This window comes from Rhinoderma darwinii, chromosome 12 (genome assembly GCF_050947455.1).
Source record: "Rhinoderma darwinii isolate aRhiDar2 chromosome 12, aRhiDar2.hap1, whole genome shotgun sequence".
NCBI lineage: Eukaryota > Metazoa > Chordata > Amphibia > Anura > Rhinodermatidae > Rhinoderma > Rhinoderma darwinii.
Genome location: NC_134698.1, coordinates 51,743,946 through 51,816,034, shown reverse-complemented (window position 1 = coordinate 51,816,034; position 72,089 = coordinate 51,743,946). Strand labels below are relative to the sequence as shown.

Here is a 72,089-nt window from a genome sequence, read left to right as displayed (position 1 = left end):
ATCCATTGAATTTGTGAGTATTTGGACAGTTTCTGCTTGAATATCTTTGCAGGATGTCAGAATAGCCTCCTAGAGCTTCTGTTTTGATGTGAGCTGCCTCCCACCCTCATAGATATTTTGCTTGAGGATGCTCCAAAGGTTCTCAATAGGGTTGAGGTCAGGGGAACATGGGGGCCACACCATGAGTTTCTCTCCTTTTATGCCCATAGAAGCCAATGACACAGAGGTATACTTTGCAGCATGAGATGGTGCATTGTCATGCATGAAGATAATTTTGCTACGGAAGGCACGGTTCTTCTTTTTGTACCACGGAAGAAAGTGGTCAGTCATAAACTCTACGTACTTTGCAGAGGTCATTTTCACACCGTCAGGGACCCTAAAGGGGCCTACCAGCTCTCTCCCCATGATTCCAGCCCAAAACATGACTCCGCCACCTCCTTGCTGACATCGTAGCCTTGTTGGGACATGGTGGCCATTCACCAACCATCCACTACTCCATCCATCTGGACCATCCAGGGTTGCACGGCACTCATCAGTAAACAACACGGTTTGGAAATTAGTCTTCATGTATTTCTGAGCCCACTGCAACCATTTCTGCTTGTGAGCATTGTTTAGGGGTGGCCGAATAATAGCTTTATGCACACTTGCAAACCTCTGGAGGATCCTACACCTTGAGGTTTGTGGGACTCCAGAGGCACCAGCGGCTTCAAATACCTGTTTGCTGCTTTGCAATGGCATTTTAGCAGCTGCTCTCCTAATCCTATTAATTTGTCTGGCAGAAACCTTCCTCATTATGCCTTTATCTGAACGAACTTGTCTATGCTCTGAATCAGCCACAAATCTTTTCACAGTACGATGATCACGCTTAAGTTTTCTTGAAATATCCAATGTTTTCATACCTTGTCCAAGGTATTGCACTATTTCACGCTTTTCGGCAGCAGAGAGATCCTATTTCTTTCCCATATTGCTTGAAACCTGTGGACTGCTTAATAATGTGGAACGTCCTTCTTAAGTATTTTTCCTTTGATTGGGCACACCTGGCAAACTAATTATCACAGGTGTCTGAGATTGATTACAATGATCCAAAGAGCCCTAAGACACAATACCATCCATGAGTTTAATTGAAAAACTAATAATTAAATGTTTATGACACTTAAATCCAATGTGCATAATAATTTGGAACACGGTGTAATACTTGAAGCCAGATTTATAGATTCTTCAGTGATGATCTTATCTAAGCAATTCTGGCAAAATCTTTTATTATAGGAGGCTGCTGGTTTTTTATTACAAACCTCACATTCCTTGTTATGGGTTTTATCCAGTTTCTTTCTAGGACCTTCCCTTGCCTAAACATATGTACAAGAGAAGAGGACAGTATTAGCAAAGAGGTTTTTTTTCTTACTATAATGTCAGGATAGGGAGACAGACAGGTGAGCCCTAATCTACCTGCCACTAAGTTCCTGCCTACTTGCACAGCCCGTACTAGGCGATGGCGTACAACTGGGCGACTGTCCCTACGCTCAATATGTACACGACAGACAAACAAGACAAGGGAACACAAAAGCAAAGGAATGTGGGGCAGTTGCCCACGGCAACACCGTGAGCAACAGAGTAGTGGACGAGCCGAGTCAAACCAGGAGTGTACGTGGTAACAAATGCAGAGCAGGAGAATAGTCAGTCAAGCCAGGGTCAATATGAAGCAGAGGTCAATAGTAACAGCAGGAACAGCAGAGCCAGGAAACAGGAGAATCACAGGCAAAGGACAAGCAGCAAATGAAGGTATAAGTGGAGCAAGGGCGGGAGCTAGAAACGCCTGGCCAGGCTGCGATAGGCTCTCCCACTCCTCAGCCTACCAGCCTGAGTGGTAGCAGATCAAGTCACTCTCTCAGACCTAGGAACAGATGCAGGCTGATTAACCACGGGCGTCGACAGAGAAGCTGTGTCAGGCAAATCCTTCACACTTACCCTATAGAAGTCCTGCCTACTCCTCAAGTACCGGACTGGAGGATCTTGTGGGATCCGAGCAGTCATCACGTCCTGCTGCTTCTCCTGGCATTTCCATAATGGGTGGAGATGCTGGAGACTGAGGTTCCATGTTGTTCAGGCTTAAATAGGCCTTGGATTGGCTGGGGAGATCCTCTGCTCCGGACGCCTGGAGCCCCTTCTCCCCGTCAGGGTCGCCAGAACCAATGCTTCCTGGAGCATAGGACGCGTCACCCTGCTGGAAGTGACGCGTTCCCGCGACCAGAAGTTTTGCACAGAGTGTGCCGGAAGCCACAAACCGCGCCGGATCTGTTGCATGACTAAAATCAACAGCGTCCAATGGTACCCAGTGACTTTAATGGGCGCCATCGGGTAACTTTTCTTGACAAAATAGTGCAGCATGGTCCGACACTGCTGTTAATAGAGCTTGATTTCTGGGACCCCACAAATCACTAGAACAGTGGTTCTGAACCAACGTTCCGCCTCACTGGTTGAATGGAGCGGAGGACGAGCATGCGCCTTGCCGCTTCATTCAATGTCTATGGGGCTGATGTCTGTTCCATAGACTTTGAATGGAGCAGCAGGGTGCATGCTGGTACTCCATCCAAGCTCCCCCCAATGCGATCGTGCAGTGAGGAGACATGGGGGATTTAGGACCCCCGTTCATGTGATCAGTAGGGGATCCATCAAGAAGACATTTATCTCCTATTCTGTGGATAGGTGATAAATATTAATCTTGGGACAATCCCTTTACCTGCAATTACGTCAACTGGGGTTTCGTTTTTACGGTGTTCACTGTGAGGTAAAATTTACATGTTAACTTTAGTCCGTGGATCAGTATGAATACAGAGATGTCAAAAGTTATAGATTTTTTTTTGTTTTACTACTTTTACAAATAAAAAACAATTTCTTTAAAAAAAAATAGTTTTATGTCGACAAATTCTAAAACCCATAACTTTTTTTGTTTTTCCATAGATAGTGCTGTGTTAAGGTTTGTTTATTGGTACCATTTCGGGGGACAAATGACTTTTTGATCACTTTTTATTCAAATTTTTGGGGAAGCAAAGTAACCAAAAAACAGCAATTCTAGCACTGATTTTTTTTTTCCCCTACGGTGTTTACAGTTAAATTCCGTGATATTTTGATAGTTTGTATTTTTACGGATGCGGCGAGACCAGTTATATTTACTTTTTTTGTTGTTTGCATAATTTGGTAAAAGGTCTTTTATGTAAACCTATACTTAAATTTACGTTTAGTCCCCCTAGGTGTCTTTACCATGCAATCTGGCAAGATTTATAGTAGCACACAAATGACAGACCTGTTGGCCTTTTGCACCAGAAATGGTGCTAGATGTTAATAAATTTGGCCCCTTTTACAACTCCTCTTAGCCACACCCCTGTTTCTAGACACTTTAAATTCCCAAAGAAGGTGCAAAAAGTGCAAAAACACATAATAAATTTGGTGTACGGCATTTACTCCACTTTTTGCTTAACAATTCCGCCTTCATATTTCCCAATGGAAGAAAAAGTCGCAAGCGACCTTGCAACCGTAAAAAATGTAACCATGGCGGACTTTTTGCCATAGTTGCAAGGAACCTCATGACTTTGTTTTTATAGCGAAGCACTGAGGTCGGTTTGTGGGTGATTGGATTTTGCCATGTAGCCCTAGCCAAAGAGGGAACTGTTCTATAGGTGTTATGGCTTACATAAGTCATGCTACAAATAACCTGTCCTGATAGTAAAGAGATGTCCACCAGAAGACAAAATACCCTTAATGTACACTGAAAATGTGAAAAAGATCATTTAATAACTTACTTCTGTGCTGAGATGTGATCGCTTCAAGACACAGGCTCAAAGCCCATGTAGTAAAACTTCCTGCTGTGATTTCTGTCAGGTACAGGGTTGTCATGGAGACCATGTGTGGATCCAAATCACCAAATACAGGATGGCTCCATTCAAACCAATATTCAAGCCTGGACTTTAGTATTGAATTTGCTGAGCTGTTTCTTGAATTTGGGGTTCACAATGCCTTCAATGACTCTTATGCCAATAACAATACCCCCATGACAACCACGATGACCCCAATAATAGCAACAATGCCCCCAATGGCTTATATACAAACCAATCACAATTCCCCATGACACTTACAATGCAGTCAATGCCCATATGGCAGCCACAGTGCCCTATGCCAGGTACTTTGTCCTCATGGCAGCCACTATTCCTCTACAACAGCCACAATGCGACCATGACAACTACAATGACCTTACTGTTCATTTTACCAGCCACAATGAAAAAGCTGATAAAAAAAGGTCATACACGGAGAAGATATCAGTTAGGTAAGGTGTTGAAATACCTATGGGTTAACAGAACAAACCATCTCAAAATGGCGTAACCATCCCATACAAAAAATTTATTGTATGGACAGGGACATCAGGGCTTCCCTCTAGGAGTGGAATATCTGGCCTCTGCTCTGGCTGGGGATTCCGCTCCTAGAGGGAGTCCGAATGGCGCAATCTACAGAGGAGTGTGCGGGGGTGCTATCTGCATGAACACTCTGGGACTATAAAGGGGTACTATCTATAGGGCATAATGTGGTGCTAGTAAGGGCAGCTAGGGGGTATTATACTGTATGGGGCAGCTATGGGGCCATTATGCTGTATGGGTGCAGCTATGGGGCCATTATGCTGCATGGGGGCAGCTATGGGGGCATTAAGCTGTATGGGGGACAGCTATCGAGGCATTATACTGTATGGGTGCATTATACTGTATGTGGTAGCTATGGGGGCATTATGCTGCATGGGTGCAGCTATGGGGTATTATGCTGTATGAGGGAATTTGTTTGGACATTATGCTGCATGGGGGCATCTGTATGGGCATTATACTGCATGGGAGAATCTGTGTGGGCATTATACTGTATGGGGGCATCTGTGTTGGCTTTATACTGTATGGGGGCATCTGTGTTGGCTTTATACTGTATGGGGGCATCTGTGGGGCAGTATACGTATGGTGGCAGCTATGGGGATATTATACTGTATGGTGTCAGTTATGGGCGCATTATATTGTATGGTCGCAGCTATGGGGCATTATACTGTGTGGGTGCAACTATTTGGTATTATGCAGTGTGGGAGGCACTATGGAAGCATGATACTGTGGTTGTCGCTTTCTGAGATACTTAAAACTTGGGAGGAATGCACTATGGCAGAGAATGGAGATATCGCCCAGCTCTGCCATTTACTAGGCTACGACCAACAGGCCACATTCGGCCTGCAACCTATCAGGCGCAGGGACTGGATCCCTGCGCAGGCCGGCGTGACGACGTCACTGGATCACGCCAGTCTACTCATGGATCCCTTCGGGATTGAGGATTCTTTGGAGAAGCTCCATTCATCACGGGAACAGGGCCTAGGTAAATCTAATTTTTTTTTGTTTTATTTGTTTAAGTGGCGCTATCTTCAAGGGGGAGGTAGGTGCTATCTACAGGGGGGCTGTATGGCACTATCTACAGGGGGCTGTATGGCATAAAATACAGGGAGGGCTGTATGGCACAATCTACAGGAGGGCGGTATGGCACAATCTACAGGGGGCGGTATGGCACAATCTACAGGGGGGCTGTATGGCACAATCTACAGGGGGGGGCTGTATGGCACAATCTACAGGGGGGCTGTATGGCACAATCTACAGGGGGGCTGTATGGCACAATCTACAGGGTGCCTTATGGCACAATCTACAGGGGGGCTGTATGGCAAAATCTACAGGGGGCTGTATGGCGCAATCTGCAAGGGGGCTGTATGGCAAAATCTACAGGGGGCTGTATGGCACAATCTGCAGGGGGGCTGTATGGCAAAATCTACAGGGGGCTGTATGGCACAATCTGCAGGGGCTGTATGGCACAATCTTCAGGGGCTGTATGGCACAATCTACAGGGGGGCTGTTTGGCACAATCTGTAGGGGTGGCTGTATGGCACAATCTACAGGGAGGCACTATCTACAAGGGGGGCTGTGTGTGGCACCCAGGGGAGGGGTACCCAGTCAAAGGTTTGCTATGGGGCCCAGTCTTTCCTAGTTATGCCCCTAAGTGCAGGACTCATCTCGCCTCATTGATGCTGCGGCCCTGCTGTGAAGTAACAATCATTAACCAGCTATAATGTCAGGTCTGTTCATTTTAGGAGTATGGTATAATATTAGAACAGAGGATGAGGAAAGTTTCTTGGGAATGTCCTTGTGTAAACGACAAATTGTAGAGTCATTTACTGCTTCCACATAAGCTGAGAGACTTTCCTCCAGTTCTATCCAGCTTTGACGGATTTCATCACTAGATCTCTCTTTATAAAAGCTCTTATCTGCCATATTTGCGGTCAGTTACATATAAACGTTGTCTCTTACACAGACCTCGTGTCTCTCGCCGTCTATTATCCGCCCAACCGACACCAACTGACATCTGCAGTTCTATGGAGATGACTGGTGCAGTGTAACTCTGAGGAAGGGATCATTCAAACCGTCCAATCAGATGCTGCCAACTGGTTTGTACCACTCGGTAAACTATGAGGGTAGGCTCGGATCAAACCAATGACAGTTTTTGTGTTTGTTTTAATAAAGCAACAAGCTTTTATGTGTGTGGGGAAAGTGAATGATTTATTCTATGTCAAACAGAAAAATAGTGATATTATAGATTTGTGGCCTGATTTGGTTTCCTGGAAACTGCCGCACTTTTTAAGTCTTCATTTCTGTGGTATTTTTCCCTATTGACTTTATAAGGAAACGTTAATACTGAAGTAAAACAAGCATTTAATACCACACGTGTTCCTGCTATATGTAATATTACGCCTGCAGTATCCTGTCTCTGCACAAACAGTGTCTCTTATGTTTCTCCATGATCTTATGTGTGAAATCCCAGGATACAATTATTTGCTCAGTAGCATTTTTCTATGCAGTTTATAAGGTAAGAAAGTTAATTGTGAAAATAAAGATTTGCCCAATATCCCCATTTTAACCCCTTCCCGACATCCGCCGTATATATACGGCGCTGTCGGGAGGTGCTTCCCGCAAAGCACGGTATATGTATGGCGCAGTGATGGTGCGGGCTCAGAAGCAGAGCCGGCACCATCACCGCGGGGTGACAGCTGTATTATACAGCTGGCACCCTCCTGTAACTGCCAGGACCGGAGCTATTCTCCGATCCGGCAGATTAACCCCTCAGATGCTGCGCTCAATAGAGGTTTTCACCCGACCGGCAACCCAGTGATGCAATCGCTAGGTTGCTGTGGCAATCGGACGCCAGAAAATGGCGTCCAAGTCTGCCTTGTACGGGAGCCGATGAGGACCCGCCTGCGGCGTGTCCTCATAGGCTTGCTGTCAGTGAATAACGGACAGCGCTAATACACTGCACTACGTATGTAGTGCAGTGTATTAGAGTAGCGATCGGGGCATCAGGCCCTCATGTCCCCTAGTGGGACAAGTAAAAAAAGTTAATAAAAATGTGGTAAAACAATAAAAACACACACATTTCAAATAAAAATAAAGCTAAACTGACTTTTTTCCCATAGTAAGTCTTTTATTATGGGAAAAAACGTAAAAATAAAAAAAACTATACATAATTGGTATCGCCGCGTCCGTAACGACCCAAACTACAAAACTATTATGTAATTTATCCCGCACGGTGAACGCGGTAAAAAAAACCATGAAAAACAGCGCCAGAATCGTTGTTTTTAGGTCACATCTCCTTCCAAAAAATGCTATAAAAAGTGATCAAAAAGTCACATTTACTCCAAAATAGTACTAATAAAAACGGCAATCCGTCCCGCAAAAAATAATCCCTGACACAGTTTCGTGCACGCAAAAATAAAAAAGTTATGGGTTTTAGAATATGGCGACACAGAAAACAAATGATTTTATAAAAAAAGTGATTTTATTGTGCAAAAGCTGCAATACATAAAAAAAACTATATAAATTTGGTATCGCCGTAATCGTATCGACCCGCAGAATAAAGCTAACATGTAATTTAGGGCGCACTGTGGATGCCGATAAAAAACCCAATAAAAAACTATTCCAGAATTGCTTGTTTTTGGTAATTTCCTTTACCAAAAAATGAAATAAAAAGTGATCAAAAAGTCGTATGTGTTCTAAAATGGTACCAATAAAATCTACAGCCCGTCTCGCAAAAAACAAGCCCACACACCGCTCAATCAACTGAAAAACAAAAAAGTTACGGCCCTAGTAATGCGGTGATGAAAAAACATCTCAATGCGCAGGCCGGAGGGGAACATTCCTGCAGTTTCAGGGCCCTAGTATTTAGGAACTAGGAAAGGGAATGGACATAGCACATCCGCTGGAAGCGAGGGCGCCCGTATTATACCAGCGCAAAACTTTCCCAGTAATATTTCCCAAACTACGAAGGAGAAAAAGTCCCCAAAAGGTGCAGAGTGTTACAAAAGGGGGATAAGAAAGAAACCGTTTATCAGTGTGACACCGGCCTGTGCATAACGGATTGCTTCACAGCGTAACACACATCTATGGATAATTGTATTATTTACCCCATTATTATACCCTCTTATTATGCCCTGATGTTCTCCGCACAGATTACATATACCCTGATGTACTCCGCACAGATTACATATAGCCTGATGTACTCCTCACAGATTACATATGCCACCACATTATAAACGGAAATACCAGCAAAACCCCAAACAGAACTATTACCAAGCAAAATCCATGCTGAAAATGGCGGTCTTTCCCTTCTTAGCCCTACAGTGTGCCCAAACAGCAATTTATGTCCACAATTAAGGTATTACCATACCCGGGAGAACCCGCTTAACAATTTATGGGGTAAGATTCTCTAGGGGCACAACATCTTGTGCGGTGAATGGGCAGATCAGTGGAGAAATTGCAATTTTCACTTTGCACAATCCACTGCGTATTCATTTCTGAAAAACACCTGTGGAGTCTAAATTCTCACTACACCCCTTGATAAATGCCTTTAGGGGTTTAGTTTCTAAAACGGGGTCACTTTTGTTTGGTACATCAGGGGTTTTGCAAATGCAACATGGCGTCCGCAAACCATTCCAGCAAAATCTACGCTCCAAAATATAAATACCGCTCCTTTTCTTCTGAATGCTCCCATATACGTAAACAGCTGATTATAACCACATATGGGGTGTTACCGTACTCGGGAGAAATTACTTTACAAATGTTGGGGTGCTTTTTCTTTTCTATTCCTTGTAAAAATGAAAAATGTGTATCTAAAACTACATCTTGCTGGAAAAAAAAAGTTTTTTTCATTTTCATGGCTTAATTCTAATTAATTCAGCAAAAAACCTTTGGGATCAAAATTTTCACTATACCCCTAGATGATTCCTTAGGGGGTGTAGTTTCCCAAATGGAGTCACTTTTGGGGTGTTTCCACTGTACTAGTACTACAGGGGCTCAGCAAATGTGACATGGCACCCAGAAACCATTCCAAAATCCAAATGGTGCTAGTTCCATTCTGAGCCCTACCGTGTGTCCAAACAGATGTTTGTGACCACATGTGGGGTATTGTTTTACTCGGGAGAAGATGCCTTACAAATGTTACGGTGCTTTTTCTCCTTCAGTCCTTGTGGAAATTAAAAGAAAATACCTAAACCTACATTTTCTTTGAAAAAATGTAGATTTTCATTTTTACGGCCTACTTACAATAAGTTCTGTAAAACACCTGTGGGGTCAAACTGCTCACTGTACCCCTAGATAATTTCCTCATGGGGTGTAGTTTCCAAAATGGGGTCACTTGTTGGGGGTTTCCACTGTTTTGTCCCCTCAGGAGCTTTGCAAATGTAACATGGCCTCCGCAAACCATTCCTGCTAAATTTGAGTTCCAAAAGCCAAATAGCGCTCTTTCCCTTCTCAGCCCTGCCGTGTGTCCAAACAGCCGTTTATTACCACATGTGGGGTATTGTTTTACTCGGGAGAAGATGCTTTACAAATGTTACAGTGCTTTTTCTCCTTTAGTCCTTGTGGAAATGAAAAAAAATTAGCTAAACCTACATTTTATTTGAAAAAATGTAGATTTTCATTTTCACAGCCTACTTGCAAAAATTTCTGCAAAAAAACCTGTGGGGTCAAAATGCTCACTATACCGCTAGATAATTTCCTCAAGGGGTAGTTTCCAAAATGGGGTCACTTGTTGGGGGTTTTCACTGTTTTGTCCCCTCAGGAGCTTTGCAAATGTGACATGGCCTCCGCAAACCATTCCTGCTAAATTTGAGCTCCAAGAGCCAAATGGCGCTCTTTCCATTCTAAGCCCTGCCGTGTGTCCAAACAACCGTTTATTACCACATGTGGGGTATTGTTTTACTCAGGAGAAATTGCTCTACAAATGTTGTGGTGCTTTTTCTACTTTAGTTCTTTTGGAAATGAAAAAAAAATTAGCTAAACCTACATTTTATTTGAAAAAAATGTAGATTTTCATTTTCATGGCCTAGTTCCAAAAATGTTTGCAAAAAAACTGGCCAGTCAAAATGCATGCTACACCCCTAGATAAATTCCTCGAGGGGTATAGTTTCCAAAATGGGGTCACTTGTTGGGGGTTTCCACTGTTTTGTCACCTCAGGGGCTTTGCAAATGTGACATGGCCTCCGCAAACCATTCCTGCTAAATTTGAGCTCCAAGAGCCAAATGGCGCTCTTTCCCTTCTAAGCCCTGCCATGTGTCCAAACAACCGTTTATTACCACATGTGGGGTATTGTTTTACTCGGGAGAAATTGCTCTACAAATGTTGTGGTGCCTTTTCTACTTTAGTTCTTTTGAAAATGAAAAAAAATTAGCTAAACCTACATTTTATTTGAAAAAATGTTGATTTTAATTTTCATGGCCTAGTTCCAAAAATTTTTGCAAAAAAACTGGCCGGTCAAAATGCTTGCTACACCCCTAGATAAATTCCTCGAGGGGTGTAGTTTCCCAAATGGGGTCACTTTTGGGGTGTTTCCACTGTTTTAGTTCCACTAGACCTGTTCAAAGCTGACATGGTGCCTAAAATATATTCTAATAAAAAGGAGGCCCAAAATCCACCAGGTGCTCCTTTGCTTCTGAGGCCGGTGCTTCAGTCCAGTAGCACACTAAAGCCACATGTGGGATATTTCCTAAAACTGCAGAACCTGGGCAATAAATATTGAGTTGCATTTCTTGGGTAAAACATTCTGTGGTACAAAAAAAATGGATTCAAAATGAATTTCTGGAAAAAAATAATTAACTTTGTAAATTTCACCTCTACTTTGCCTTAATTCCTGCGCAATGTCTAAAGGGTTAAGAAACATTCTAAATGCTGTCTTGAATACTTTGAGGGGTGCAGTTTTTAAAATGGGGTGACTTATTGGGGGTTTCTAATATCTAAGGACCTCAAAGCCACTTCACAACTGAACTGGCCCCTGTAAAAATAGCATTTTGAAATTTTCTTGAAAATGTGAGAAATTGCTGCTAAAGTTCTAAGCCTTGTAACGCCCTAGAAAAATAAAATGATGTTCAAAAAACGATGCCAATCTAAAGTAGACATATGGGGGATGTTAGTTAGCAACATTTTTGTGTGGTATAACTGCCTGTCTTACAAGCAGATACATTTAAATTGAGAAAAATGCTAATTTTTGCAATTTTTCGCTAAATTTTGGTATTTTTCACAATTAAATACTGAATGTATCGGGCAAATTTTGGCAGTAACATAAAGTCCAATGTGTCACGAGAAAACAATCTCAGAATCACTTGGATAGGTAAAAGCATTCCGGAGTTATTACCACATAAAGTGAAACATGTCAGATTTGAAAAATGAGGCTCTGTCAGGAAGGTCAAAAGTGGCCAATAGTGACCTATAGTGTGTCCTACAATAGACATGTATCCCCTATCCACAGGATAGGGGATGCATGTGGGATCGCTGGCAGCGATAAGGAGAACGGGGGACCGAAAGTCCCCCGAAGTTCTCCATGACTAACCTCAGACTTCCGGTGTCTGCGCAGCTCAATAAAAATGAAAACAGCGCTGGTCACGCATGCGCACAAGCGCTCCATTCATTTCTACGGAGCTGCCGACACAGATCCCGGAAGTCCGAGGTTTGTGATGGAGAACTTCAGGGGACTTTCGGTCCCCCGTTCTCCCTATCGCTGCCAGCGATCACACATGTATCCCCTATCCTGTGGATAGGGGATACATGTCTTGTTTAATGGCAGAGCGGGGAGATACCTCCCTGCTCTGCCATTGTGTTCAGTGGCGTCGCGCTGTAGCAGCCATAGCGGCTGCTAGCGGAGCCTCCGGCCATGCCCCCTCATGCTGCAGGCCCCGTAGCAGCCGCTACGGCTGCTACAGCGGTAGTTACGCCACTGAACAAAGGTACAATTCCCTGGATGTTAGACAGCACGTACTCCGTTACCTGGAGGTAACATCCCCCTGGAGACAACATAAAAATGTATTTGTCCTATAAATTAAAGCTTCAAAAAGCTCTCTAGCAAGATGTGTAAAGATTACGATTTAAGAAGTCTACAGTTCTCAAGGACTCAAGCTCCTCTAGGCATAAAAGCTCATTCAACAAGAGCAGTCTCATCCTCTTGGGCAGAAAGAACAGAAGCCTCTATGGACCAGTTCTGCAGAGCTGCCTCCTGGTCGAACTATCATACCTTTTGAAGACACAATAGATTGGACATTCTGTCAAATACGGATCTTAGTTTTGGACGGAAAGTCCTCCAATCTGTAGTCCCGCCCTGAGCATTATAATTTGGTATTGCTCCTGTGGTGCTGTCATGAGGGACGTACTGGATAGTAGGATTAGACCTACCGGTAATTGTATTTCCAGGAATCCATCATGACATCACCCTTACATTCCTTTCCTTTATTTAAATATCTGATTTGTGAAATTAACATGTCAGTTATTATCCCTAAAAATAAAATAGGGTTGCATCCATCCTGGCATAGTAATTGGAAAAAAACACTGACAAGTGGGTGGAGCGGCCTTTTAACCTCTCTGTCTTCCTGTCCATATAGAGGTCAATAGGGCAACCTCCTGTGATGCTGTTATGATGGAAATACAATTACCGGCAGGTCTAATTCCTACTTTTTTTTTACATTGTGCTTGAGGGAAATTTTTTTCTTTTTTTTTACTTTTAATTTATTTTTTATTGTTGGATTTATTAAAAAAAATACTTTATTTTACTGTTCTTTACTTGTCTCCCTAGGGGGATTTGAACGATCCATCGTATGAAGCCCGGAGGCAGGGCTTCATACGAGTACAAAGATGGCAGACCTGGGGGCCTTCATCAGGCCCCAAAGCTGCCATGCCAACCAACAGCACCCCAGGATCGCGTCACGGAGGGAGTTGCAACGTTACAGGAGACCACCTCCATGTTTCTAGGCATTTAACGTGTTAAACGAGCGGGATCCTGCCCGTTACCCTTGAAGCGTCGGCTGTAACACACAGCTGATACGCTCGGTCTATAGGGCGGGCTCAGCCTGTGAGCCCACTCCATACTTCCCCACCCGCCGTGCACCGTATATATACACAGCAGATGTCGGGAAGGGGTTAAATTATATTTTACATTTATAATCACCTGAAAAATACCATTGAGTTTTTTAAGAGAAATTCAGGGAAATAAAATCCCCTACATTGCTCTTCCAAAGGGACAGGAAACAGAACCTTTTCTTTAAGAGAAATAAACTCTGATTCTATAATCTGTCACGTTGGGTATGTGAACCCACTGGGCCGCACCGCCTTGACGGTATGGCAGCTGGCCAACAGGACACAGTGTATAGTTCGTATAGGTGTACCTGTGGTAGCTCAGACAGTAGCAGACAGGCTCGGCTGAATTTAGGCAGCCGGCGGACAACATGCGTGGTGAAGCAGGACAGGCGTGGTACTCAGCGCAGCACGACTCCAACTCAATATGGCACTTGACCAGGATAGCACGGGATACAGGTTACAGGTAGCAGGAGCGGGAAACACTTGGAACTGGAAAACACTTAGGAGACCATTTGCATAGACAGACTAGGGTAACGACAACAAAGCTCAGGCAAGGCAGGAAGGTGCTGGACCCCTCTTATAGTCCAGGGGCTCATGGGCTAATTTTGTACTTTAATTCAGGTGCGCGCGCTGGCCCTTTAAGAGCGGGCACAAGCGTAAGTGAGAAGCGTAAGTAAACGCTGGCATCTCCTGAGGAGATGGGGACCAGCGTTCACAGATTCATGTCTGGGGCCGTCAGGAGGTGAGTGAGCCTGACGGCCCGCGACCATGGACATGATATAATCTCCTGCTTTAGAGGGTCTCCCTGAACTTTTGTGGTAACCAAGCTGCTTAGTTCAATTTCTATAGCCTGAAGCTATTATGTTTAGGACCTAGCCGTTTGTGGAGATTTGCTGCCATTGTTAAAGAAAAAGAGCTAATCTATCTCCTACTGTTCCTCTGGGCCGTTATCATTCTTTGTTTCTGGAATAATTTTGGGGTGTAAACAGAAAACTCTTTCCTTTTTTCAGGAAATCTAGATTTTAATTTTTATTATAATCCTGATTCTGGTTTCTTTGATTTTGCTTCCTTGTATGGACAAAAGAAATTTAATTTCTTTATCGGATTTTTCAATGATATCATCCAGGGGAGGACCAAAAAGAGTCTCCTGAGCATGAATGTGAGCAGAGCCTGCCCTCAGATCCAGTGTCCCTTTTCCACAACTTCAGCCATGTAGCCCTTCTGGCACAATTAGACAGGGCAGAACTTTAGCAGATAACCTGACAATCTACTGAAGAGTCTGCCAGTAAATCCACCTCCCTGGGTAAAACCGGTTTAGAGGATAGAATTTGTACCCTTGAAGTCTTATCTCTGATATGTAGTTCCAATTGTGAAACCCATATTCTGAGGGAACTGGCAACACAGATGGCAGCTATGCCGGGGTTAAAGGCTGCAGCGTAGGCCTCCCAGATTTTTTTTAAGGTAATAGTCAGCTTTTCTGTCCATGTCAGGTAACGAGCCAAGTTCCTCAAAAGAAAGGGAACTTTTTCTAGATAGCTTTGTCACTAAAGCATCTATTCTGGGGGCTTTATCCCAGTCTTTGAAAACTACCTATTCAAACGGATATTTAAGTTTAAAGATTTTTGGTAACAAATCTTCTGCCAGGGTTTTTCTATTCTCTCTTAACTAAACTAGCTAGATTTTTATGTATAGAGAAAAATCTTTGCTTCCTAAAGGCCAAGGACCTCAAACAGGACTTCCTAAATGGACCAGAATGCTTTAGGGTCTTTGATATTCATGATTTAGTTTTTTCCCCCATATCATCAGAAGATGAATGAGCGATTGAGTCTAACTCGCCATCTTCCGTTAAAACGATTTTATCTGAAGAGGAGTCTGACCTGCCTGTGCATCCAGAGGAAGTACTTAGAAAATCCCTCTTTTTTAAGGCGTTTTAGAGAACTCTTAACTTCAGCCCGTACAATATTTTTAATGCTAGAGGCTAGGCTAGAGGATTCTTCTGCCATGACAATATTTAAACAGGGCTGGCATAAGGACTAAGATATAGGCAACTTCTTTTTACACTTTGCTCATTCTCTATTATGAGTTTTAGGCACCGCTTTCCTAGGCCCTTCTCTCACGCCTTAACAAACACAAAAAATAGTTAATAAAGAATTTTGTCCTACCATATTGGAGAGGAGACATTCCTCCTGAAAAAACGTACTGCACTGGAGGATCTGGTGGCCTCTAAACAGTCAATGCAACCTGCGGCATCCGCTACTGGATCCAACATCTTGGCTTTGAAGTACCAGGACCCATGTTTAATTCCAGCCTAAATAGGCTGTGGACTGGTGGGGGTAGTTCTCAGGCGTTTCGGCGCTCCTAAGTCCCTCCTCCCGCTAGAGTCACCGGGCTGGGCACTTCCTGGACATATCGCGTCACCAGAAGTGATGAAAAACTCAGAACGAACGTGACCTGTAATTTCCTCCTCCATAACAGTACACCTTGCCAAGTGTTCTGCCAGAGCAACCTGCCTGCAGGTGCAACGGCCATGGCATTAGGGGAAGCATACCCCCACCAGAGTTGGCCAGAAGACGCACCAACCAGTCATCTCACAGAAGTGACACCCGGGAAAGAATGGAGGCTAGCCCCAGACTATCTGCTGCTCTCTTATACAGCAAGAGAAGCCCCAATAGGTAAAGTGTGTCATTGGTAATTTCTTAAGCGATTCCCAGGCTATCCCATCCAGAGGACAGGAGACCTAAACTGGGTGTGTGGAGAGGTGTGTGCACTTTTATCTTCTCAGGTTTCTGGTCCATTGAATGGGAAGTACTCACCAGGGGTACTATCATAGGCTAGAGGCAAAATGTAATAAAAAGTGATTAAAAAGTCACATGTACCCCAAAATGGTACCAAAAAAAACTACAGCTCGTGCCACAAAAAAATAAGCCCTCAATTGCTGAAAATATATTTAAAAATAGTTATGGTCTTCAGAATATGGCGACACAAAAATAGTTTTTTCTTTGAAAAAGTTATAAAAAAACAAAAATAAAAAAAAAGTTATGGCTTTTGGAAGGCGGTGAGGAAAAACCGAAAATGAAACAAATTGGCTGTGGAGGGAAGGGGTTAAAGTTCCTGCGGTCGCAGGGAATATAGGGCCCCCATCTAGGTTGTGTCTAGAGTCCCTGGCCAGGGACTCCAGCTTTGTAATGCTCCGGACATCACTGTCCATATATGGATAGCGTCGTCAGAGACTTCTCGACGGCTGAAGTACCTGGCTAAAGTGCTTTCGACACTCTGGCCGGGGACACAGACATCGCAAAGTTCCTGATGTCACTGTCCATGTGAGGTATACCTCCAACAGAAGGAAAAAATATGATGTGAACTAGGCCCAAGGCCTACAAGTATTTTCAAGTATTTTTCCGTTTTGGTTTCGCCACATTCTGAATGCCATAATTGTTTTATTTTTCTGTCGACAAAGCCATGAGGGCTTTTTTTGCTGGATGACTTGTATTTTTCAATGGCACCATTTGGGGGTACATAACTTATTAATTAACTTTTATTAACTTTCTAGGGGGAATAGAAAAAAAAATATAGAATTAGACTTACCGGTAATTCAGTTTCTAAGAAACCCTCTGACAGCACCACAGGAGGTAAGGGCTCCGCCTCTAATTGGGACAGGAAACAACTAAAGAGGTTAAATAGCCCCTTCCCGCCTCCCCCTCAGTGTATTTCAAATTACCATGTGGCATAGAGATTCAACATACTTATTATTTCATAATCACATTGATCACTTATAAATAATAATACGGGGGAGGGGAAACTCAGGGTGCTGTCATGGAGGGTTTCTTAGAACCCAAATTACAGGTAAGTCTATTTTTTTTTTCTCACTTACCCTCCATGACAGAACCACAGGAGAGTTAACAAATGAAAATGTATTAGGGTGGGGGACTATAGCGTGAAGAACTCTCCTCCCAAAGGAAAGATCTTCAACAGAAGCCAAATTAAGTCTGTAGTGGTTAGTGAATGTATAGACAGAAGACCAAGTAGCTGCCGATCTGGTCCAATGCAGCATCACCTCTTTCCGCCCAAGTTACAAACATTGCTCTGGTGGAGTGAGCGCTGAGATTTTCTGGGGGATTAAGATCTTGGATCTGATACGTTTCTAGGATTGCTTTCTTAATCCAGTTTGCAATGGAAGTTCTGGAAGCTTTTTTGCCTTTATTTGACCCCCAGAACTGGATAAAGAGATTTTGATCTGTCCGCCAAGAATTTGTCAATTCTAAATATTTTAGTATGGCTTTGCCTACATCGGAGTTGAACTTCGCTTCCTTTTTATTCTTAGGATTTTGACAGAAAGATGGAAGTACAATGTCCTGGGACATGTGGAATTCTGATACCACGTTTGGTAAAAAGTTGGGGTCAGGACGGAAAAGGATTCTGTCTTCCATAATTTTTTAGATATAGTTGTCTTATGGAGAGGGCTTGAATTTCTCCCACTCTGCGTGCCGTAGTGACTGCCACTAGAAGAGATGCTTTCCACGATAGCTACCTAATTTCAGTAGAAGGTTCAAACGGAGGTAAAGTTAGTCCATTTAACACAATATTTAGGTCCCAGGTGAGGACTAGAATCTTCTTCTTTAACCCCTTAATGACCGCCGATACGTCTTTTTACGGCGGTCATTAGTGGGCTTTATTCTAGAGCGCCGCCAAACTACGTCGCTGCTGTAGAATAAAGTAAACAGAGCAGGGAGCCGTGAAATCTCCCTGCTCTCAGCTGCCAGAAGCAGCTGAGGGCTGGGGGCGTCCCTGCTCTGCCGGGTGAGATCGATATTAGTATCGATCTCACCTGTTTAACCCTTCAGATGCGGTGCACAATAGCGAGCACCGCATCTGAATGGTTTTGGAGAGAGGGAGGGAGCTCCCTCTCATCTCACTGACACCCGGCGATAAAATCGCCGAGTGTCTGTGTCTTCTATGGCAGCCGGGGGTCTAATAAAGACCCCCAGGTCTGCCTGCAGCGAATGCCTGCTAGATCATGCCGCAGGCATGACCTAGCAGATGCCTGTCCGTTTTAAACGGACAGGCAGTAATACACTGCAATACAAAAGTATTGCAGTGTATTATAATAGCGATCGGAGGATAGTGAAGTCCCCTAGTGGGACTAGTAAAAAAAGTTTAATAAAGTTAATTAAAAAAAAAAGTGAAAAAAAAAAAATGAAAAACCCAGCTTTTCCCCTTACAAAATGTTTTACTATTAAAAAAAACTACAATAAAGCAAAAAAAGTTACACATATTTGGTATCGCCGCGTCCGTAACGACCCCGACTATAAAGCTGTTACATTATTTAACCCGCACTGTGAACGCCGTAAAAAATAAAATAAAAAACAATGGAAAAATTGCTGTTTTCTGTTAATCCTGACTTAAAAAAAATGTGATAGAAAGTGATCAAAAAGTCGCATCTACTCTCAAATGGTACCAATAAAAACTGCAAGTCGTCCCGCAAAAAACAAGACCTTATACAGCTATGCCGACGCAAAAATAAAAAAGTTACAGCTCTTCGAATGTGACAATGGAAAAATCTAAAAAATGGCTTGGACATTAGGGCCCAGAATGCCAGCAGGGGGAAGGGGTTAATGATAGCCGGTAGGCTCCTACAAATAAATATTTTGATCCTGATCGAAATATAACCCTTCTCAAGACCTGCTTGAAGGAAGTCCAGAACTTTTGCTATGTTGGGATGAAGAATATGTGGTTTCTCATCCCCACACCAGGAAAGAAATTTCTTCCAAACTTTATAATAAATCTGCCTGGATGTTTGAGGAACCTTTGAGGTGGAGATCTGAGAGGGATGAAAGCTGAGGCTCTGCCCAAGAAATCATTTGACCCGCTAGGATCTGCAGGTTTTTCTGTCTGGTGCCTCATTGATGTCTCAGGTATGCAATTGTCGTCACTACGTCCAAATAAACCCTCACGTGAGAATTTTGGATAAGATGTTCCTTTACCTTCAGGGATTACAGGACTGCCCCTAATTCTCTGAAGTTTGACGAGTGAGGACTTGAAAAGAACCTCTCCCTAGTGTTGCTCCCATCCCCTTTTGCTTGCATCCGTAGTTATAGTTTTCACAGGATACTGGTGGCAATAGATTGCCAACCCCCCCCCCCCCCCGATTGTTACCTACCTTGTCAGCAAGTTCTTTCTGTCTAGGAAAAGATATCTGTTCCACTTTAATAATATTAAGTCTTGCAATACTCTGGAGTGAGCTTGACACCATGCTACAGCTTGGATACAGGATGTCATGAACCCGAAGACTGACATTGCCATCCTTATGGATATCTGTGTCTGTTGTAGTATGTAACTTATTTTTTGTGTCAACAAAATTATCTTCTCCTGTGGGAGATAAGGCATTTGTCTGTGGGAATCCAGGAAAATACCTAGAAAAAAAATATTTTTGAAGGGAATAGGTCTGATTTTTTTATATTTATAATCCAACCCAGACTCTGAAGGATCTGATGTGTCTGGATGATGTGCTTTTTTTAGGCAAGTAGCATTAGGTGCGACAAAGAGAAGGTAGTCTAAATAAGGAATGATCTGAATACCTTGAAGCCTCAGGAAGGCCACTATCTCCACCATCACTTTTGAGAATATTCTGGTAGCGAATATTCCAAATGGGAGGGCCCTGAACTGGTATTGCACTACTTTTTGATTTTCCAGTATGGCAAACCTTAGGAATTTTTGATATTTCCGATGAATAGGGATGCGATAGTATGCATCCTGTAGGTCTATTGTAGCAATCATAAAATCTTGACCTATCAGGGGTATTGCAGATTTTATAGATTCCATCTTGAGCTTGTGGTAAGCTATAAATCTGTTTAAGGGCTTGAGATTTAGGATTTTCCTGTAGGAGTTGGGTTTCTTAACTAGAAAGGGACGTGATACCCACATGGGGGGATAGGCGATAAATTCTATTTTGAACCCTTCCTCTATAGAAGAATCCAGTTTTTTTGTTATCTTCCACTGTATTAGGTGTTTGAAACTTTTTCTTTGAAACTTCAGGTTCCGGAAGGGTCTTCCTTTCATCAGAAGCCTTTTCCAAGATGTCATCTAAGTCCGGCCCAAACACATTCCTCTTGGAAGGGGATAGTACATGGTTTTGTTTTTGACAAGGGTCACATTTTTCACCAGATGGCTGTTCTAACTGTATTAGAAAGCACTCCTGCTCTAAAAGCGATCCTGATGGATAAAGCCGAAGCGTCAGCTAGGAACCCTGTTGCCTTAGCTAGTAACAGAATGGAAGCAACATCTTTAAGGGTTCATTCCCTCAGGTGACCATCTAACTGATGTAATAATCTATAGATGGATCTTGCGACATAGGTCGCCCTTATATTTACTCGTAGTAAGGCAGAAGCTTCCCATTACTTCAATAGGCCGTCATTGTTTCTATCTAGTGGGTTCTTTAATTGCAAAGAATCTTCAAAGGGTAGGATAGTCCTCTTTCCCACTTTAGCAACCAGGATGTCAATTTTAGGCACTTCCATCCATTTTAATGTCTCTGTCTTCATCAAGTGGAAATCTATTTTTTAATTCCGCTTGCCAAGAAACTTGTTTTTCAGGAAATTTCCATTCATCTTTATTGAGTCCTTGAAAATCTTCATGGATGGGAAAGCAGTTTCTTCTTTGCCCGTAGTCCAGCAAGCATTTCGTCCTGGATAGTACAAGTCTATTCTCTCTTCTACCCCCATAGTGCTTCTTACTGCATTAAGAAGTTATTGCATATTTTCACTTGAAAAACACTTCTCTTTTTAGGGAGCAGAAGGTCCTGGCAATTCTCCTTCCTCTCCGATATTACCCGACAATTACAATTTTCCTTTTCTTAGGAGTGGGAGGGGGTTGAGAGGGAAAATACACCTGAGAGAAAGCAGCCAAAGAGGATTGGATCTCCTGCTTGACCATTCCCTTATCTCTTCCATAAATGATGGTTGATCCTCCCGGATGATATTCTCTGTGCAGGAACGGCATAGGGGTTTTTGTTATTAGATTAGGGTTTTTTTTGTGACATATGGCACATTTATTAGATAGGGGTTCTCTCTTAGGCTTCCTAGTTATCTCACACTGAAACAATAAAGGAGGGAAATAGTTAAACTACCAGAATACTTACTGGTTTGGGACACACACTAGGCTCTACGACACAGGATTTGGATGCAGGTGTCTCAAGATAGGAGTGATATGAGGCCTCATGTTCGGATGCCCTTCAACCTGGATCACTGGGACTAGCGTGATTACTACCAATCGGTGGCAAGCTCCTCTTCTGAATTTGTTGGAAGCTTTGCAACTGCAGCCTATTACATGCAGATGCCGGTAACAGGGTGCTCCCGGCATCCGCAAGCGGACGTACGTCATTCCGGATGTGATGTACGCGTGCATTCAACCATGGAACGCACGCTATCAGTAGCAAAGGGATCAGTTTCACAGGTGGAGCGGCCGGCTGGGGAGCTCCGGGAGGACCGAAGCCGGCACATAGTTTTCATCTGTTTTACCAAATCATGTAGGATGCTAACTGGGTCCCAAGTTTAAGGAAGATGGAAGCAGCGTTTTAAAGTGGAGATGAGACCACTCACTGCCTGGCGATTTCTTTTTAAAGTAGGCTAACCAACTGACACCAGCCCAGCCAGCTGCAACCTTTTGATGCCCTATTGGGACATGAAAAAACACTGGAGGAGGGAGGCGGGAAGGGGCTATTTAACCTCGTGTTGTTTCCTGCCCCAATTAGAGGCGGAGCCCTTACCTCCTCTGGTGCTGGCATGGAGGGCAAGTGAGAAAACAGCAATTCTGCTATTGGTTTTTTGAATGGTCGCCATCAGCATCTATGATCATCAGTATACTTTTCGTTCATTTTTCTGGACCCAAGCTTCTAGGAACGGAGTCATTCATTACCTATAAGGGGTTGTGTGTATTTTCTACAGGGGTGACAGGTTTTCCCCATGTACGGAGTTATTTTTTCGTTGACATACCATTACTCTATGGCACTCCTGTTCTGATTGTTTTTTAGAATGATTTTGAAAAGGGGAAAAATTACTTATTTCCTATTGTAAACAACTCATCAGGGATTTAAAATTTTCCAATGAATCACTCAGACACCTGCAACCCCACCTTAGAAGAGGCTCAGGGAACTATGCATGTAAAGTAAAGTGGGGTGAACTTTAATGCTGGTTAAATTCATGAACGGAGAGGAAAAAAAAACAAAAAAAAAAACAGGAAACATTTTAACTACCAAGTCATTTTATTATTTTTGTCTAAAATATTAAATTTAGGGCATAGTGAATCCATCCAAAAAGGGGCTTTGAAAAATCTTGCACAATCCAGCTTTTCCAAGCAGTTACAGCTGGACTCTGCAAGGATTCTTAGGGGTACAAGCATACAACCAGTCACTTTCCAATTCTGCTGGTTAATGCAAAAACAAAATATTATAGAAAAAGAGTAAAAGATTTTAACATACAACATTATCGATAGTGATCTGAAATATTGTCCCCTATAGCATAAACAAAACACAAACCACTATATTACAAAACAAAACGCCCTCTACTGCCCGCTGTACACATGACCATGCTACACAGCCTCTTATTTCCCTGCTTGCTGAGCCTGTCGACGAAGGAGGACATAAATCTTCTCTTTGATCCAATCTTTATTATAGGGCTGATATGTCTGAGTATCCGCCCGATACCTGCAGGAGATCAAAAAGGTGCATTTGATTAACTGAATAGGTTGTGTTTGGTGGGTGACTTGTTGAAATTATAACTCTATGGCTATTATATTAACAGCCCTTTGCATGCAATATGACAATCCAAGTTCTCTAAAATTCTCTATACAAGTTCTCTAGGTCTATGGGCACAGGCCACACATGAACTAACGGGACAGACTGCTAATGGAAACATTGGGGCAGATTAACGAATATCGTCTAAGTTTTAGACAGTGCAAACAGACTAGGCAGTCAGAAGATCCACCAAATTTATCAGTGGTGCATCTAGCTAGACATGTTAAACACTGCACGACCTTATACCACCTCTTGGTTAGCTAGTTTACACCAACTTTTTGCCCCACAATTTTGTCGCAGCGCAGGACATTCCAAGCCCCTCGTGTGTTAGACCACTCCCCTTTCCAACTTCACCACGCCCCCTTGTCGAGTGCAGCACAAAAAAACGTCTAAAACCGTTAACAAATAAGGTGTACACTATGCAAGTCAGAATTCTGGTGCATTGTAAATAGTAAATCTGCTCCAATATGTCTTGGGCATTAGAGATGTTAAAAGTAACAAGGATTAGGTAATCATGGATTAACCCCATCAGGATGCAGCCTGTTTTGGCCTTGTGGCACAGCCGATTAATTTCAAATCTGACTCGTGTCACTTTATGCGGTAATAACTCTGGAATGCTTATACCTATCCAAGCCATTCTGAAATTGTTTTCACGTGACATATTGTACTCTATGTTGGTGAAAAAATTTGGTCAACAAATGTAATATTTATTTGTGAAAAAGTAGCATTTTTCTCAATTTAAATGTATCTGTTTGTAAAACAGATAATACCACACAAAATAGTTACTAGTTAACATTTCCCATATGTCTACTTTATGTTTGCATCGTTTTTTTGAACATCCTTTTATTTTTCTAGGACATTACAACATTTAGAACTTTAGCAGCAATTTCAAGAACATTTCAAAAGGCTATTTTTTTAATTTTATTTTTTTTAAAGGGACCAGTTCAGTTCTAAAGTGACTTTGAGGGCCTTGTATATTAGAAAGTCCCCATAAAACACCCCATTTTAAAAACTGCACACCTCAAAGTATTAAAAACACGACATTCTCAGTCTCTTGCTCCCTTAGGCCTTACACAGGAATTAAAGCAAAGGAGGTGTGAAATTTTAGAATTATTTTTTTCCCGAAATTCATTTGTAATAAAAAAAAAAAATCTGTAACACAGAAGGTTCTACCAGAGAAACGCAACTCAATATTTATTGCCCAGATTCTGCAGGTTTTAGAAATATCCCACATGTGGCCCTAGTACGCTAGTGCACCGGCCTCAGAAGTAAAGGAGCACCTAGCGGATTTTGGGGCCTTTTTTTTTAGAATATATTTTAGGCACAATGTCAGGTTTGAAGAGGTCTTTTGATGCCAAAACAGAGGAAACCCCCCAAAATTGATGCCATTTTGGAAGCTACATCCCTCAAGGAATCTAGGGGTATTGTTAGCATTTTGACCCCTTAGTTTTTTTTTTTTGCTAAATGAATTTGAATTAGTCTGAAAATACTTTTTTTTTGTGAAAAAACAGAATTTTTACAAGGAATAAAGGAGAAAGAGCACCACAACATTCATAAAGCAATTTCTCCAGATTACGGCAATACCCCATATGTGGTAATAAACGGCTGTTTGGACATATGGCAGGGCTCAGAAGGGAAGGAAGGAGCACCATTTGGATTTTGGAGTGCAGATTTTGCTGGAATGGTTTTCGGTGCCATGTCGTGTTTGCAACCCCCTGAGAGCGAAACAGTGGAAACCCCCAAAAGTGACCCCATTTGGGAAACTACACCCCTCAAGGAATTTTTCTAGGGGTATAGTGAGCATTTTGACCCCACGGGTTTTGTGTAGAATTTAGTGGCAGTAGGCCATGAAAATGAATATTAACATTTTTGTTCACTAAAATGTTGAATTTTTTCATTTTCACAAGGGATAAAGGAGAAAAAGCCACCCAACATTTGTACTGCAATTTCTCCCAAGTACAGCTATAGCCCACATGTGGTGATGAATGGTTTTATTCTAAATTAATCAACCCTTCCAGGACTGATATTTTTTTCCTTTTTTACTCCCAGCCTTCCAAGAGCCATAACTTTTTTTATTTTTTCGTCAATAGAGCGGCTTATTTTTTAGGGTTAATTGCCAAAATCAGCGGCGATGAACCGCTGATCGACAAAAGTGGAGCGGCAGCTGTCGGGGACAGCTGACCTCCCAGTTCCCGATGCACAGTCACCGACCGTGTGCATCGGGAATGACTCAGTGACACTCTTCGGCTGGTCCTGATAGGCTTCCGTCCATGGCCGACACGGGGGCCGTTGTTTGGCCTCCGGTTACCATGCCAACCATCAACAAACTCCGCGATTTCATCGTAGGGTCTGCCGATGTGCGAGAAACCGCCAAAATGCGGCGATCGCCACATTAAAAGGATTAATTGCCGAAACCAGTGGACAGTGTGCACTGGGAATCGCGCAGTAACTGAACGACGTGGTGTGTGAAGTTACTTCCTGCCACGATGTACAGTTGCGGCCTGGTGCACCTAGGGGTTAAACAAGCCTGATATCTTGTACACTGGAAGTATTTACAAAACATACAAAAAATAATAATTTTAGCAGTAGCAGTGCAGCCAGTTTCCCTCCAACCAATTGAACATACAAGCTTAACCAAGCATGCATGCTTATGAGGAGGTCGTGGGAGATAGCAATTGACCAATAACTGCCTTATACGTGTATGGCTAGCTTAAGTCACCAGTGTATCCTGAGCCTTACAACAATCACTTTTCTTGTAGCAGGACACGTGTGAAGTAAGGCCATGCTCAAAACGCAGCAACAAAATTACCTTTTTTCAAATTCCCAAGGGTCAGTCCCAGCACTTCTGGTTGTGTTAGCCCCCCCCCCCCTCCCACCTATGGTATGTGTGTATCCCGTGACACCATTTCCAGAAGGACTAGGGCCAGGTGGATGTAACTGGAAGGTCAGGGATGAAGGAAGGAGAATTCTTAAGAGGCTCTGTCACCAGATTTTGCAACCCCTATCTCATATTGCAGCAGATCGGCGCTGCAATGTAGATAAGAGTAACGTTTTTTTGTTTTTTTTTTAACGAGCATTTTTGGTCAAGTTATGACCATTTTTATATTTATGCAAATGAGGCTTTCTAAAGTACAACTGGGCGTGTTTAAAGTTAAAGTACAACTGGGCGTGTATTGTGTATGTACATCTGGGTGTTTTTACTTCTTTTACTAGCTGGGCGTTGTGAATGGAAGTGTATGATGCTGACGAATCAGCATCATCCACTTCTCTTTGTTAACACCCAGCTTCTGGCAGTGCACAGACACAGCGTGTTCTCGAGAGATCACGCTGTGACGTCACTCACTTCCTGCCCCAGGTCCTGCATCGTGTCGGACGAGCGAGGACACATCAGCACCAGAGGCTACATTTGATTCTGCAGCAGCATCGGCGTTTGCAGGTAAGTCGATGTAGCTACTTACCTGCAAACGCTGATGCTGCTGCAGAATCAACTGTAGCCTCTGGTGCCGATGTGTCCTCGCTCGTCCGACACGATGCAGGACCTGGGGCAGGAAGTGAGTGACGTCACAGCGTGATCTCTCGAGAACACGCTGTGTCTGTGCACTGCCAGAAGCTGGGTGGTAACGAAGAGAAGTGGATGATGCTGATTCGTCAGCATCATACACTTCCATTCACAACGCCCAGCTAGTAAAAGAAGTAAAAACGCCCAGATGTACATACACAATACACGCCCAGTTGTACTTTAACTTTAAACACGCCCAGTTGTACTTTAGAAAGCCTCATTTGCATAAATATAAAAATGGTCATAACTTGGCCAAAAATGCTCGTTTTAAAAAAAAAACAAAAAAAAACGTTACTCTTATCTACATTGCAGCGCCGATCTGCTGCAACACGAGATAGGGGTTGCAAAATCTGGTGACAGAGCCTCTTTAGTATTGGAAGGGAAGTACTTCCAGTCACCTGCTATGTGGCACTTTTCCACTGTTTGCAGTAAAAATCGATACACACAGGCTTCCTGAGGTACGGTGTTCATTTTGCAAAAGGTATAATTTTTGCCTAAAAAGCTAAAATTAGACATATAGGTCATAACTGTGGGTCACACCATAATAAACAGATGGTGAACTTTTTTTTACCTGGACTAAATCAAAATATAACTTACGTCGACTAGTATTTACTTATCCTATGACAATCTAATTATAATATGAAGTGAAATGCTTGTATACTTACACGAGGCAGCTAAGATCTGCTAGGTCATCAATGAAGTCAAAGAGTTGACTGATGTCATATGTGATGGATGGGCTGTTGGGATTCATTCTCTTTAAATGTTCTTCATACATCTTACACACTCCTGTATAATAAAACAAAAAGGATATAAGTGCTTGATAAAAATATACAGGAAATACAGCCACATCAACTTGTTCTCCTGGAGAACCAGCAGATAACTTGTTGCCCCAGAAATCAGCAACATAGGAATCAAGACAAGCTATACTATTTCAGACAGCGGATGTTGGTGGATTAAAAAGTCAGAATGGTTGGAAAACTTCAAGGCGTGACATAATTAAAATATCACATGGTGAAAGACATAGCTAATATCTACATTCGCAGTATGTGACTCTAAACTTACTTGATTAGTTTCTAAAATCCCAAAACAAAGCAATGAGTTTAGCAAAAAAAATAATTCAAAGCCACGATATAAGGGATTTCACATGGAGCAATGCATAGGGATGAGTGAACGTTTTTATGATCGCTCGTCCTCATAGCCGACAGTGAGACGTGCTGCCGACTACGATAATATTTTCTGTTGTATAAACTATCCGATCAGCCGATGATTCATACACAGCCGCTGTCTGCACCAACATTCAGGTGGGACAGCCCATGGCTGTTTTGCCACAGCAAGATTCAGGTTACAGGCAGCAATTTTAATTGGTTGCATTTGTGACTGTTTTAGACAAAGCCTGTAAGCCCTCATGTCTTGGCCAACTTAACCTCATAAAATTTGAACCTACTGCTATGTTGGATCGGTACAGGCTAAAAATTCTTCTCCACTGAAGGGGGTTTTACACTGGCCGACTATCGTGCAGATGAGCGTTCGTACAACGCTCGTTGCCGATAATTGCACTGGGTAAACAGAGCAGCGATCAGCAGAAGAGCAAACGCTCGATCATCTTCTGATCGGATCGTTTTAAAAAAGATAAATAGGGAGATGCCCTGCCGACATAATGATAATGTATGGGGACGAGGGACCGGAGTCACGACCGCTCGTCCCCATCCATAGCTCCGTTTGGCAAGAGCAAATGAGCGCCGATTAACGATGTCTCGTTGATCGGCGTACGCTGCACTGGCCGATTGTCTGCCAGTGTAAAATGCCCTTGACTCTATAGTGCATGAGTTGGTCAAATAACTACGTCATACCTTCCATACATTCATTGACAGATTCATAATCCGCATATGTTCTTCCTTCAGGCCTTTTTGTAGGCTGGACCAGCAAGATTGTGTGAGACTGGAAGAAAAATGATAAGTGATGCCACTATTAGTATACATTACCAGGCTATATCTGTAGAAAACGCATGTTTAAATTGTGATCATGCCACCAAGACATCTCACTACCAGCAAAATACGTCCACATTATATTAAGAAATGATGTCCATTATAAGCGAAAAGCATAGTTTCACCTCAATCAATTGAGAGAGGAGCTGAAAGTGACTGGGTCACAGCGCTGCATCCCCTTTAAGGCTATGTTCACACTGAGTATTCTGCCGAGTTTTGACGCGGAAACCGCGTCGCAAAACTCGGCAAAAACGGCCCGAGAACGCCTCCCATTGATTTCAATGGGAGGCGTCGGCGTCTTTTTCCCGCGAGCAGTAAAACTGCCTCGTGGGAAAGAGGCTATGTTCACACTGAGTATTTTGGGGGAGGAATATCTGCCTCAAAATTCCGTTTGGAACTTTGAGGCAGAATTTCCTCTCCCTGCACGCCGATTTTCGCGCCGTTTTTCGCCTGCGGCCATTGAGCGCCGCGGGCATAAAACAGCGCAAAATACGCTTTCTCTGCCTCCCATTGAAGTCAATGGGAGGTCGGAGGCGGAAGCGCCCGAAGATAGGGCATGTCGCTTCTTTTTCCCGCGAGGCAGTTTTACTGCTCGCGGGAAAAAGACGCCGACGCCTCCCATTGAAATCAATGGGAGGCGTTCTCGGGCCGTTTTTGCGACGCGGTTTCCGCATCAAAAAACTCGACAAAATACTCTGTGTGAACATAGCCAAAGAAGCGACATGCCCTATCTTCGGGCGCTTCCGCCTCTGACCTCCCATTGACTTCAATGGGAGGCAGGAGAAAGCGTATTTCTCGCTGTTTTATGCCCGCGGCGCTCAATGGCCGCGGGTGAAAAACTGCGCGAGAATCGCCGCGAAAATCGGCGTGCAGGGAGGGGAATATCTGCCTCAAAGTTCCAAACGGAATTTTGAGGCAGATATTCCTCCCCCAAAATACTCTGTGTGAACATAGCCTAACATTTCCCCTTGTACAACGATGCTACCGGCCGTGCAGGGTACTGCAGCACAGCCTCATTCACTTGATGGGACTGTGCTGTAGTTACCTGCACAGCCAGCACTGCAGGAGCACTTCGAGGGACTTTCGGTCCGCCATTCTCTTTATCGCTGGGAGTGCTACGGTTTCCGTTTGTGTCAGTCAGGGCTCCGTTTGGACAGAAAGCTCAGACAGAACGTCAGAACGGGGCCCTGACGCAGATGTGGACAAGGGCTACATGCACACATTGCAGAATTTGGCGCCGAAAATCTGCATTAATATCACAGGTAAAATCCACACCTAATAGTAGTATGTTTTCTGAGGCGTTTTTTTAGGTGCAATTATTATATTTTGACTTATAAATATGGGCATATTTAGGCTATGTTCACACGGGGTCTTTTGCCGAGTTTTTTGACGCGGAAACCGCGTCGCAAAACTCGGCAGAAACGGCCCGAGAACGCCTCCCATTGATTTCAATGGGAGGCGTCGGCGTCTTTTTCCCGCGAGCAGTAAAACTGCCTCGCGGGGAAAAGAAGCGACATGCCCTATCTTCGGGCGCATCCGCCGCCGACCTCCCATTGACTTCAATGGGAGGCAGGAGAAAGCGTGTTTTCTGCCCGCGGCGCTCAATGGCCGCGGGCAAAAAACGGCGCGATAATTGCTATTCACACGGAGTATTTTGGGGGAGGAATATCTGCCTCAAAATTCCGTTTGGAGCTTTGAGGCAGATATTCCTCCCCCAAAATACTCCGTGTGAACATAGCCTTAGGCTGTGGATTTTGTTTTTTTTGTTTATTTAAAAATAGTCCGATAAATTGACGTGATGTGAATTTTAAAAACGCACGCAGGTTAATTTACACGTGGAAAAAAAATCTGCAATGTGTAAATGAGATTTCTTGCTTTGCTGGTACTGGATTACGCTGCACGAAAATACAGCAGGCAAATCCGCACGTAATACACAGCATGTGCATTTGGCCTTAAACTGCTTTGGAAAAGTGAACTCAACTGTGATGCTATGAACTACTAAGAGGTTGGGGGAGGGGGGGGCTTAGACTGGTTTAAAAAACAAGGCCTAGTGTATCAGTTTTGCATGGAGTGTTTCTTTAATGAAAAAGTATGAGCCCTAGAGAGGCTTGCTGGGAGGGGACGTTTTTTCTTTTTTTTTTAACCACAAAACGTATATAAAACTATAAATATTTTTTAAAAATATAAATAACCAGAGGCGTTTCAGTCCCAGCTTGCTGCACAAAACCATTTTTAGCGTTGCTGGACAGTAATAATATATGCAACCCAAGGCGGCACGTACATATGGGAGAGACGAGGGCATTGTGTGGTTGTACGGCGGCATCAATAGCGCGGACTTCAGACCCATACTAACTAGAGGCCATTTCTATGATCCCATTTCACATAAGTGCCCGCACTAGCCAGTACACGCAGCTATGTAATCTAGCCTGTGTATATAGATGGACCACACGCCCCGGACAACGCGCGCTGAGACTACTCTGGCGTGGCGTACATAACCTACGAACATGTCCCTGTATATAGCGATAAAGATGCATTTGTATATGAGAGGATTGACGGTCCCCTTACTCACCATGTTCAGACGATGCACAAAACACAAACCAACCGTAAAACTGCCCGGAAGAGCTATCTGAAAGTTCCGGCGAAAATGAGGTCGAATGTAGAGCCTTAACCGGAAGTGACCCGACACGAAAGCCGGAAGTGACGATTAATACCGTTGCTACATTTGGATTAACCTCGCGATAGTTCACGGCAGGGGGTTGTATTAGTGTGTATTCCGAACTACAACGCGCTCAATATAGGAGGAGGACACGGCATCAGGTTGAAAACCATAGTAAACGCTTAGTTGTGGGAAACTAATGGAGCGCGTGCACAGACTGCGCTTATCATATAAACTATACACGCGTCAGCTGTGCCACTATAGACAGCAGCAGCATAGTACTTTTCTTCACGGATTAATAGAAAGCAAAGACGACATTCTGGCTGTCTGTGGCTGCCACTAGAGGGAGCTCACTACATAAATATACAACTGGAGAAGTCAATTCGAGTAGTGTAAATACATATACAGCTAGCTCCCCTAGTGGCGGCTGGCAGCAGTGTTTGTGGGAGACGTGCCTACCCTGAGTACAGGAGAGCTTCTATTTTGTAAGATTCCTGGCTAGTATAATACATTCCCCTCAGTGCTGCACCTTCCGACATTTCTTCCCTCATCTCTGTCTACCGCCTTCCCCGTGCTCCCTGTTCTGCTAGTGATAAAATATTAACCCCTTCCCGTCATAAACAATTTAATTTTTTTCCTCCCCACATTCCAAAAGCCATAACTTTTTTATTTTACCGTCGATATAGTCCTATGAGGGCTTGATTTTTGCGGGACAAGTTGTAGTTTTTCGTAGCACCACTTATTGTGCCATATCATGTACTAGGAAACAGGAAAAAAAATATTTGTGGGGTAGAAAATGAAAAAAAAACTGATTCCTCCATTGTTTTTTTGCGCTTTGTTTTTACTGAATTCACTGTGCAATTAAAACAACATGTTAGCTGTATTCTGCAGGTCAATACGATTACGGTGATACCAAATATATATATAGATTTTCTATGTTTTACTACTTTTTACATGGAAAAAACATAGTTATAAAAATGTACATTTATTTTGTGTCGCCAAATTCTGAGAGCCATAACTATTTTATATTTCCATCGATTAAGGCCTCATGCACACGACCGTGCTTGTAATTCCGAGCACGGGCAGCCGGCCGCTTTACGAGCCGTGCTCCCATTATAAAGCATAGCAGCATGGCCCGTAAAATGAAAAAATAGAACATGTTCTATTTTTTTAACGGCACGGTCACCTTCCCGTGAGAAAACGGGAAGCTACCCGTGACTAACAGAAGTCTATGGGCCCGTTATTGCGGGTCGTAATTACGACCCGCAATAACGGGTGTTTTTACGGTCGTGTGCATGAGGCCTAAGTGGTATGAGGGCTTATTTTTTGCAGGATAAGCTGTAGTTTTTGATGCTACCATTTTGGGGGTACATACAAGGTTTTGATCACCTTATTCCATTTTTTTGTGGGAGTTGAGGTGACCAAAAAATAGCAATTCTGGCGGTTAACTTTTTTCTTTTTTACGGCTCTTCACCGTGCAGGTGAAATAATGATGTATTGTAATAGTTCAGACTGTTACGGATGCAGCGTATTTTTTTTCTTTACATAAAGTTTTTTTTACATTTTACTAGTTCCCCAAGGGGACATCAACCAGCGATCGTTGGATCGCTTGCACTATATACTGCGATAAGCTGCTAGATGGGGTCGCCCCCCTCTAACGATTTAAATGCCACGGTTGCTATTGACCATGGCATTTAACGGTTTAAATGAGCGGGATCGTTACATTACACTGCTACCGTGGCTTGGCTTATGGGAAAAATGCACTGCCCCAGACAATCAGATTAATTCTCATCCATAGTTTTAAACGGAATGTGTCGCTAGAATTTTTTATTTTTTTTTCAGTTAAACAATTAGTATTTAAGTGATTACACATTGTTTTAATTTTTTCACAAGTCAAGAAATATTATAAATTAGATTCTAATTTATAACATTTCCATGTGCTGGTCACTAGAGGGAGCAGTTTCCAAAATTGCAGCATGGTCAATGTGGTAAAGCAACCTCATTGCTTTATGCTGCAAATTTGAGGTAGAAACACTCGCTCTAGTGTCCTCACACAATCCCTTATAATGGCTAGTTCCAGGAGAAGGAGGGGGTGGAATCTTCAAACCTCCTACACTGTGTGCCGCCATTTTCTGAGCGACTGCACAGTGTAGGAGGATTAGATACAGAGCTCAGCAAACAGTATAACACGAACATGATACACACATCACATACACAAACATAATACACACATCACATACACGAACATAAATTACCTTCTCCTGCTGCCGCCTCCGCTCCTATTCCTTGCGCCTTGGCTTCATTGAACATATGGCCGGAAGCCGTCATCTTACTGTCCGGCAGCGGTTTCCGGTCCACATGAAAATGGCGCCGGATGTCGCTCGGCCGAAGACCTTCGTTTTGGTCTGTGTTGGGGCGGCGTATCCGCCGTTCCCACACAGACGGCGTACGCTATAGTTAATGGAACGGCTCCGGTTCGCATTCTCTATGGGGTTGTATGTGCCGTATTCCATCTCTGTATGTGTTGTTAATCGACACATACAGAGATGAAAAAAAACATGGCAGCCCCCATAGAGAAGTAAAAGTAAGAACAAAGTAAAAAGTAGAACATGAGAACACAAATAAATACAATTTATGTTAATATCATATTAAAAGCAATATGATAAAAAAAAAAATTCCTTTAAGCTTGCCTTAAAAATACATATTTTTTTTTATGGAAGCCCATTCCTTAACCCCTTCCCGCTCCTGGACGTACTATTAGGTCACTGCATCGTTCGCACTTCATGATCTAATAGTACGTTACGGGAGGATCGGCCATTTCGGCCGTCCTCCCGGCACATACAGGAGCTGTGACAACTGCTGTCTTGTACAGCAGTTGCCACAGCTCGTTCAGTGGGGACTGATCGCGGTATCCCCGCTGACAAAGTCAGGACACACTATGCTTGCTGACAGCTCTAATACACTGCACTACGCATGTAGTGCAGTTTATCAGAATTGCGATCAGGGCCTCCTGCCTTCAAGTCCCGTAGTGGGACAAAGTAAAATAAATTGTGTAAAAACAAAAAGTTTTAAAAGTAATAAAAAGTAAAAATCCCCCTTTTTCCCTTATCAGTCCTTTATTATTAATAAAATGAAACAAATAAACTACATAATTGGAATGGCCGCTTCCGTAACGGCCTGAATTACAAAAGTATTTTTTTATTTATCCCGCATGGTGAACGCCCTAAGGGTATGTTCACACGGCAGCGTCCGTAACGGCTGAAATTACGGGGCTGTTTTCAGGAGAAAACAGCTCCGTAATTTCAGCCGTCATGGCATGTTGAGGCGCTATTTCACTGCGTCTATTACGGACGTAAATGGAGCTGTTTTTCCATGGAGTCAATGGAAAACGGCCCCATTTACGTCTGAAGAAGTGACAAGGCACTTCTTTGACGCGGGTGTCTATTTACGCGCCGTCTTTTGACAGCGACGCGTAAATATACGCCTCGTGGGAACAGACCAACGTAAAACCCATTGCTTTCAATGGGCAGATGTTTGTCAACGCTTTCATGCCGTATTTTCGGGCGTAATTCCACGCATAAAATGCCCGAATTACGTCCGTAAATAAGCCGTGTGAACATACCCTAAAAGAAAATAATAATAAACCATGTACCTAAAAATAGTACTGATCAAAACTACAGTTCTTTACGCAAAAAACAAGTCCTCGCACGGCTTTCTTGATGGAAAAATAAAAATGTTCTGGCTCTTAGAAGGCAACACAAAATATTAATTATTTCTTATAAAAAGTATTTTATTGTGCAAACGCCATAAGACATAAAAACTATAAACATAGGGCATCGCCGTAATCGTATCGCCCCGCAGAATAAAGTGAATGTCATTTATAGCGCACGGTGAACGCTGTAAAAAAAAGGGAGAAAAAACCAAAGTAGAATTGCTGTTTTTTAGTCACCACGCCTCTTAAAAATAGAATAAAAACTGATCATAAAGTCGCATGCACTCCATGAAAACTACAGTGAATTCCTCAAGGGGTTTAGTTTCCAAAATGGGGGTCACTTTTAAGGGGTTTCCCCTGTACTGGTACCTCAGAAGCTCTGCAAATGTGACATGGCGCCCAGAAAACAATCCAGCAAAATCTACATGATAAATAGCGCTCCTGCCTTTCTGAGCTCTGCCGTTTGTCCAACCAGCAGTTTATGATCACATATGGGGTATTGACATAATCGGGAGAAATTGCTTTACACATGTTGGGGTGCTTTTTCTCCTTTATTCTTTGTCAAAATTACCACACTAGGGCCACATGTGGGATATTTCTTAAAACAGAAGAATCTTGGCAATATGTATTGATTTCCTTTTCTCTGGTAAAACCTCCTGTTTTACAGAAAAAAATGGAATAAAAGGGGTTTTCTGACAAAAAAAAGGGAAATGTGTAAATTTCACCTCTACTTTGCTTTAAATTCCTGTGAAACACCTAAAGGGTTAACCCCTTCAGGACGCAGCCCTTTTTCAAATTTTCACTTTTGCTTCTTTCTCCCTACCTTTCAAAAGCGATAATTTTTTTTATTTTTTCCATCTATATAGCCATATGAGGGCTTGTTTTTTGTGGGACAATTTGTAGTTTTTCATGGCACCATTTATTGTACCGCATAATGTACTGGGAAGCTGAACAAAAAATTATTTGTGAAATGGGCAAAAAACAGCGATTACCTTAAATTTATGGGGTTTTGTTTTTATAGCGTTCATCAGGCGGTAAAACGACACATTTTTGTTTAGCGCTAAGGTGACCAAAAAACAGCAATTTGCGTGTTTTATATATATATATTTTTTACAACATTTACCGAGCGGGTTAAACAACGCTATATTGTGATAGTTCTGACTTTTACGGACGGGGCGATACCAGTTATGTTAACTTTTTTTTTTTAACATTGCTTTAGGGGGAAAATGTGTAAAGGGTTTTTTTTTGAACTTTTAATACTTTATTGTTTTTGGAACATAACAAAAATCTTTATTTAACTGTTTTTTTACTTTTTTTATTAGTCCCCCTAGGAGACTTGAAGCAGTGATCTTTGGATCGCTTTCATGATATACTGCAATACTAATGTATTGCAGTATATCGTGATTCTGACAGTCTCCTTTGAAGCCCTCCCAGAGGCAGAGCTTCAAAGGAGTACAGAGATGGCGGACCTGGGGGCTTTTGTTCGGCCCCCAGGCTGCTATAGCAACCGTTGTAACCGGCCGATCGTGCCGCGGGGGGGCACGATCGCGTGTTTGAGGGGGCGCCCCCCTGATTTTAGCACTTTAAATGCCGCGGACGCGATTGATCGCGGCATTTAAGGTGTTAAACAGGCGGAATCCAAGTGAACTTAGATTCCGCTCCTTGCAGGGAGGTGTCGGCTGCCTGTAACAGCCGTCACCCGCTGTGTATGGAGCGAGCTCAGCCCGTGAGCTCGCTCCACACTTCCCCTTAACCCTCATCACGTACAGTTACGTGATTTTGCGTGAAGGGGTTAATAAATTTTCTAAATGCTGTTTTGAACACTTTGAGTGGTCTAGTTTCTAAAATGGGATGTTTATGGGGGTTTCTAATATATCAGCCCCTCAAAGCCACTTTGAACTGGTACCTAAAAAAAAAAGAGGCTTTTGAAATTTTATTCAAAATATGAGAAATTGGTGCTTATGTTCTAAGCCTTGTAATGTCCTAGAGAAAAAAAAGAATGTTCAAGAAATTATACCAACATATAGTAGACATATGGGAAATGTGAACTAGTAACTATTTTGGGGGTATAACCCTCTGTTTTACAAGCAGATGCATTTAAATTCAGAAAAATTCTATTTTTTTCAAATTTTCTCTAAATTTGCTATTTTTTACAAATAAACACTGAATACATTGACCACATTTTACCACTAATCTAAGGGTATGTTCACACGGCCTATTTACGGACGTAATTCGGGCGTTTTTGCCCCGAATTACGTCTGAAAATAGCGCCTCAATAGCGCTGACAAACATCTGCCCATTGAAGGCAATGGGCAGACGTTTGTCTGTTCACACGAGGCGTATATTTACGCGCCGCTGTCAAATGACGGCGCGTAAATAGACGCCCGCGTCGAAGAAGTGACCTGTCACTTCTTTGGCCGTAATTGGAGCCGTTATTCATTGACTCCAATGAATAGCAGCGCTAATTACGGCCGTAATTGACGCGGCGTTCAAGCGCCTGCACATGCCGGTACGGCTGAAATTACGGGGATGTTTTCAGGCTGAAACATCCCTGTAATTTCAGCCGTAACGGACGCCCTCGTGTGAACATACCCTAAAGCCCAATGTCTCACGAGAAAACAATCTCCGAATCGTTCGGATAGGTTTAAGCAATCCGAAGTTATTTTCACATAAAGTAAAATATGTCAGATTTGAAAAATGGGCTCTGAGCCTTAAGGCCAGCACAAGGCTGCGTCCTTAAAGGACCAGTGTCACGAGAAAAAAAAATTTGATATCAATTTGCATTTTGTGTTTTATTATAAAATCTTTTATTTATGTGTGTGATTGTGTTTTACTTTTTTCTTTTTTCTAACTTTTACTTCACTATGGGGGCTGCCATTTTGTTTTTCATCTCTGTATGTGTCGATTAACGACACATACAGAGATGGAATACGGCAGCTACAATGCATAGGAGTCAATGAACGGGAGCCGTTCTATTGACTTTGCTCTATGGCTCTGTACTGCGCAGACGCAGGTCAGAGTCACACAGCAGGTCAGCTGTTTGCAGGGAGAGAGCAGGCGCCATCTTGAAGACCAGCTGCACTGCAGGTAAGGTCTGTGTCTCTGCATGTCCCACTCTCTATCTCACAGACCCCCGCTCTCGTGACCCCCGACGGGCCCCCCCCTCTGACGGCCCCACCCTCGACGGCCCCCCCCTAACGCCCCCCCCCCCTTGTATGAAGCACACATGATGAAACTGTACTGGGAAAGCCCTGAACGATAAATCTCTAGTTGTGCTGAGACTGTTTGGGGATGTGACTAATGAACCTCTCAGTCTCAGCACAATTAGAGAGATTTATCGTTCAGGGGTCTGGGAAAGCTGGGTGACCACCATTACCCCTCCTACTGGAGTGTGAGAGGTTCATTAGTCACATCCCCAAACACACTCCACTAGGAGGGGTAATGGTGGTCACCCAGCTTTCCCAGACCCCTGAACGATAAATCTCTCTAGTTGTGCTGAGACTGAGAGGTTCATTAGTCACATTCACAAACAGTCTCAGCACAACTAGAGAGATTTACCGTTCAGGGGTCTGGGAAAGCTGGGTGACCACCATTACCCCTCCCACTGGAGTGTGAGAGGTTCATTAGTCACATCCCTAAACACTCCAGTATGAGGGGTAATGGTGGTCACCCAGCTTTCCCAGATGCAGATATAACCAGGAAAGGGCTGGATGGACGGGCTGAGGGTGCACAGGGTTTTTGGTGATCCCCCTCTGTCATGTGATCGGACCTAGGTTACCGGTTCATCAGACGGAGTTCATGTGACTATAAATCTGTCCATAACAAGAGACAGTGCACTCAGGACAAGCCCTGCCCTCATGCCGTAGTTGTGTGGTTCTGTCTGCAGTGATGGCGGTGGGTGGCTCTGACACCCGCCTCACCCGTCGGGTCATCTCAGGACAGAAGGGGTGTCCGGATTGGAGACACAGCGCCGCACCTGTCCTCAGGTTGTGTCTGGTATTGCAGTTCACCTCCATTGAAGTGAATAGGACAGAGCTGTAATACCACACACGAACTGAGGACAGGTGCGGCGCCATGTTTTCCTGGACGAACCCCCTAAAAGACTTTTCCCGTGTGTGTGTGTGTGTGTGTGTGGCAGAGCGGAGTGTGCACGGGCGCCGCTGATACTTCATAGCCGCTTATCAGCTGTTTTGAAGAATCAGCGGCGAGCACCCCCCCCCACACACACACACAAATCCCCCAAACACGCAAAATCAAGCGTTTTTTTATGTGTTTTTTTGCACGTAAAATGTGCAAAAAAAAAAACATGTCAAATACACGGCGTGTGAACCGATCAACTGAAAAGTAATTCACTTCACTTTCATCATTCTAAGGCTGGGTTCACACGACCTATTTTCAGGCGTAAACGAGGCGTTTTACGCCTGAAAAGACGGCTCCAATACGTCGGCAAACATCTGCCCATTCATTTGAATGGGTTTGCCGACATACTGTGCCGACGACCTGTAATTTTACGCGTCGCTGTCAAAAGACGGCGCGTAAAATAACAGCCTCGGCAAAGAAGTGCAGGACACTTCTTGGGACGTAATTTGAGCCATTTTTCATTGAATTCAATGAAGAACAGCTCCAAATTACGGCCGTAATTGACGCCTCGCAAAACGCGAGTACGAGCAATTACGTCTGAAATGACGGAGCTGTTTTCTCCTGAAAACAGCTCCGTCATTTCAGACGTAAATGCAGTTAACGTGTGCACATACCCTAAGGGTATGTTCACACACAATGTTTTCAGCTGAAAAATCGGAAGCAGAACGCCTACAAGCATCTGCCCATTGGTTTCAATGGGAAATACGGTGTTCTGTTCCGACAGGGCGTTTTTTACGTGGTAGTTTTCCAAAAACGGCACGTAAAAAGACGCCCGACCAAAATTAAGTGCACATCACTTCTTGGGACGTTTTTGGAGCCGTTTTTCATTGACTTTATAGAAAAACAGCTCCAAAAACGGTCGTTAAAAAACGCGAGTTTGATTAAAAAATGGCTGAAAATCAGGAGCTGTTTTCCCTTTGTTTAGTAAGCGTGTGAACATACACTTAGGCCTCATTCACACGACAGGGTTTCCCGGCCGGGTGTCGGCCGTTCATAAATCGGCCGGCACCCGGCTGCATTAGGAATAATAGACCCCTAATGGGGTTATTCACACGACCGATTTTTTGAAGGCCGGGAAAACCGGCCGTCAAAAGATAGGGCATGCTCTATTTTCGGCCGGGTACCCGGCCGCCTGGCTCCCATAGGAGTCTATGGGGCCGGGTAATACACGGCCATCACCGGAATGTGTCCCGAGTGATGGCCGGGTTTTCCGGCGCTTGCGCTCTATCTCCTCGTCCTCACAGTGCAGAGTGCATGTGAGGAGGAGGAGTTGATGCCATTCGGACACTGTGTGGCAGGGCCGGGGTGTACAGCAGGTGGAAGGGAGCGCTGCGCTGGCTCCCTTCCCCTGCTTGTTTTAAAAGCGCCCTGGCCCGGCGACACCTTCGATGGCGCCGCTAGCAGCTGCTGCGGCTGCTACTACTGTAGCGACGCCACTATAGCAGAGCAGGGAGGTATCTCCCCGCTCTGCTATGTGCTAGCCGCACTTTAGCTCCTTGAAGGAGCGGAATCCCCGTGTTTTCGGGGATTCCGCTCCTGGACAGAGCGCTTGATGTCTCTGTCCATATCTGGGCAGTGACATCAGGGGAAACTCCTGAAGCGGAATCCCCGAACACATGGGGATTCCCCTTCAGGAGTTGCCGCTGATGTCACTGTCCAGATCTGCCCGGCCCGGAACGGATACAAAACTTTATGCAAACCGGCTGGGCAAAATGGCCGATTTTACCGGCCGATACTCTGGCTCGGTCGGGACCCGGTCGTGTGAATCCCGCCTTACCCTTTTGGTGTGTCCTATAACTTCTTCCAGCTGCAGAATCACACCCAGTATGGCTGCCGGACTCTGCTTAGCAATTTGAAGACACCTTTACCTGGCTTGTGAGAGGGGGGGTGAGGTTCCCTCCCACATTTACAGCAGCTGTGAGTCAGGTTGCTTTGCCTTATTCACCTTGCTGTAATTATGGGAAGTGCTCCCCCTGGTGGCCAACATTGGAAAACGTCAAATTATTATTTAATTTTTAATACTTTCCACCATACGGAAAAAATAAAAAAATACAGCAAAAAACGTAAAAAATATAATAGAAATAAGTAACGACACTTAAAAAAAAGGTTTCATTTGCGACACATTCCCTTTAAAGGATTAATTTGACTCCTCTCATCTCAACATTATTCTTTAGAACCTGAACTCTTCATTCAGCAATATCTCTCACTCTCTATGCACCCTAAAGATGGCCATGCACATTAGATGTACAGTTAGGTCCAGAATTATTTGGACAGTGACACAATCTTCATGATTTGGGTTTTGCTGCCGCCACATTGGATTTGAAATGAAACAACTGAGATGCAATTGAAGTGTAGACTTTCAGGTTTAATTCAAGGGGTTGAACAAAAATATCCTGCGAAACGTTTAGGAATTGCAGCCATTTTTCTACACAGGCTCCTCATTTCAGGGGCTCAAAAGTAATTGGACAAATTAACATTACCATAAATAAAAATAATTTGCAGGCAATGACTGCATGAAGTCTGGATCCCATGGACATCACCAAACACTGGGTTTCCTCCTTTGTGATGCTTAGCCAGGTCTTTACTACAGCCGTCTTCAGTTGTTGCATGTTTGTGGGTCTTTCTGCCTTAAGTTTTGTCTTAACCCCTTCCCGCCGCAGCCCTTTTTCAGATTTTCATTTTCGTTTTTCCCTCCCCACCTTCCAAAGGCCATAACGCCTTTATTCTTCCGTCTATATAGTACTATGAGGGCTTGATTTTTGCGGGACGAGTTGTAGTTTTTCGTAGCACCATTTATTTTGCTGTATAATGTACTAGGAAACGGGGAAAAAATTATTTGTGGGGTAGAAAATGAAAAAAACAGTGATTCCGCCATGGTTTTTTGCGCGCCATTTTTACGAAATTCACTGTACAATTAAAACAACATATTCATTTTATTCTATGGGTCAATACGATTACGCCGATACCAAATATGTGTAGGTTTTTCTATATTTTACTACTTTTACAAGTAAAAACCTAAGTGTAAAAAAGTGTATTTTGTTTCGCCAAATTCCGAGAGCCGTAACGTCTTTATTTTTCCGTCGATTAAGTGGTATAAGGGCTTATTTTTTTGCGGGATAAGCTGTAGTTTTTAATAATACCATTTTGGTGTAAATGTGACGGTTTGATCACTTTTTATTTCATTTTTTGTGGGAGATTAGGTGAACAAAAAATAGAGATTCTGGCGTTTACAATTTTGTTTTTTTTACGGCGTTCACCGTGCGGGTTAAATAATGATATATTGTGATAGTTCAGACTTTTACGGACGCGGCGATACCAATTATGTTTATTTAATTTTTTACTATGCTCTAGGGGGAAAATGGGAAAAGGGGGGTTTTTTGAACTTTTAATATTTTATTTTTTTTTACACAAAAAAAACAACTTTATTTAACTAATTTTTACATTTTTTATTAGTCCCCCTAGGGGACTTCAACCAGTGATCGTTAGATCGCTTGCACGATATACTGCAATACTAATGTAATGCAGTATATCGTGATTCTGACAGTCTCCTATGAAGCCCTGCCGGAGGCAGAGCTTCTTAGGAGTACCAAGATGGCGGACCTGGGGGACTTCGTCAGACCCCCAGGCAGCCGTGTGAACCAACGGCTCCCCCCGATCTCGCCACAGGGGGGCCGTTGAGACGTTACAGGGGGTCGCCCCCCTGTTTTTAGTAATTTAAATGCCGCGATCTCTATTGAACGCGGCATTTAACGGGTTAAACAAGCGGGATCGCGCTAAAGCGCGATCCTGCTCGTAACCCGGAAGTGTCGGCTGTAACACACAGCCGACAGATTCGCTCTATGGAGCGGACTCAGCCCGTGAGCCCGCTCCATATTCCCCCACCCGGCGTGCGCCGTATATATACGGCGGATGTCGGGAAGGGGTTAAGCAAGTGAAATGCATGATCGATTGGGTTGAGATCTGGTGATTGACTTGGCCATTGCAGAATATTCCACTTCTTTGCCTTTAAAAAAAACTCCTTATATCGTTATGTGCAGCTACATACACAAACACTAACATTACTGTAGTGTCCTGATAATGAATATACATTACCTCCAGTCTGGACGTGATGTTTATTCAGAATCCTGACACGTCTGTAGCGTCTCTGTGAGATTTCCAGCAAGGCAAACGTAATCTCGCGAGATTACGGTGTAACCTGTCATTTCAAACGAGATTACGCTTGCCTTGCTGGAATGTCACAGAAAAGATTCAGAAGTGTCAGGATTCTGAATAAACATCACGTCCAGGTTGGAGGTAATGTATATTCATTATCAGGACACTACAGTAATGTTAGTGTTTGTGTATGTGGCTGCACATATTGATATAACTATATCGCTATCTGCAGTGTAAATGAATGGAGAGAAGTGCATGACGCTGATTGGTCAGCGTCATACACTCCTCTGTACAACGCCCACTTGGTCTAAAGTAAAACACGCCCACTTCGGCATTAAGAAACTCATTAGCATAAAGCTAAAAATCGCTCATAAAGTGGTTTAAAATAGATTATTTTTCTAAATAAAAAGCATTACAGTCACCAACATTACAGTGCCGGTCTCCTTATATAGGAGATGGGGCACTTATAATGTGATGACAGAGCCTCTTTAAGTGTATTTTTCTGCGGATTTGCATTGGAAAGCAATGCAGAGATCAAAGGCAGAGAGAACAGTTTGTCTGTGTGGTCTCCTCTTTTTGGGGACACAATTATGACATACTGTGAGAATAAATTTTTCTTATTTTTTGTAACGTGTGTGTGTATATATATATATGCAGTATATATAAAAAAAAGAAAAGTATAGACCAGGGGTAGGCAGCCTTTTTTGTATGGCGTGCCGATAAATAGAAAACATTTATGATGAAGTACTCAGTGTGCCATGCAAACATGAAAGCAGAGGCGTAGCTAGGTTCTCCAGCACCCGGGGCAAAGATTCAGTATGGCGCCCCCACCCCCAACCTCTTTCCCGACATCTCCTTCCCCCTTGCCGTGTTTGTTTTCTCTACCAATCGACGTGTCATTTCTTTTTATGTAACGCGAGCATAAAAACATTTGTACATTTTACAAGCAATATGGTTCTTTACACAACACCAGAACCAAGCTCGGTACATATATACAGCACCAGCACAAATACAGCTCAATTTAGTGCAACCCCTGCCGTATATGTGTGTACGGCGTAAAACTACAGCTCCCAGCATGGCCCGAACAATGGTCAGGATATGCTGGGAGATGTATTTTCACAAAAAATAAATCATATTATAATCAGACCACCCATCATCTCGCTGCAGATCATACAGTGACTACATTACTGATTAGAGGCAGAATAAACATTTACATTAAGTGACTCACCGGTGACGTCTCAGATTCTAGTTCTTTCTCTCCATCCGGTCCAGACCTCTATGATGACTTCTCCCGGTCACAGTCCATTTCTGCAGTTTGCCGCTCAGATGTCTTCAGCTTCTCACTTTTCCAATATTTCTGCACCTATAAATAAATATAAAGTTATCATTATACCACACACTACGCCCCTAAATATAATAGTGCCATACACTGCACCTCTAATTATAATAGCACCATACACCATGTCCCACACATACACACACACACACACACACACACACACACACACACACACACACACACACACACACACACACACACACACACACACACACTGTGCCCCCTGTAGATAGTGCCTGCCATAGAGCCCCCTGTAGATAGTGCCTGCCACAGAGCCCCCTGTAGATAGTGCCCCCATATAGCCCACCCCTGTATATAGTGTCCCACAAATAACTCCCCCTATAGTGCTCTACAGATAGCCCACCCCTGTATACAGCCCCCTGTAGATATAGCCCAGCCCTGTATATAGTGCTCCACATATAGCCCAACCCTGTATATAGCCCCCTGTAGATATAGCCCACCCCTGTATATAGTGCTCTACAGATAGCCCACCCCTGTATATAGCCCCCCTGTAGATATAGCCTACCCCTGTATATAGTGCTCCACATATAGTCCACCCCTGTATATAGTGTTTCACAGTTTGCCCACCCCTGTATATAGGCCCCGCTTGTACATATAGTCCACCCCTGTATATAGTGCTCCACTAGATAGTCCACCCCTGTATGAAGTGCTCCACAGATAGCCCACCCCTGTATATACTATATACAAGGGTGGGCTATCTGTGGAGCACTATATACAGGGGTGGACTATATGTACAAGGGGGCTATATACAGGGGTGGGCTTTCTATGGAGCAATATAGGGGGAGCTATTTGTGGGATACTATCTACAGGGGGACTATATACAGGGGTGGGCTATATCTACAGGGGGACCATATCTACAGGGGATGGGCTATATCCAGGGGGTGGGATATATCTACTGGGGGACCATATCTACAGGGGGACCATATCTACAGGGGGACCATATCTACAGGGCTGGGCTATATACAGGGCTGGGCTATATACAGGGCGACTATATCTACAGGGTGTGGGCTATCTACAGGGCTGGGCTATATACAGGGGGACTATACACAGGGGGGCTATATCTACAGGAGGGCTATCTATGGAGCACCATATACAGGGGTGGGCTATATCTACAGGGGGCTATATACTATATAGCCCCCCCCTGTAGTTATAGCCCACCCCTGTATATGGTGCTCCATAGATAGCCCACCCCAGTACATAGCCCCCCCTGTATATAGTCCCCCTGTATATAGCCCAGCCCTGTATATAGTCCCCCTGTATATACCCCCCCCCCCAGTATATAGCCCCCTGTAGATATAGCCCCCCCTGTAGATATAGCCCCCCTGTAGATATAGTCCCCCTGTATATAGCCCCCCTGTAGATAGCCCACCCCCTGTAGATATATTCCCCCTGTATATAGCCCACCCCCTGTAGATATAGTCCCCCTGTATATAGCCCACCCCCTGTAGATAAAGCCCCCCGCGTGTAGACAAAGTCCTGATATAGACTGTTCCTCCTAAATAGGATGTATTTATAGTCAGTAAGGCCTCCTTCACACATACAAGATTTCTGGCAATTTAAACAAAATCAAAAAAATGCTTCTAAAAATGCTAGCGTTATTAAAATGTAACATGCGTTTTTTTAAGGCATTTTTATTGGCGTTTTCTATTTGATGTCATTGTGTACATGCCTTTTTGTTTTAATGTTTCTGAAGCCTATGGGAAAAACGCCTGGAAAAGAGTACCCTACCCAAACATGCTGCGTTTTAAAAAACAAACAAACACTACTGACTAAAAAATTGTCTTAAAAACATCACAAACTGAAACGCATTTGTGTGAATTGCAGTTTATTTTTTAGTTCAGACTTTAATGTAACATCTGGCCGCATAAAAAACACCATGAAAAACGCAGTGTGTGAATCCTGCCTAGAACCTAGTGCATAAAGAAAGACGGAGCTGTTGCCTGTAGCAACCAATTGGATTCCAGATTTCGTATTTTCTGAACAGGTTAGACAATTAGTGACGCGTCCTGATTGGTTGCTATGGGTAACAATTCCACGTTTTATCTGCACAAGTTGGAATTCATCTGAGTGTACTATGACAGCCGGAGAGATAGACGTACTCGGCGCTGACTGCATATAATATCACACTGCTCGTCTGTACAATAGAAAACATACAACGTAACAGTGATATATATAATTGCTGCCCGTCTGGTGACGTCAGCAGCCATATGACCCGGAAGTAGTCTGTGTAGTGACACCATGGCAGCTAGAGGCTCTGAGGAAGCAAGATGGCGGACTGTGTATGTGTTATCCAATAAGGCCTGTAGTCAGCAGCTGTGATCCGGTTGTCGGTGGATTATCTGCGCAGAGACACCGCACGTAACACCGTGGGACCTCGTATCCTTATAGCACGGGATAGATCCGCCGTGAACCGGGATACATGTGAGATTCTTGTATAGAGCTGTCACAGCCGGCGACGTGCTCCACTTGTCAGCTCCGTCTCCTCATTGTACATCGCTGTCATTAGTGTCTGCATTGTAATCCATGTGTGAGGCAGGCCGTTATTGCAGGACTAGCGCAGCCTTCAGTGGAGGACGTTCCTCCGCCACTTATGTTGACACAGCACGGAGACTTCTATTACAACAGTTTATTCCATATCTGGTGTATTACTGCATGGTAGGCAGAACTGCTGATCAGGAGTCTGGGAAAGCTGGATGATTACACTCGTAATGGCAGACACTTGGGATTGTCACTCTTCCCGAAAAAGCAGCTCATTAAAAAATAATAATCTATTTACCCAATTTTTTTTTTTATTTTTTTTTTTAGTAATACCTTTATTTCCCCTTTCTGTTTTAAAGTTGACATCTGATAAGCCACCATCACAGATCTATAGGGGTTCACATCCAGCCTCCGAAATGTCAAATCCCTCTAGACATGCATCGAAGCAGATTTGTCTTTTAGGAGTTTGGAAAAGATAATTGTTGGTGCAATAAGGTTGAAAGGACAGGTTGTGGTAGTCCTGTGCATCGCTCTCTCCTTTATGATGTGTGATTGTATATAGCGTGTAGTGTGTGTGTGTGTGTGTGTATATATATATATTATATCATTGTTGTGCTCTGCATAAGAATGAAGTGCACTTACCTATTATTATTATCAAATAACGTGTTAAAAATGTTGCGCTGGGCTTCCTCTCAGTGATTGATTAGTACGGCTGCGGTTATATTGCACCCATCGGCGTCGCATTCAGCAGTCGCTCTTAGGCTTCATGCACGCGACCGTGCCTGTAATTATGGGCACACATGGCCACAGATAGCCGGACGTTTTTACGGGCCATGCTCCCATTATAAAGTATAGAAGCATGGTCCGTAAAATAAAAAAAAGGACGGCCTATTTTTTTTCAGCACGATTTACGGCATAGAAACGAATGGGCCCGTAATTCTGGGCGATTTTACGGTCGTGTGCATGGAGCATTAAAAAGATCTAAAAATATAGGTGAAATGGAACTGAAAACTGTAAAAAAATAAAATCATGGCTGTAGTATAGTCCCATTGAGATGCAGGAACATCAGGGATACATTAACGTGGAAATATTTCCCATGGATTTACCACTGTCTGACCCGCCACGGCAGCTGCCGTGTGAACATTAAGGCCATGATCATGGATCGGTTTTGACAAATCAGACGCTCCCTTGTTAGTAATGGTGCGTCGCTTCTCTTTTCTAGAATAACACCGTTTACTTCTTGTATTGCAGAGTGGAGTCTGAATTCCGATAGCTGTCATGGATGACTTTACCTCTATAAGCCTGCTGTCACTGGCCATGCTGGTGGGCTGTTATGTGTCCGGAATAATCCCATTAGCGGTTAATTTCTCAGAGGTACGGATTACGCATTTCTGCAAATGTAATGTGCACCACAATGCTAACTTTGTATGTAATTTAAACACAATGCAAAGAATAATTTGTGTAACGTGAATATATTTAAAGGGATATTCCCAGCTCAGACTTTTATGGAATATATACACCCATTTCTTGTACCTGCACCTCCCTGGAGGATGAGGGTCCCCCTACCCTGCTTGCTGCGGCAGCCACCACATCCAGGCGGAGAATGAATGGAGCTGGCTGCAGGGTGTTTCCATTGGCTCAATTAACATTGAATGGAACAGCAGGGCACATGCGGGACCGCCGCTCCATTCAGAATACTCCTCGCTGCAATTATGCAGTGAAGAGGAACGGGTCTCGGGACCCCTGCTCTAGGGATCGGTGGGGATCCCAGTAGTAGTTTCCCCAGCGATAATACACTTATCACCTATCCTCTGGCTAGGTGATGAATGTTAATTGTGGGAAAACCCCTTTAACATAATATGAAGATCTAAGCTCTATCTCCTACGTTCTAGTAGCAGTAATTATTTAATGTCATGATGTATTACCTACGTCCTTAAGGCTGGATTCACACGAACACATTACGTCCGTAATGGACGGAACGTATTTTGGCCGCTAATCCCGGACCAAACACAATGCAGGGAGCCGGGCTCCTAGCATCATAGTTATGTATGATGCTAGGAGTCCCTGCCTCGCTGTGGAACTACTGTCCCGTACTGAAAACATAATTACAGCACGGGACAGTTGTCCTGCAGCGAGGCAGGGACTCCTAGCATCGTACATAAGTATGATGCTAGGAGCCCGGCTCCCTGCAGTGTGTTCGGTCCGGGACTTGCGGCCGAATTACGTTCCGTCCATTACGGACGTAACATGCTCGTGTGAACCCAGCCTAACAGTGAAGGGGTTTGGCCCAACTGCTCAACCCCTTCTCCAAAAAAAAGCTGCCCTGGTGATCAGCTGATTACTGCCAGTCTAATTTGCAGAGATCATGTGTAATTTTTGGTGGAAGTTGCCAGTCTATCATTTCCCCTGCAGCAACAATGCAATGGGAAACCATGTTCCGGAGATTTCCCCAGTGTATACATTGAATGTGCACCTCAAACATGGTGTGAGCGTGGCTTTATAGCACCGTACTGTCTTGTCTGTCATATTGAGAGCTCTAGTGACATTCACTATGATTCTTAGGTGGGGAAAGATTTGGTTCACCTTGCACATCTGTGGGTGACTGGACAGCACTTCTTTCTTAAGTTAGGGAATATTTACATGTAGCGTTTGAGGTGCAGTTAACCCGTTAGTGACCGCCAATACGCCTTTTCACGGCGGCCACTAACGGGCTTTATTCTGATGCATATGCCTTTTTCGGCGTTGCATCAGGATAAAGTAAACAGAGCAGGAGCCGTCAAATCTCCCTGCTCTCAGCTGTCAGAGGTAGCCGAGGGCTGGGAGCGTCCCTGCTCTGCCGGGTGAGATTGATATAAGTATTGATCTCACCCGTTTAACCCTTCAGATGCGGTGCACAATAGCGTGCACTGCATCTGAGTGGTTTTGGAGAGAGGGAGGGAGCCCCCCCTCATCCCACTGACACCTGGCGATAAGATCACCGAGTGTCTGTGTCTCCGATGACAGCCGGGGGCCTAATAAAGGCCCCCAGGTCTGCCCGGAGCGAATGCCTGCTAGGTCATGCCGGAGTATTGCAGTGTATTATAATAGCAATTGGAGAATCACATATTAAAGTCCCCTAGTGGGACTAGTAAAAAAGTAAAAAAAAGTTTAATAAAGTTAATAAAAAAAAAAATGTGGAAAAAATGAACCCAGCTTTTCCCCTTACAAAATGCTTTACTATTAAAAAAACAAAATAAAGTAAAAAAGTTACACATGTTTGGTATCGCCGCGTCCGTAATGACCCCGACTATAAATCTATGACATTATTTAACCTGCACGGTGAACGCCGTAAAAAATTTAATAAAAACGATGGAAAAATTACTGTTTTCTGTGAATCCTGACTTTAAAAAAAATGTGATAAAAAAGTGATCAAAAAGTCGCATCTACTCCAAAATGGTACCAATAAAAACTACAAGTCGTCCCGCAAAAAAAAAGCCCTCATACGACCGCATCGGCAAAAAAATAAAAACATTACGGCTCTTCAAATATGGAGACACAAAAACAAATAATTTTGAAAAAAAAGCGTTTTTACTGTGTAAAAGTAGTAAAACATACAAAAACTATACAAATTTGGTATCGTTGCAATCGTAACAACCCGCGAATAAAGTTATTGTGTTATTTATATTATATCACACGGTAAACTGCATAGATTTAATACGCGAAAAAGAGTGGCGAAATTTCAGGTTTTTTTCTATTCCCCCCCCAAAAAAAAAGTTAATAAAAGTTAATCAATAAATAATATGTCCCCCAAAATGGTGCTATTAAAAAATACAACTTGTCCCGCAAAAAACAAGACCTTATACAGCTATGGCGACGCAAAAATAAAAAGGTTATAGCTCTTGGAATGCGACGATGGAAAAACGTAAAAAATGGCTTGGTCACTAAGGGTCACTAAGGGGTTAAAAACCGTATCTGAAAGAAATGCACACGCATTTGCCACGTTTTTGCGATGCACTAATTGCCACATTGCTTAATCGTTTTTAACCGCACCTCAACTGCTATATGTGAATATGCCCTTATGTTGCTGTTAGAAAGCTGTACTGTAGACCGGTAGAGGTAAGGTTCGATTATTTAGAGGGAGGAATTTGGGATTGCACTATTTAGAGTTTTAAGTATTTATACGGCAACAATAATGATCTGATTGTGTTTGTTCCCATAGCCGTAGTCTGGATCTCCTCTCCATATGGGTTTCAGTGGGTAGCCTGCTTGTTTCTCTCGGCAGTAAAAATATTTTGACCAAGCAGGAAAAACAAGTTTTTCCAAGCCGAACAGGCGCAGCAGTTATTTCACGTGTATTGCCAGAGACATGAGATTTTTGTTGGTGGTTCCCACTTAAACAGGCTCTGTCACCAGATTATAAGTGCCCTATCTCCTACATGATGTGATCGGCGCTGTAATGTAGATAACAGCAAGTTATGAGCAATTTTAGATTTATGCTAATTAGTTTCTTAACCCTTTCAGGATCGAGCTCATTTTGGCCTTCAGAACCAGCCCCATTTTTTTAAATCTGACGTATTAATTTATGTGTTAATAACTATGTAATGCTTTTGCCTATCCAAGTGATTCTGAGATTGTTTTCTCGTGACATATTGTACTTTAGGTTAGTGGAAAAATTTGGTCAATAAATTCATTGCTTATTTGTGAAAAACACAAATTTAGAGAGAGTTTTCAAAAATTATGATTTTTCGAATTTTAAATGTATCTGCTTGTATAAAACAGATAGTAATACCACACAAAATAGTTACTGTTTCACATATTCCGCATGTCTACTTTATATTTCCATAGTTTTTTGAAAATTATTTTATTTTTCTAGGACGTTACAAGGCTTAGAACTTTAGCAGCAATTTCTCACATTTTCAAGAAAATTTCAAAAGGCTATTTTTACAGGGACCAGTTCAGAAGTGGCTTTGAGGGCCTTATGTACTAGATAGACCCCATAAATCACCCCATATTAAAAACGGCACCCCTCAAAGTATTTAAAACAGCATTCAGAAAGTTTCTTAATCCTTTAGGCGCTTCACAGGAATTAAAGCAAAGTAGAGGGGAAATCGACAAATGTTATTTTTTTTTGCTGAAATGTATTTGTAATAAATTTTTTCCTGTAACACAGAAGGTTTTACCAGAGAAATGGTTTTGGAAACTACACACCTCAAGGAATTTATCTAGGGGTATAGTTAGCATCTTGACCCCACAGGTCTTTTGCTATATTTATTGGAGTTTGTCTGTGAAAGTGAAAAACGACTTTTTCGGAAAAAATATAAAAAAAAATATTTGCAAGGAATAAAGAATAAAAAAGCACCCCAAAACTTGTAAAGCTACTTCTCCCGATTGCGGCAATACCCCATATGTGGTAGTAAACGGCTGTTTGGACCCATGGCAGAGAAGGAGCGCCATTTGGATTTTGAAGCGCAGATTTTGCTGGATTGGTTTTCGGTGCCATGTCGCGTTTGCAACGCCCTGGAGGGAGAAAGACCGTGGAAACCCCCCAAAAGTGACCCCATTTTGAAAACTAAAACCCTCAAGTAATTTTTCTAGGGGTATAGTTAGCATTTTGACCCCACAGTTTTTTTGCTGAATTTAGTGGAATTAGGCCGTGAAAATTAAAATCTACTTTTTCCTGAAAAAAAAACATAGAAATTTTTACAATGAATAAAGTAGAAAAATCACCCCAAAGTTTGTAAAGCAATTTGTCCTGATTACAGCAATACGCCATATGTGGTAATAAACTGCTGTTTGGACACACGGCAGGACTCAGAAGGGAAGGAACAATATTTGGCTTTTGTAGCTCAAATTTAGCTGGAATGGTTTTCGGGTGTCATGTCGCATTTGCAAAGCCCCTGAGGGACCAAAACAGTGGAAACCTCCCAAAAATCCCTTTAGGGGACTGGAACGAGCGATCATTAGGTCGCTGGTACAATACACTGCAATACATTAGTATAATATAATTTTACAGGCTCCTGTAACAGCGCGATTGCTGTTCCTGTCCGTTAGTCCCGGGTGTCAGCTGTAATACACAGCGGACACCTTCAGAATATGGAGCGGGCGCAGCGCATGAGCCCGCTCCATATATAACCCCCCGCACCACGACATGCTATTAAGTCGTGGTGCGCAAAGGCGTTAATGCGCAGCGGATGGTGCAAGTGAAAATTAAAATTTTCCACTGATATACCATTTTAGTGCACAATATGTTGTGCCCAGTTTGTGCCACTGAAGACAAATACCTCATACAATGTTGAGCGGGTTCTCCCGGATATAAAATATATATGTGGACGTAAGCTGGTGTTTGGGCACGCTGTGGGGCTCAGAAGAGAGGGAGGGAACGCCATTTGGCTTTTGGAGCAGAGATTTTGCTTGGTAACTGTTCTGTTTGGGGTTTTGCTGGTATTTCAGTTTATAATGTGGGGTTATATGTAATCTGTGCAGGGTACATCAGGACATAAGAGGGTATAATAATTAGGTAAATAAATAATCCACAGATATGTGGCCGATGTCGCACTCCTAAATGGCGCCCGATCTTATCCACTTTTGGACACTGCGCAATTTCTGTCGCTATATTCTTAGAGCCAGAACCTTTTTTATTTTTTCTCCACCAGAGCCGTGCAAGAGCTTATTTGTTGCGGAACAATTTGTAGTTTTCATTGGTACCATTTTATGGTACATGTGATTGTTATTTTTACTTTTTTTATCACTTTTTATTAGATTTTTTTGGCAAGCAAAGTGACAAAAAAACATAAATTCTGACAATGTATTTTGTCTTTTTTTTTTTTACAGTGTTCACCGTGCGCTATAAATGACATTTTACTTAATTCTGAGAGCCATAACTTTTTTATTTTTCAGTAAAAAAAGCTGTGTAGGGGCTTATTTTTTGCAGGACAGGTTGTAGTTTTTACTGGTACTATTTTGGGCTACATGCGACTTTTTGATCATTTTTTTTATTCTATATTTTGGGAGGGTTGATGACCAAAAAATAGTGATTCTGACATTGTTCTTTTATTTTTTTTTCAGTGTTCACCGTGGGGGAAAAATAATTTTATAGTTTGGGTCGTTACAAACACGGTGATACCAAATATGTGTACTTTTTTTTTAACCTTTTCATTTTTTTCCTATAATAAAAGTCGTCTTATAGGAAAAAAAGCATTTTTTGTTTTCGTAACTTTTATAAAACATTTTTATAACTTTTTATTTTTTACTTGTTTTACTTGAAGACTGGCAGCACTGATCGCTGCTATAATACATTACACTACCTAGGTAGTGTAACGTATTATAAACGGTCAGTGTGACGCTGAGAGTCACACTGACAGGAAGCTTATGAGGACCGGCCTCCGACTGGTTCTCAGGCTGCCGTGCATGGCAGACCCGGGGGCTGTTGTATGGCCTCCGGTTTTGCCTTATAACCGACTGCAGCACCCGCAATCGGTTTCCAGTTCGTTGCTGCAGCAAACTTTCCCTGTGATCACATGACCGGGACCTGAACCAATTAGGTCCCGATCATGTCTCCAGGACAAGAGGCAGGGGATAACAGCGCGATCTGGGTGTCAGCGCTACTCTGAGACACCCAGATCGCGCTTTTAACACCCACCGTGAATTCACGTTGGTGCTGCACAGAGCCCAACAAGCGCCGATGTGAATTTACTGTGGGCGGTCGGGAAGAGGTTAATAGACAACTGGGCATGTTTTTTACTTTTTACCAACTGGGCGTTGTACAGAGGAGTGTATGACTGTGACCAATCAGTGGCCAATCGGCATCATACACTTCTCATTGTTCCAGCTCATTGTGACAGTGTGATTGTGCAGTGAAAGAAGCCGGGCTGGAACAATGAGAAGTGTATGAGGCTGATTAGTCACTGATTGGTCAGCCTCATACACTCCTCTGTACAACGCCCAGTTGGTAAAAAGTAAAAACACGCCCAGTTGTCTAAGAAACTAATTAGCATAAATCTAAACTCGCTCATAACTTGCTCAAAAATGATCGTTTTTTCAAAATAAAAACCACTGTTCTCTACATTACAGCGCCAATCAGATTATGTAGGAGATGGCGCACTTATAATCTGGTGACAGAGTCTCTTTAAGTTAGTTTGATCCAATGACCATCTCGTCTAATGGGACAACAAGACTGTCCCCTGATGTCTCTTGTTGGCGTAAACGCTAATTGGACAGGATGGATTTTAGCCTGTTCAGCCCCACTGTTTTCCATAAGATAAGGAATTCTCACCCCTCCCTGATAGAAATCAAATGTTTGTTTGGCTAGTATTTGTTCTGCCATATACATCCTTGTAAAGCTGCAGTAGTCCTTGTAAGGCTATGTTCACACGGAGTATTTTGGGGGAGGAATATCTGCCTCAAAGCTCCAAACGGAATTTTGAGGCAGATATTCCTCCCCCAAAATACTCCGTGTGAATAGCAATGATCGCGCCGTTTTTCGCCCGCGGCCATTGAGCGCCGCGGGCAGAAAACACGCTTTCTCCTGCCTCCCATTGAAGTCAATGGGAGGTCGGAGGCGGAAGCGCCCGAAGATAGGGCATGTCGCTTCTTTTTCCCGCGAGGCAGTTTTACTGCTCGCGGGAAAAAGACGCCGACGCCTCCCATTGAAATCAATGGGAGGCGTTCTCGGGGAGTTTCTGCCGAGTTTTGCGACGCGGTTTCCGCGTCAATAAACTCGGCAAAAGACCCCGTGTGAACATAGCCTTATTGTGGCAAATCAACTAGTCCTGTGTTGTCAGGCAACATAGCATAGAACATAACTGAGTCATGAGCTGCCATTGTATTTTCTTACCTGCATATTTCTCTATAGCAATCTTGTGGGTTAATAAGCTGGAGCACCTTACACAAAATCACTTATGGTTGTATAGAGACGTGATCGTGAAACAAGTACAAATCCGAATGTTAGGTGTCGGCATTCCCTCAACAAATAGAACGTGCTGACCTACATCAGAACCATTTAATATTCTGGTCCTGGGCAGTCTGTATTATTCTTTTTGTCTAATTTAGATTAAAGAATATTTCTCCTAAAATAAAAAAAAATAAACTGAATATAAGACCGTAACGTTCACATAATGTTGAAATTCTAGTAATGTGGAAAGTCTTGTTTCCTTTTGGACTTCTCTCATGTCATTTTAATTTTTAGGAACGTTTGAAGCTGGTGACAGTACTCGGTGCTGGTCTCCTTTGTGGAACTGCTCTAGCGGTCATTGTACCAGAAGGTGTCCATGCTCTCTATGAAGAAGTGCTAGAAGGTTAGTGTATATTTGTTTCATGATCCGTATTGAAGGGATTGTCCAGTCGTAAGAAAGTGATGGCCTATCCTCAGGATAGGCCAGCAATACCTGATCGGTGGTGGTCCAACTCCCGGCATCCCCACCTATCAGCTGTTTTGAAGGGACTGCATCGCTCACACGAGTGCTACTTCCCCCTCTTTCTGCTCATACTGTGAATCGCGATACACTTGCAGCGGTGGTTCACGGTATTACAGCCTTCTACCATTCAAGTGAGCGGGAGATGGCTGTAATACTGTGAACCGCCGCTCAAGCCCTTCAAAACAGCTTATCGACGGGTGTTGGGAGTCGAAACCCCACTGATCAGGTATTGATGGCCTATCCTGAGGGTAGGCCAAAAATTTCTTATGACTGGACATTTCTTTTAAGGTTATATTGTGTGTTTGAGGCACAAAGGAGCCGCTGTCAGCCGAGCCGTCAGTCCAGCTGTCTGACGGATTTGGCTGACAGCAGCGTTATCCTGTGCTTTTATGTATAGAAGCTGCAGCGCTAAAATGAAATACCATTTTTAGTAAAGTAAATGTATATAAGTTACATTTTAAAATGTACTAAACACATAAATTAAATTAAAAAAGTATTTACATAGCTTTTAGGTAGAAATGGACACCGGAATGAAGTTATGATTAGGCTTTGTTCACATCTACGTTGGGACTCCATTCAAGGGTTCCGTCGGACCTTTCCGTCAGGGGAACCCATGAACGGAATCCAAACTGGAACAAATGGAAGCCGTAGGTTTTCGTTTGCATCACCATTGATTTCAAATGGTGCAAATGGTTTTCGTTTGTCACCATTGTTTAAGGGTTCAGTCGTTTTGAAATCAATGGCGATTCAAACGGAAACCTACGGATTCCGTTTGTGGGTTCCCCTGATGGAAAGCTCAGACGGAACCCATGAACAGAGTCCCAACGCAGATGTGAACGTAGCCTTAGACAGACACATCTACCTTATACATCACACCCGAACGAGTCCAATCCTGAAGCTTTGCTTTGCAAGATGTGTCTAAATAGGGTTCATGCATTGTGATAGTTTCCGGCAAGACTCAGGAAATGTTTTTTGCTGCCGGCATATTTTCCACTGATGTCTATGGCACTAAAATATCAAACTGGCTCCTGTAGTGGACTTGCTTAACGGGTTCAGGACCAGACACCGTTTAGCACTCGTTAGTTAAACGGCTATAGCTTTTTTAATTGTTGGGCTAGCGACGGTATTTTTCCGATGTTTTTTCCACAGACCATGCAGGTTTCTTTTTTTTAATCATTTTTATACACACCTTTTTTGCTATTTTAGAATTTTTAGGCTTAATGTTTGAAAATAATAGTAAAAAAATAAGCTTTTTTAGTTTTTTTTTTTTCTGGTAATAACATCGTTTTACCCTAAAATTTGTGATCGTCCTTGTCTACTGTAAATTTTAATATATTACGTGTCCATATTAGGGTAATTGGGTCAGAGCTAGTGTTACGACAATGACTGGTGGGGGGAATTTTTTTTGGGGGTGGGTATTTTGTGTATTCTAAAAAATTTTTTTGCACTTTATTTTACTTTTATTTTTTTATTACTATGGTTTGTCCCTCAAAGGTCAGAAAATGTTATTTTACTTTTACACCATGTTTTTCCACAACTGCACAGCAGCCCCAGTTACAGGGGAAATTAGTCCTCTTATAGTGACTATTGTCACTAATAGGGCTGTGCTGGGTCTAGTAAGAAACAGCAGCAGTCTGCCACTAATGGCACCTGGCGATCATGTGATCACATGATCACCGGGACCAATAGAGGCAGCGGCGCTGCCGCTGCCTCTATTTATATACACAGCACTCATTGAGCGCTGTGTAGAAGAGATCAGAGAAGATAGAAGCAGCGAAAGCTGCTTCTATCTTCTCCTCAGGGACCCGGCAGTCACCGACTGCCGGAGACCCGACATTCAGCTGCCCGATCGCTCGGGCAGTAAGCTAAAACCCGCGCAGTAAATAGTCTATGGCATGAGTTTTAAGGACCCTAACCGCTGGCCGTAAATACACGGCCAGCGGTTGGGAACCGGTTAAACTCTAGTTTTAGTTCTGGGAAAAACACAAAGTGACAGTAGATTTAAATTATAAAACTTATTTCAAACGCATATCATCTGGAGCACAGCGGATTTACCTCCGTATTACAGGACACCGTTTCTACTTTCATTTCAGCAGTGAAGTCAAAATCTTGTAATGCACAATTAACTGGTTTGATGGTCCATTGAATGCTGTGAGAGAATCGATTCACCTATTTTTCTCATAGATTTGCTTAAAGGTAGTCTGTCAAAGTAAATCTGCCCGTGTAAATTCGCCTTTAGACAGTATTAGTAAATCTGCACCAGTGTGCAAATAAACAATGTTGCCTGTGATAAGGGAGAAGTTCATGGATGGAGGGGAGGCTGTAGATGCCTTCATCCTCTTCGCTCCCTACTGCTGACTCTTTCGGGTGTGCGCATCTTGTGCTGCTTGGAACATCACGGCCTCATAATCGTCATCCATTGATGACCTCTTCCCAGACCTATACATTTTCTATGTAGTGTTTTGTGCTGCAAACAGCTACGGTACATGCACATTACAACATCACACGTGTACAGTAACACAGTATATAGATAATATACATGTATAATGGTTTGTACAGAATAAGGGAATATTCTCAAGTGATGATGGTCATAAGAGAACATTTTTCATAGCTATTATGTCCCTGCACAACCCCACATTTCTGGATTGATAATGTATGTTTAACTTAATAATAATGGATCAGCTAGTAGTTCCATTAAACTCCTAGGGTATATTTACACAAACCGGCGGGACCACACCACTACCACGTTGATTCATGAACTCATGTTGCTCTGAAATTTACCTTTTTCTAAATTTTTCCTAAATTCAGTTCTACAACGAGATATGTTAATGGTAATCAGTAAATTTGTTCTATTTTTCAGCAAAACACCATGAACTGGAAAGTCCAAAAGTAAAGGAAGCAGAGACTGGACCAGAGGTCTCATCCGTTCATGAGCATGATCATTCTAGACTACATTCTTACATTGGGGTCTCCCTCGTACTTGGTTTTGTCTTCATGTTGCTGGTGGATCAGATTGGTAGTTCTCACGTGCACTCTACGGATGGTGAGTGGCGCGATGATGGGTATCGATGCGGCTCTTCTGTTTCTGTGCATTTGACTGATTTTACGTTCTTCCTTAGACCCAGAGGCGGCAAGAGCAGCCAGCTCTAAGATCACCACCACCCTGGGTCTTGTAGTGCACGCTGCAGGTGAGGAGATTTTTAATGTAACGTGATTTAGAAAGATAAGTGATAAAATAGATACTTTGTTGTGCAGGTGTAATAACTTATGTTTTTTCATTCATAGCTGATGGAGTTGCTTTAGGGGCTGCGGCATCCACATCACAGACCAGTGTGCAACTTATTGTATTTGTGGCCATCATGCTGCATAAGGTAACATTTTCCACCCCCAATAGTCATTCTCCTCATTTAGCTTGACTACTTACATGAAGAAATTAGAAATTGTAGTATAGTCTGCTGTACCTGGATTCAGCAGCCCGTGGCGTTACAGCCGTTTCTTTCTTCTTTTTTTTTTTTTACTGCAACACAGCACTACCGTTCCAGCAGACCTGGCTGCCATTGTAGCTCTCGCTTAGCGTTGTCAACCAGCTTCCCCAGGCTCTTTTTAATGAGAAATCTGAATTATAGTTCAGTAATAGAAATCCCAATTCTGTATTGCTGGATATATAGGTAACTTACTCTTGGAAATCTGGATGACAGCCTCTGAAAGATGCAAAGCGAGGTAGTTTGTTTCACTTTTTTAGAGACCTATGTGGCTAAAGTTGTTTAACCACGTTTAACGAGCGCCGATCGACAATATAGCTTATTGATTGGCGCTCGTTTTCTACATTCAAACAGAGCAATGATCGTTAAGTAAGGGGACGAACGACCGTTACTACAGTCGTTTGTCCCTATTCATTTGCATCATGCCATCACCACAGTTCCTTGTTCCCACCGCAAGATGTGCTGCTGACTAGTGACCGCATAAAAGGTGCCATCCGCTGACGATCGGCTGATCTTTGACCTCTTTAAACAGGGCAACGATGGTGAACCAGTGTTTGTAAGACCGCTTGTTCACCTGATAATTGGCCCCTATAAAAAGACTTTAAGAAACAGCATGAAGACATTTCCTAGTGATTTATTTTATTTTAATTTTTTATTTTTTTAAGGAAAATTAGTTTAGAATATAATACTGGTAAGGTGTAGCAATTTTATTATGTTTTCCCAAAAATCAAATCTTCAGTTTTGACACCTTCATGCATCATTATCTCCTACATTCTTTAAGGGCTGCTGATTGCCCTTGCCGGACTGTGTCCGTTACGGATCTAAGGCCCTATGCCTTGTCACCTGGTCGCAGAATCCGCCTACCACCCGTATTTTTAAATGACGCTTCCCTCTTGTGTTCTCTCTATTTGCTTTCCCTTCCTGTAAATCAGAGTGCACTCATTGTGCATTCTGCTGGTCTTGGCCCAATCTGTTCTATCAATAACAAAGGAAATGTGTTATTATCAGGTGCTGAGATGCCAAAAAAATGAATAAAGGCATTATAGTTGAATTTTGTATTGTAACTTTAGCTATAATGACCTCCACCACACCACAGAACAGAAAAATGTCAATATCCCTAGGCATAATACATACATATTGGTCAATTAATGTATTGTTATGGCTTTTTTTTTTTTATAGGCTCCAGCTGCGTTTGGCTTGGTTTCTTTCCTTATGCATGCAGGATTGGAGCGTAACCGCATCAGAAAGCATTTGCTTGTATTTGCGCTGGCAGCCCCTGTACTTTCAATGTTGACATACTTGGGATTAAGTCAGGTAAGCCAACTAGGAAATACGTTTATGAATTGTTGCCTGTTATTATACATAGGTCAGCGACCAATTTCAGATTCACAGTCTCCATTTTTATATGCACATATTGTAATATACTTCTTAAATATATAAAATATTATATCCAGTGTATAATTGGACTACATTACTCCATTATTATTTTTTTTTCATGAATAAAAATGACTTCACAAATCCCCAAATATATGACCGTGTAAGGTCTGACTCCAAAAAGCACATACGATAATGTCTATTTGTGTTTTCTTCACAGAGCAGTAAAGAGGCTCTCTCAGAAGTTAATGCCACGGGAGTTGCAATGCTCTTTTCTGCCGGGACATTCCTCTATGTAGCCACAGTCCATGTACTTCCAGAAGTTGGTGGTATGGGACACAGCCACAAGCCAGAGTCGGGCGCTGCTAACGGACTGAGCCGCACAGAAGTACTTGCCTTAGTTGTGGGATGTTTAATACCGCTGGTCTTATCTATAGGACATCAACATTGAAGTCCACGTCTGTGTGTTCTTAAACTAATACACTGGACAAATGCAAGGACGATCTAAGACCGATGTCTGTTAAAATGAATTCTTGTGTAGTTGGAAATGACTTTTAATTGAATTGGAATATCCTGCTGGGGTGATTTTTATTTTTTATTTTTTTGTCTTACAGTTCAGTGACAGACAGATGTTTACCATGTATATACATGTGGTGGTTTCATTTCTTTTTTTTATGATCTGTTAATATTTGTGCATTTAGGAACATTTAGACTGATGACATCAAGGAAATGGATGAATTACAGATTCTCTTTTTTTATTCCCTTACATTTTACTCTCCGCTGCACAACGTGCTTTTTTTTGTCTCATTTGAGGATTTCTGATCACAGAATTATTTTCTTGACGGGGGAACTATGAGCTTTATTCAGAAGCTGCCTGTGGCATGGTCAATGCCATTTGCTAGGGCTTCCTATATGCTATGTTCTGCTGTAATCTAGATGTTTGAAGAATATCTGCAAAGATCCAAAGTACCTGCAGCACATCTCCACTTCTACTCTTAAAAGATGTATTCATATCAACTCATCGTATTTTACTTCTCCCACCTGTTTGACAAATCAGTTTTGCTTTTTTTATGCAACGAATACAGGCAGGTATGGATGATCCAGCGGTGGGGACCGTGTCAAATGTCTTATTTTTTTTTTGAAATTGCATTCCCCTTTAAACAATAATGCTGGAACACCTGGTCTTAGAACTGTTACTGTTCCGCTTGTCAGTAGGGCGCGTCTCTGCAGTCTGACATTGTCAGTACTTGATTGGACAGTGTCGGTGTATAGAGACACGCCCCATTGACAAGGGGAACGGTAACACCCAGTTAATACATTTCCAGGTATAATAACAGGAAAGGCACAACGCAGAAAATAAAATTATGCTCCACAATTGTTATTTTTATAAGGAATGCAAGTATTTACTGAAACAGACATGTCCGTAGAGCCGACATGTTCTGTTGAGACTTAAATAATTGTTTCATGTAATATTGTTAATCGATTGACAATGCATAAGTGCAATCACACATTGTGTTATTCCCTGGGCTATACTATTACAGTGACACACAGATTCATTTATTACAAAAAAACGCCCAAAATGCCCTTGACAGCAGGGTTTTACATGAAGTATTTCTGTTCATGGCTTTTCAGTGTTTATGGGTCAGTATTCAGTATCAATTTGCATATATATATATATATATATATATATATATATATATATATATATATATATATATATATATACACACACACTATTGCAGTTGTGAGCTCCTCATGCTTGTTATGTAATGGTTGCTGTAAATGATGTTTCCAATGTGTTGTTCTGTCTGACTTCCTCTCCAAACTTTCTCCATGTTTTTTGGTTTTTTTTTTGCCTTGAAACTACTAGACGTGGGGTTATGGATTTCTTGTCCAAGGAATAGATACTGCATATGTTGTCTGTTGGCATGGATAAAGCATTTGATTTTATAGCATTACAGCCAGTAATAGGCAGCATTACTACAGGTTTCCATCTTGTCTGCTGTGTGCATAGAGAATGAATGAGCTGGCTATACTAAAGCATACACAAGTGCAGGCCACTGAACCGGTTTTCTAAAGTCTACTTTTTATTATTGGTCGTATCGGTTTGTGTTTTCTGGCTCAGTGATTTCAACCTACTACGTGTGTCGGCCATCTATTGACTCTTGTGTCTATTAATCCATTCATAAAGGTCCCAGGTACAATCTTTTTGCTTCTTCCTATTACGTTTAACATGACCTGTTGTTTTTTAATATAGCTATGTAATACAATTCAGAAGTAGCAGCTGTTATGTGTGGTATCTTGGTCTATCTGCATCAATATGTTTCACCTCGTCTGAAGCAGAATTCGGCTGAACTTTGGAACACGAGAAGATTGTGAAACCCCTTAAAAAAAAATCTTTGAATTCTTTCTGCCTGCGTTTTATCATCACTCTGGATTCTATTACCTTACTAATGTGCAATACCGACTGGCTGTATCCAGTGCTTCTCACTCGAGCCCTGAGGAAGGATGTGAACTCTTGTTGTGAGCTGTACTCTAGAAGGACAAACGTGCCATGAAAGCCTGAAAATCTCCTTTGGTTTGGAGCCCATGGCTATTTCGGGCCAGAAACAAATATTTTTTTTTATGTACATGAAATCATTCCGACATTAACCGCCTTATTTTCTTTTTTCCAATTTAATTGTGAATAGTAAATTGATTTTTAACTATACATTTTATGTATAATGTTTTACTTTTATTAAATGTTTAAATCATCGAAATTAACAAATGTGTTTTGTTTTTTTTGTGTTTTTTTTCCCCTCCCTTTTAATGGTGGATTTATCTTTTGAACACTATTTTCGATTATAAAATATATACTGTGATTTAAAGTTGAGGCTTTTTGTTACTTGTACGGATCCAGTTCTACCATGTAGCAATTTTTTCCATCTAATACTAAAGAGAGAGGATTTTTGGATGTTCTTGTAGAGGTAAAAAAATTATATATATTTTCTGATCTCTATTACAAACCCACAGATTGCAATAGTTCTTTGAAATTTGACAGCTGTCATTCCCCTGGTCTGATTAGATCATTACCACTTTCACAGTTCATGTGGATACAAAGAATAGTCTCTGATGATGAGATTTGCTAGAAAAGACAAGATGTCTCCATAAGTTTGTGTCTCGTGGTTTCTGCAAAGATTATCCTCATTGGCATAGATGCAAAGTGGAAGGAATATTGGGTACGGACTTACCTGCGCATAATGCAGCAAGTGCAAATTGGATGACCTAGTCAAAATTGGTTGTTTCACCTTCTTAAAATGGCACACCGTGCGATAACTTGCAGAAACCCATCCCCGAACTGGGCCAGAAATGAAAATTAAAGGATGCTTTTATTGCGGTTTGTGGTACGTCGGAGAAACCAACCAAGACACACAGGGTAGGATTTCACATCAGAAGTCGACAATTGAAACAAATATACAGATTTAGCTGCTTTAACATTTTGTCAAATTTAGCCATAAAGTAATAGAATTGAGTTTTCAGTTTATCAACTGTGCAAAAAAAACTGGAAAGCAATAGGGAAGTTCTCCTCAAACTACGCCTCTGGCTTGCATAGAGAGAAGAAAGATAATTATGTGTGTGTGTGAGTGTGTGTATATATATATATATATCTAGCAACACTGGTCACAGCAAGTGGGTGCAGATCCTAGGGATTTGACCATCATCCCCAAACTGACAAAAAATACAAAACAGGCAGCGCTCCCTCTAGAAAGGCTCTAGTGTGTGGAGCCGAAACAATGCACATAAGCTAGTAAAGCTCTAATTTTCGATCTATATGCCTGGGAGTGCTGCCTATTTTGTAATATATATATATATATATATATATATATATATATATATATACTCCAAAAAAATGAAAAACACTCCAGTTAGTCGACATGCCAGCTATTGCCACTTGTTGCAAACTGAGGGACAGAATCCTTGAACTGAGCGACCTAGGTTTATCACTCCAGCAGATCGCTGCGTGCCTAGGCCAAGATGTCAGCACTGTTCAACATTGCGTGTCTTGGGGGCTGAGAGAACAACAGGAATGACCGCAAGAGGAAGTGGGGGTGAACCGATACACGGGCGGATCATGTGATTTGAAGCATGGTGTTTAGTGATCCATTCTGTACTGCAAGTGAAATTGGATGTGTCATCCCAAGTCTAGGGCAGCAACCAGTGTCAACACAAACCATCAGAAGGCAATTGCACGACATTGGGCTACAAGGCAAACGTCCAGCTGCAGGTGTTCCATTGACCACACGCCACCGCTCTCAAAGGCTATCGTGGTGCACAGCAAGACGACAATGGAGGTCTATCCTCTTTAGCGATGAGTCCCAATTTTGTCTTGAACACAGGTTGGTCTGGAGGCCACGTGGGCAACGCCATGAAGAGTGCTTCACAAGGGAAAGGCACACCGGTCCTACTCCTGGGATTATGGTGTGGCATAATGTATGGTAGCCGGACTCCTCTAGTCTTCATTTCGGGTACGCTAACAGTTTTGCATTACATTGATTTAGTCATGGAACAAGTGGTATAGCCATTTCTCCAAAGTGCCACAGAAGCTAGTTTTCAACAGGACAACATCAGGTCGCATGTTGCTCATGCTTCTGTGAGCAGCCTGCATGACCTAAACATGCTACCGCAGCCTGCAGCGTCTCAGGACTTGTCTCCCATCGAGCACATCTGGGATGTCATTGGTCGTCAATTGCAAAAGGAGTTGTCGGCAGCCAATCTTGATGATTTGCGTGTCCAAGTGCATTCAGCGTGGCATAACATTCCTCAGACAACCATTAATATCCTCATTGATAGCATGTTAAGGTGTGTAAGTGTGTGTATTTCTGCACGTGGCGCTCATACTAAATAAATCAAGATGTTTGAATATTTTGTTTCCAATTTTTTATCATTTGCATATCATTAACATGTCTATCAATCCTGTGATTTCCACAATTCCAAAATGTTTCCTTCTTGGTGTTGCAATTTCAATGTTGAGGTGTGTGTGTGTGTGTGTATATATATATATATATATATATATATATGTGTATATATATGTATATATATATAGAGACTAAAATTTGTTTACCGAAATGTTAATTTCCTGTAGTCCGAAGGCAGCACACCAGTGGTTTAAACTCCCTAGGATACAGCCAGAAGAGACAGGTTAATAAGCAGTAATTAAATGAATAGCAATTAGCTACAGCCCTTGTAGAATGTGCTCTGAGATGTATGGGTGTGACCTGACCTTGAAGAGAGTAACCTTCTCTAATGGTATCTCTCACCCATCTGGCAAGAGTAGCCTTGCTTTCTTCCCTTTTGATGCACCATAGAACTGCACGAACAAGGACTCAGAGTTTCTGAAAAGAGCTGTGCTTTGTAAGTATTGAAGCACAGACCTTATGACATCCAAGGTGTTCAGGGATGCTTGGTTTTCATCTTCTGGATTAGGAAGGAAAGCTGGAAGAACAGTTTCTTGATTTAGGTTGATAGATGATGCCACTTTGGGAGTAAACCCAGGAAGTGTGCGAAGTACAATACAATTTTGAAGCACACGGAGGTATGGCTCTTTACAAGATAGAGCCTGTAGTTCTCCCAATCTTCAAACTGAGGTGATGACCACTAAAAATAGGGTTTTTAAAAACATGTCTAAGACTCGCTTGAGATAGAGGCTCAAAGGGAGGACCTGTTAAAGATTGTAGTACCAAAGGGAAGTCCCAAGATGGTATGGGATAATGTAAGGTTGGCTTCAAATTCCTTACGGCTTTAAAGAAGCGTCTTATCAGAGGCTGTCTAGAGAACTTAGAGTCCAACTGGGCATTAAGAGCTGTAAAATGGACTTTGAGTGAGTTGAATCTGCGACCTTTGTCAAAACCCTCTTGAAGGAACAGCAAGATAGACGAGAGAACATCTGGAGCAATTTTTTTAGATGAACACCAGTCTTTGTAAATTCTCCAGATTCTGTTATAAACTGCGTTAGTAGCTGCCTTCCTAGAGGCAAGCAAGGTCTTAATTACTTTTTCAGAAAGACCGGAATGAATCATTACCTCCCGCTCAACCTCCAAGCTGTGAGATGGAGATTGTTGACTTGTGGATGAAACAGGCCTCTCTTGGACAGAAGATCTTGTTGCTTTTGGAAGCCTCCAGTATCTGCCTTTCGATAGACATGAAAAGAGTGTGAACAAGGCTCTGCAGGGCCAAAAGGTCATGAACAATTTGGCCTCTGCCTGTTCGTCCACAATTTTCCCCAGTACCCTGTGGATTAATGGAAATGGGGGAAATACATAAATCAGTCTGGTCCTCCAACTGATGTGGAGACCGTCTATAGCAACTGGGTGGTCCAGTCGAGATAGGGAGCAAAAGTTCTCTAACATTGTGTTGTCCCTTGTTGCCATGCCATCTAGGTCGTGCAATCCCATCTTGTCCAAGATCTTCTGGAAAATCAAGGGATTTAGGCTCCACTCGGACAGGCGAAGATGTTTGTGGCTGAGACTGTCCACTTTTACATTGTGAACTGATCAGATATTCACTGCTGTTATATTGAACAGATTGACCTCCATCCAGGTCATCAACATCTTGGATTCTCTCGCTAAGGCACAGCACCTGGTTCCTCCCTGCTTGTTTATGTAGTAAACAGAAGGTAAGTTGTTTGTCTACACCAGAACATTGCAGTTTTGAAGAAGTTGGGGGAAGTGGATGCTTACTCTTCTGATCGCCCTCAATTCCCCTATATTTGAGGAAAGTGGACTTCCTGGAGGAGACCAGATCCACTGACACCATTGATTCAACACATGAGCCTCCCATCCCCAGGAGGAGGCATCTGTTGTGAGTATTATCTGGGGTGATGAGTCAGGGACTTGCCAAGGAACAACTTGGCAGGATCTAACTATCATATCAAATCCAGCCTGGTGCTTCAGGAGATGGTCATCAGATTGTCCAAAGATGCAGATGTCTGATCCACAAAGCTAGAATGTCTGCCTGTAAGCAGCGAATGTGGGTTTATACCCGTGCAACAGTATATATGGCTGACGTGAGTAGCCCCAAAATCCTCATTGCTGTGCGTATTGATACCGTCAAAACTGATATGAGGTGACACACTCCTTGAATGATCTTTAAGCATCTCTATGGAGATAGCAGATGAATCCGAAACTGAGAGTTGATAATAAACCCCAGATATTTTATCTCCTGCAGTGGAAGAAGTCACTTTTTCTTGTTGACTGCATGAGCTTTTATATAATCTAATATAGAGTTTCCCTGGTCGGAGCTATATTAAAACAATCATCCAAGTAGGGAGTGATGGTGATACCTTGAATACGCAAGGCTGCCCTGAGAACCACCGCAATATTTGTGAAAACTCAAGGAGCAGAAGTGATGCCAAAGGGCGGCACTTGAACTTCTGTGAGAAAAAATAGGCACATGAAGGTATGCGTCGGTCAGATCTATAGATGCCATGAAGCAGGTTACTCTGAAGGACTGTCAGGACCGAACGTATGGTCCCCATTTTTAACCTTTTCTTTCTTAGAAAACGGTTCAAGATCAAGTAGATTTGCAAGGCGCCATTTGATCTCTGGTTTTGGAATCGGGAAAATTCTCGAATATACCCCTTTGGTATGTTGGTGATAAGGCACTGGTTCTAGGGCTTTCATCTGCAGAAACTCTTTCACTAGCTGCAGAAACACAGCATTCCCCGAACTGCCAAAAAAAAACGTGTTGGGGGGGATACTCTTGAAATTATAATCCGTATCCTCTATGGATAGTAAAGGACACCTAGTCGTCTAGGAAATTCAAAGGTCTGAAAAAAGGACTCACTACAATGGGAGGACTGGCGTTATTGTTCTCCAAATTTTGGGGTATACTTTTTCTTGAAAGCAGCAGCGTTGTCCTAATGCTCTCTCTACCTCCTTTGATTACATTGAAAACGTATTCTCGTTTTGGGTGAGCGTTTACGCTGGAATCTAAAAGACTTGTTGGGTTTTATACTGGGTTGTGGGAACACATGACCTTTACCCTTGGATAAGGAGACAAATGTCTTCTCCACCTGGGACCCAAACAAGCTTTCAGGCCGGAAAGGAATTTTTTTAAAAAAGAATTTTTGATTGTACATCTTTCCATAACTTTATCCACAGTGCCCTCCTGACAACTGTAGCAGACGACATCGATCTAGAAGAAAATTGAATAGCATCTAGAGAGTAGTCACACAAGATTTCTTCATTAGGGGTAACCTTTCAAGGATCTCTTCCCTAGGAACCCCTTCTTGTAAGTCGGGAGTTAAATGGCTGAGCCAAACTTGTAGTGCTCTGGCAACTGAGGCATCTACAAAGGCCGTTTTGCATGATGCTGAAGCATATGTCTTTTTTTAAAACCCCATTTAAATGGACAACAGCAGCATAGATTCCCAGCCGGTCTCCCATGCTGGTACTTGCCAGGCCTTAGGCCTTATTTACATGAGCGTGGCGCATCTCAGACGAGAAAAACGGCAGCTTTTCATGTCCGAGGTGCATCCGTGCTCTGCGAGGCGGGACGCGATTCTTGCATCCCCCATAGATGAGAGTCTATGGAGGTATGCGTGAACCGTGAAAAAATAGTCCTATTTTCTCACGGACCCTTCACACAGTGCGTTGAAACAATGGCTGTGTGAATGGCCACATTGAATTACAAAGGTCCGTGGGACGGCCGATGTTTCAACGGCTGTGACACGGACGTTTAACACGCTCGTGTAAGGCCTTAAGCTGTAGCTTCTGCAATCTGACAAGGGCAGGTACAATAAGATTTCAATGGCCATTGGCTGCTTTTCTGTCCATAGGATGAGGAAGAAGTGTAGATTCCTCAGAAAGAAATACAGATTTTGACAGTTTAGCTACAGGCAGATCAATCTTAGGAATTTCTTCCACTGAAAGGTAAATTGCGGATCCACTTTATAAAGGGATTTAGATCTTGTGCCTACATCAAAACGCTTGTCTGGCCAGAATAAGAAGTTGTGGAGAAGGTTCAGGTGTCTGACATGCAGAGCACACATCAGCGGTGCAATCATCAGCAGCGTACACATCAGAGGTGCATTAATCTGCAGCGCACACAACAGCAGTGCAATCTGCAGAGCACACAACAGCGTTGCAATCATCTGCAGAGCACACAACAGTGGTGCAATCATTGTAGAGCATACATAAGTGGTGCAATCAGTTTACCTTACCAACTTAAAAATGTTGCTGCCTGGCAGTGGCGCCATGTCTAAATGCCAAAACTGGTTTAAATATGGTGTTTGCGCATTCGCGTCTCATACGTGTCTGGTGAGGGAGAGTGGTCATCTCCAAGCTCCGGCACACAGCCAATGGGAACTTCTGATACAGGACGCAATTCACGACATCCTGATCCATAGAACCGCCTCCTAGCCAGCCAATAGACGGAGGACAACTCGCATCCGCAGAGGCTACACAAATGTAGCTGCTCATTCCCCATGACAACTATGCTGTCAAACTCTCGCAAGGCGTGGTTACACAGGCAGTGAGTATCAAAGAGAAAAAAAGAATACAAGTTGGTGAGGCCTTCCTCTACCTTTATAGGTGGGCTATATAAACATGAGAAGAACAGAGTCTATAGCCAATATATATTCGAAAAGTGTCAATACAAAACTTTATTTAAATATACATAATGAACAAACATTTAAAAGATGTATAACAGTAGGAGAACTCAATCACAGAATGACATAGAGACAAGTCAGGAAAGCCAAGGTATGTATAATAAACCTTTGAAGTATAGGTTTGGGGTAAGACTAGCACTAGTGTAGCATAAAACTATTTAGATCTGTTTACAATTTTTGATGCTGTTTAAAGGGCATAAATGGTCCCGAAAACAGACATCAAAGAGTAAAGGTAATGGGTCTGAACAAGACCCTGTGTAAAAGATTACTAGGATGGTCTTACCCATAAAAAGTCCTTAGGCTGGGTCCTGGTGGTCACTGTGTGCGCCCCGACGCGCGTTTCGCAGATGTCCGCTTCCTCAAGGGGGTGTAGTGTGTCTGACCAGAGGGCACCCTATATACCCTATCTACCCAGGTGTATTCTATCTGTGTTCTGTCCCGTCCAGGCGCACTTGGCACTTTATAGGTGGGCTGTAGCTAATTGCTATTTATTTAATTACTGCTTATTAACTTGTCTCTTCAGACTGTATCCTAGGGAGTTTAACCCATTGGTGTGCTGCCTGAAGACGACCAGGAAATATATATAATGGACAGGTGCTCAACCGCTGTGAGTCTTTTTTGGACTACCTCAGGCCTTATTCACACAAACTTATAATACGTCCGTGCTACACGCGTGGAAATCACGTGCGTCGCACGGACCTATGTTACTGAATGGGGCCGTTCAGACTGTCAGTGAATTTCACGCAGCGTATGTCCGCTGCGTGAAATGCACAACATGTCCTATATTTGGCCGTGTTTCATGCTGCACGCACCCATTGAAGTCAATGGGTGCGTGCAAATTGCGCTCGGCACCCGGAAGCACTTCCGGGTGCCGCGCGTGATCCGCGGAACAGCAGTCAAAACAATGAATGAAAACAGAT

At 42.8% G+C, this 72,089-nt stretch overlaps 2 protein-coding genes across 5 annotated transcripts; one reads left to right on the top strand and one right to left on the bottom strand.

The window, feature by feature from the left end:
• Positions 1-22,683: 22,683 nt before the first annotated feature.
• Positions 22,684-31,473, bottom strand: ERH (ERH mRNA splicing and mitosis factor). Its single transcript, XM_075844688.1, has 4 exons — positions 31,347-31,473; positions 28,643-28,730; positions 27,458-27,578; positions 22,684-23,143 (listed from the first exon to the last, which is right to left on the bottom strand). The coding sequence occupies exons 1-4, from the start codon at positions 31,347-31,349 to the stop codon at positions 23,041-23,043; spliced, it is 315 nt and encodes a 104-aa protein (XP_075700803.1). The 5' UTR covers positions 31,350-31,473; the 3' UTR covers positions 22,684-23,040.
• Positions 31,474-31,503: 30 nt separating this feature from the next.
• Positions 31,504-64,290, top strand: SLC39A9 (solute carrier family 39 member 9). 4 transcript variants are annotated; one of them, XM_075844686.1, is made up of 8 exons: positions 31,504-31,594; positions 48,527-48,649; positions 56,439-56,547; positions 59,528-59,710; positions 59,787-59,855; positions 59,953-60,038; positions 61,329-61,463; positions 61,744-64,290. In XM_075844686.1, the coding sequence occupies exons 2-8, from the start codon at positions 48,554-48,556 to the stop codon at positions 61,972-61,974; spliced, it is 909 nt and encodes a 302-aa protein (XP_075700801.1). In that variant the 5' UTR covers positions 31,504-31,594; positions 48,527-48,553; the 3' UTR covers positions 61,975-64,290. The 4 variants fall into 4 exon arrangements, with proteins under 4 accessions (XP_075700801.1, XP_075700800.1, XP_075700799.1 ...); XM_075844685.1 differs by lacking the exon at positions 31,504-31,594 and adding an exon at positions 46,948-47,076; XM_075844684.1 differs by lacking the exon at positions 31,504-31,594 and adding an exon at positions 46,952-47,218.
• Positions 64,291-72,089: the final 7,799 nt, after the last annotated feature.

Bases quoted from the DNA above. Each gene is read 5' to 3' on its own strand.
- ERH (XM_075844688.1), bottom strand. The intron at 27,579-28,642 runs GTATGACGTAGT...TTTATTATACAG, and splicing joins TGTCAATGAATGTATGGAAG to GAGTGTGTAAGATGTATGAA. The intron at 23,144-27,457 runs GTAAGTATACAA...GATCTCCTGCAG, and splicing joins GCAGATCTTAGCTGCCTCGT to GTATCGGGCGGATACTCAGA.
- SLC39A9 (XM_075844686.1), top strand. From the start codon at position 48,554: ATGGATGACTTTACCTCTATAAGCCTGCTGTCACTGGCCATGCTGGTG. The intron at 48,650-56,438 runs GTACGGATTACG...TTTAATTTTTAG, and splicing joins TAGCGGTTAATTTCTCAGAG to GAACGTTTGAAGCTGGTGAC. The intron at 56,548-59,527 runs GTTAGTGTATAT...TCTATTTTTCAG, and splicing joins CTATGAAGAAGTGCTAGAAG to CAAAACACCATGAACTGGAA.